Here is a 52,118-nt window from a genome sequence, read left to right as displayed (position 1 = left end):
ACAAGAGGACTAAAGCTATATGTAAGAGACTGGGCACAATAACGTTACAATGTTCTGTTATTAGAGTAATGGAAATAATTACACAGAGATACTGTCCAGGGATAATCAGATCAACAAAATGAAGTAGGAAATGAAGAAATAGACCAAAATACATATGGGAGCTTAGTATATAAAGGTGACACTTAAAATCTCACAGAAAAGTTAGCTCTGTCAGTAAGTGGTATTAAGACAAGTGGGTAGAGCACCAAGGAAAAACACTTGGGTTATTATCTCCATCTTACTATGCATATCGTCTAAATCTAGCTGATTCAAAGATTTCATGGTTTAAAATGAAACTTTTAAAGTATTAGAAATAAACAGTGGGATAGGTTTTTAAAATCATTTCAGAGGCAGGAACTCTTGAGTGTTTTTAAGGTTGGCATAGAAGCCATAGGTGAAAAGCCTGATACATTTAACTACGTAAAAGTTAAAACTTCCCCTTGGGAAAAACTACTCCAAGATGAACAAGACAAAAGTTATAGGACAAGTAAGAAACTGTAAAAAAACATTTACAATTTAAGTCATAGGCTGAGAGTGTGATTTATAATAAGAAATATAGATTTAGCACAGATCTCCTAAAGCCCTTGAAACTTCCTATGTGATAAGAGCAATGAGAGCGTCTTTTGTTACAATACTTGGTCTTCTGCTATCAATTTTTTTTTCCAGCGAGGTACTGGGGGTTGAACCCAGGACCTCATGCATGCTAAGCACGTGCTCTACCACTGAGCTCTACCCTTCCGGTCATCAATTCTCAAAAGCTCCAATGCCATAGAAGTGAAAAGGTAACAATCCCCTTTCAACCACAGCTGAGCTTATGTTCATAGGTGCCTTTTGGAAAGGACCTAAGGATTGGGGCTGGTTGCCTGGGAAACTGACCAAATTCCTTTCTACCAACTTCTAGGGAGGGGAGAGGGGAGGGGAGAGGGGCTGAAGGTCAAACCAGTCACCAATGGCCAATGATTTAACCTTTCCTGCCTATGTAACAAAGTCTCCGTAAAACCTCAAAAGGATGGGGCCTGGATGTTCTTGAGAGCACGTGGAGACGAGGAGAGGGTACCAGTGCTCAGAGGGGTGTGGAAGCCTTGCCCCTTCTCATATGCCTTGCCTCATGCATCGCTCCCATCCAGCTGTTTCTGAGTTACAGCCTTTCAGAATAAACCGGTAATTTAGTAAATCAAATGTTTTCCTGAGCTCTGTGAGCTGCTCTAGGAAATTAAAGGAAGCTAAGGAGAGGCTTGTGGGAAGCACGAATGACAACCTGGGCTTGTGATTGGCTCCTCAGCATGGAGGTGGGTGGAGGGGCAGGGACAGCCTCGTGGGACTGAGCCCCTAAACCTGTGGGAGGGGCCATGATCTCCAGGTTCGTGGTTTGGGGAGACACCCAGCTGGCTGATGTCGCAGAATTTGTTTGATGTGTGAGAGAAGACACACGGCGGGGGGGAGGGGGGTTCCCTTGCACAGACGAAGGGCAGAATTTTCTAATATAAAAAGAACAACTACCACCAAAATATGAACAGAGTTCACAGAAAAGGAAACACAAATGCTTCATAAGCCTTTTAAAAGATGGTAAATCTCGGTCCTAAGGAGAATTCGAACTGACCTGCGTGAGATAGCAAACCAGACGTGTGAACGTGTGACTGCCCTGTGAACGAGGGTGAGGGCGACCAGCCCACTGGGACGCGTGAACTGCGGAAGGCAGATTCAGAAATATCTGCCAAAACGGCAAATGCTTATGACCTTTATTCAGCAATACCACTTCCAGGAATTTATCCTAGGGACATGCTTCCACCTATGGTGAAAGCATTAATTGCATGATTATTTGTTGTAACCAAAATTAGAACACAAATGAAATGTCCATCAGGAGAAGACTGGCTACATAACACCATCAAAAAGAACGAGGAAGTCATCTACTTACTGAGAAGAAATAATCTCCGTATGTTTTTGAGAAAAAACACAGTACAGACTAGATATTATGCTACCATCTGTGTAAAAAGAAGATATGTGTACATTTTCCATATAAATGTGTTTCCTTATGTATGCACTGACTGTCTCTAAACCTATAAAAACTAGTATCTCTGGTTGCCTCCGAGAAGGGGAACTAGGTAGCTGAGAAATGAGTGGAAGGGGATGTCATTATCTGTCCCTTTCTACCTTTTGAATTTTGAAAATTGTTTTTTATACCTATTCAAATATTAAATTTCAGATTTTAAAAAGCAAAGCAAAGAAAAATAAGCAAACAAAAAGATGCAGCTCATAGACAAAACAGTGCTTAAAACTACAGGCACACCTCAGAGATGTTGCAGTTTCCATTCCAGACACCGCAGTAAAGTGACTATCACAGTAAAGTGAGTCACTTGAATTTTGGGATTTCCCAGTGTGTGTAAAAGTTTGTTACTATAGACTGTTAAATGTGCGATAGCATTGTGTCGAAGGAAACAAGGTACATACCTTAATTAAGAAGTACTTTAGGAGGGTCGGGGTATAGCCCAGTGGTAGAGCCAGTGCTTAGCACGCACAAGGTCCTGGGTTCAATTCCCAGTACCTCCAACTGAAAAAAAATAAAGTTACCAATAAATAAATAAAACCTACCTGCCTAAAGACTGGGCTGTCTTAAAAAAAAAAACAACAAAAAAACCCTCATTACTAGAAAATGCTAAGCCCTCAGTGAGTTGTTAATTTTAGCAACAGTAACATTGTGAGAATTACCAAAATGTGACACACAGACACGAAGTGTGCAAATACTGTTGGAAAAATGGCAACAATGAGTTGCTCAAGGCAGGGTTGCCACAAACCTTCAATTTGTTATTAAAAAACAAAAACAAAAACCACAGTATCTTTGAAGAACAATAAAGCAAGGTCTGTCTGCAACTAAAAAGATGCTCCACTCTCTTACCTATCAGGGAGGTAGACACAAGTCAAACAGGGCATTTTGGGGAAGCGGAGTAGCGAGAGTGTAGAGATTGGTTATGTCCACTTTGGGCAGGAGTGTGCAGAAATGGGCGTGCGGATGTGGTGATAAGGGGCTCATAACTGGAATAGCACTTGTAGTGGTAATTTGACCAAATAATTTTCACTCCAACCATCTTTCCTGCAAAAGTATTCATGTGTGAAGGGTTACATAAGTGAAGATTTACTCATTATTTTTCAATATTAGGCAACTGAAAAAGATTCCTAGGTGAATCCTTAAAGAAGTTCTGATAGATTCATGGCATGAAACCCTGCAGCATTTTGAAAAATGACCTTGGCATCTGCATCTCTGTATCTATATCCCCCAACGTGAAGTTGTGACATCCCACTTAGGTTAAAAATGGTGTGTGTGTGTGTGTGTGTGTGTGTGTGTGTATAAATAGATAGAAGGGAGTCCAGAAGGATGTAAAACAAACCCGTAGCTCTCACTGGAAGGGGTATGTGACTCGAATGGAAGACTGAAAGGTGGGGGCTGAACAAGGAGAAAATAAAGTTAAGGGATTTGGGGCCTTTTCTTCTATTTCTGTATTAGTTAAAAATTTTTTCCAGTGACTTTTACTCTCTAATTAATAAAGAAATGTTCAGCATATATTAAATTTTAAAATGTTAAGTTACAACCCAGTACACTTCATAAACCACTTTTTAAGTAGTAACACATGCCATACACACAAAGCAAACCTGGTGCTCACAAGAAAAAAAATGAGACAGTGGGTGGATTGAATATACAAACTTACTATCGTTTCTTCCTTAAACCCCTAGAAAGATAGTAAAGAAAAATTTAAGGCAGAAACTCACAATGACCAAAGAATAGGAGAGGAACCACATTTTTTAAGTGTAGAGATTGTAAAGCAGGTGGAAGAACATTCCAGGGTGTGGTCTGACGGATGGGCTCCAGGCTGGTGCAAGTCCTGAGATTAAGGCCCGGAGCCAGCATGCAAGTCAGTTCTGTCTCCAGGCATTGAGAGGATCAGCTCAGGTTTTCAAAGCAAGGTTTCTCAGCAGAAGACATGGTGTGTCACCTCCTGGGGGGCCAATAACAAATATTTCAGGGATGGCCACTGACAGCACTCGGGTCTGTGTCAACTTCTGGTTCCTCTCCTCTGATTCTCTCTTGACCTCACATTTCTGTGCAGCTTTTGCCTCCACTTCTCCCCAGAGACTGCTGCTGCCAAGGCTGGGGGAGGCCTCCAGGTGTCTGAGCCAGTTCTCACCTCTCCTGGTCCTGGATGTCAACAGCTTGATTTTACCATGCCCTCCTTGAGCTATTTCCTTTACCTGGCTTCCGGCTCACTCACCACAATCTTGGGGTTTCTTTCCACCTTCCTGGTGAATTCTCAGTCTCCTTGGCTGTTTCCTCTCTTTCGACAACCAGTTTTTAAAAATATTTTTTAATTTTTTAAAAGTGAAAGTAGGTTTATTCAGGGGGGATCACACACTCCATAGAGAGAGGGCAGGCCGTCTTAAAAGCCCAATTTTAACATTTAAATTCACTAAAATTCACTGTTGGTGTACGACTTTTGGAGAATGTGCAGGTAAAGTCGTATAACCAACACCACAGCAGTAGGAGGTTGAGACTCTGGGGAGGTTGAGATGAGGTGAATGTAACTGGCATGTGCGACAGATGTGAATCTTTGGGACCAGAGGATGGGCTGTGGTAGCAAGATAATCTGCCCCCTCTCCCAAAGGTTTTCATGTCTTTATCCCAAGAACCTACCTCACATGGCAAACAGGACTTTGCAGGTGTGATTAAATTGTGTCCTGACAGCTGGGGGTGCCAGTGGGCTCAATGTGATCACAAGGGTCCTTATAAGGAAAAGAGAAAGGCAGGAGGGTCAGCCCATGAAGATGCGCGAGGTTTGAAGATGCTACAGTGCAGACTTGAAGATGGAGACAGGGCTGTGAGCCATCAAATGCGGGCAGCCTCTGGAAGCTGGAAAAGGCAAGAAGGAAATAATTCATTTCTTTCCTGGAGCCCCCAGAAGAGACACAGCCTGGCCAGCACCTTGATTTCAGGGCCGTTGACCTCCAAACTGTCAGATGGTAAATTTGTGTTGTCTTAAGCCACAAATTTTTTTGTAATTTGTTACAGCAGCTATGGGAAACCATTACAATAGTCAAGATAAGGAACGGTGTCATCAGCCCTTTCCTCCAGAATACTGTAGTTCTGCATCCCTTGATAGTCAGATCCTACCCCCACTCTTATCTGTTGACAGGGAGGGATCTGTTCCCATCTCTATATTTTTGTCTTTTCCAGAATGTCATATAAATGGATTCATGCAGCACGTGCCTTTTGAGTCTGTCTTCTTTTGCTTAGCATAACACATTTGCAATCCATCCATGTTCTGAATGCCAATGGCCCATTCCTCTTCATTACTGAATAATATTCCAGGAATGTACCACAGTTTATTTATTCAGCTCCCAGTTGAGGGACCTTTGGGTTGCTTCCAGCTTGAGGCTATTATGGGTAAACCTACTGTAAATATTTGTATAAAAGTTTTGATGTGAACTTCCCTCAAGTGAAGCTTTCATTCCATTTGGGTAAATACCTAGGAGTGGGACTGCTGAGGCATATGGTCTAACTTTAAAAGAAACTGCTAGAAAAAACCCACAAAACCCCAAAAACCTAAAGAGAAAAAATTTAAAGAAAGGAAAAAAAAAAAAAAAAACCTGCCAAACTATTTTCCAAAGTAACTGGGCCATTTGGCATTCCTACCAGCAACTTGAGTTCCAGTTTCTCTGCCTACTTACCAGCACTTGACATTGTCACTGTTTAAACATTGTAGCTCTTCTAATAGGTGTGTAGTACAGTCTTTGATTTTAATTTGCATTTCACTGATGGGTAGGATATTGAGCATCTTTTGTGGGCCTCTTTGCCATCTGTTTCTTTGATGAAATGCCTGTTCTAGTCATTTGTCCATTTTTTATTTGGTTGTTTGCTTTCTTGTTGATTTTTAAGGGTTTAAAAAAAAAGAATTTTTGAAAATGTTTGGAGCTGTCTGGGACTTCATAGGCAGTTACATTGCAGTTCATTTCTCAAAGCAGTGAGGGGCGGGCCTGGATCTATCCACAGAGGTAGGGAATTCCCTTCTCCAGCTCCTGCCTGCTTCCTGACACTCTGACTCCCTTCTCCTATGTGTGCCTGCCCTTAGGACAACGTGGCAGAAGAGAAAAAAGTCATAGGAGGATTTCCCTCTCCCCCTAGCCCCCATTCCCTCTGCCACTTTTTTCAAGAAGTGTTCTCTTTCCCCTGTTCGTGTAGCCAGGAGTGCGCTTCCCCCGCTGGAACTAGAACTGGTCTCAGGCGGAGCGGGGAGAGAGCTCACACTCTCCATCATGGGCCCTTCCGCAGTCCTCTCACAAGGAAGGGCTTTCTCCAAGTGTTTGCCGTCTTCGATTCATGGCCCTGCTCTTGGATCACAGCTGAGGGTAAAAGAGGGAAAGTCCAGGAAGCTCACTGTCCCCTTACAGCTTGCTCTTCAGCGTTTGCCTTCCCTCCTGGTCTGCCTGCCCTTAATTACTTTGCAGAGTCCTTAGGTAACTGCTGTACTTTGGGTTTTAGTTGAAATCAGTGGGAAAGATGGGCTCCGGCAGGCTTATTCCATTTTCGTTGACACCCGAAGCTTCTCTCCCCGGATTTCTGAGGCTGGACTGCCGGAGGCTCAGTCCTGGGCCCTCTCCTCATCTCTGTCTGCACACCCTCTCTTTGTGACTTCAGCCTTACGTTTCAGCTTCATGGCCTTAAATCATCCCCCAAATTTATAAGGCCGGTGCGGCTCTCTCCTGAACTCCAGAGCAGCTTCTCCAACTGCCTGGTTGACACTGGATGGCCGATAAATACACAAATTTAACATTCCCCAAACTGAATGCCTGCTCTCTCCTGCCCCGGACCTGTTCCACCTCTCCCTACCCCTTTCAGTAAATGGCAGGTCCATTCTTCCATTTATTCAGGGTAAAAAATTTGAGGCCACCCTTGATGCCTGAGCATGAGGAGAACAGCAGGTTGGGTTTGCCTGGTTAACAAGTACTAACACATAAGACATTCAACACTCAGCTCAAAGGGAAAAAGACTAACTCGATAAAAAATGAAAAGTTGGGTAGAAAAGGAAAAGTGGTCAGAGAAGGATGAACATTCAACTCTCATAACTTAAACACTGAATATTAAATTGACCAAAATCATAATAACTAGTATATGAGGGATTTGGGGAAACAGAAAGAGGGCATGTGTATGGCTGGGGTGGAGGCAGAAGGTCCAGAGCTAATGGCTAAACCTGAAAAAAATCAAGTAGCAAGTGAAGGATGTTATTTAGAGATACGGAGATAAATACCAAGCTGAAGTCAGCACCAAAGAAATTGAAAGCAGTTGACTTGGAGGAGAGAGGCACTGGGGAGGGTAGAGAATGCTGTTTTTTATAAGGTGTCTAGGACTTTTTGGCTTTAAAGGATATACTGTATAATCTTCATAAAAATAAAAATGACAAAAGATACACACCAAACTGCTAGATGACTAACAATGGTTGTTTTTGTGGGAATGAGACAGGAGGGGGGCAAGGCACAGCCACTCAAGGAATGCTACATCCATTAACATCAAAATGGCGAAAGATTCAACCCCCAGGAGGCCTTGAGGCTCAAGATGGTGGGAGATTTAACTTCTAGCAGATCTTGAGCTTCGTTATAGGCTCATTGTAATACATTAGCATGGTGAGTAACGCGCCCACAGGCACCGTGGCAGTCCCAAGGCTAGCCCCAAAAGGTCAAAGGGTGGGAAAGGGCCAACTTCCTGGGAATCCCAGCCCCTTCCCCCGGCTACTTAGACTGGGCCTTCCACTTACTAGCATATGAAGCCACCAAGCCCATGAAAACTAGCAATAGGGCGTTGCCTTGAGGCCGCACTCTCTCTCTCCCTCTTTGGACGGCCCACATTCTGTCTATGGAGTGTGTATCTACTTTTAATCTGAGCACCCAGCCCCCACCCCTCGTGGCCTTTCTCTTGCCTTTCAATGTATCTCTCTGTACAAATCTACCTTTACTCAACTGTGGCTCGGGCTTGAATTCTTTCCTGCATGAAGCCAAGGACCCACACTTGATGGGGCACGTCCCAGGAGCTCAACCGAAGCCTGGGACACGACCCTGCTCACGCCCCACATCTGTTTTCCTGCATCAGAAACTCAGGAGGGCTAGGAGGCTGAAGCCTTGTCCCTACAAAAAAAGAAATGAGGGAGATGGAAAGGATTTGTACCCAAGAGGACCCCACAGGGTCCTGCCTGATTTCAGGTTGTTCAGGGAAACAGAACCAACAGGACAGATATGTATTTCATACATATATATATGAAAAACTTAATATACAGGATATATAGTTATACTAGGCTGTATTATAAATCTTATATACAACTGATCTAAGAACATTGGAGTCGTCCCCTGTAATAATCTTGTAAGACAGGTTCTGTTATTTGTATTTTTCTTTTTTTAAATTAATCTGTTTTGGAGGGTAGGTAATTAGGTTTATACATCTATTTATATAATGGAGGTACTGGGGATTGAACCCAGGACCTCATGCATGCTAAGCGTGTGCTCTACCACTGAGCTACACCCTCACCCTATTATTTGCGTTTTTCGATGAGCAAACTAAGGATCTGAGAAGTTGAGAAAGTCAAGAAGAGGTTTCAACGCAGGGCTGACAGCTGGGTTACTAGCTGAAAGATCTTCTTCCTTAGAGAAGGTTGACAGCGAGGATACCCATGTGAAATAAGTGTCAACGAAAATAAAATCCATAACATGAGAGCTGTAAGTTTCAGTTGTATTCAGGGTCTTACTGAGGACGACAGTCCAGGAGACAACCACTCGGTAGCTCTGAGGACCTGCCGAAAAGGTAGGGGTGTAGCCAGGATATACGTGAATTTTTTGGCTGGGAAATACATGTAGTCAAGGAGCACACATCTGGGTAAAAGATTACTGCCCATCACAAAGAACAGACATCTCAGGTTAACAATGCTAGTGCTTTTCTGTGTGTGGGAAGTCGCAAGACCACGGGGTCATTAAACTTCTTCCTGAGAGGTGTCTAATGATCTAATTACCCATTTATCCAAAGCCCAGAGGGCCTCATCTTGCTTTCCATCCAGAATCCTGACCGGGGTGGGCTGTCGGTGGGTGACTGCAGTGGGCTGCCACTTAAGCCTTTGTAGAACCGGGTGGTGAGCAATGTTCCTTGTTCCTTTTTAGACACAAGCCTGGTTCATAGATGCAGACTGATCCCCAAGGAAATTCTTGAGAAATAATCTAAGTCCATTCTACCTATACAGAGACAACATAATTCCAAAGTGGTTCTTAAGTTGTAATATTGATAGTGACTCTGGGTGACAGCTGCATGTGAAACTGAGCAGGACCCTGTGGGGCCCTCCTGGGTCCAGATGCTTTCCACGTTCCTGTTTCTTGTTTGTAGTTAGTAGGCTTCATTCAGCCTCTTTGACCTTCCCTGAGCTCCCAAGGGCAGATCCAAACAGTTGCTAATCAGGGAAGGGAGGGAAGGCAGAAACAAGGGAGGAGAAGCAGTGGAGCCTTAGGGCAGGGTCCTGGTTCCTCCTTAAGGAATACACAGAACAAAGTCTTTGAGTTCTTCAGTCAGAACCAAGGCCCCCACCCAGGTGGAGGATGGGCTGAGCACAGGATTCCTGGAGCACTACCCTGTGACCTCACCACCACCCATCAGAAGAAAGTCACATACCCTGCAGCTCTCACCCCAAATTTTGCCTATAAAAACCTGTCCCCGAAAACTATCCAAGAGTTTGTGTTTTTTTGAGCACTAGCCACCCATTCTCCTTGCTTGACTTTGCAATAAACCTTTCTCTGCTTCAACCAAACTCTGACATACTTAGGACTGTTGGCTTCACTCTTCATGGGCACACAAACTCGTGTTCAGTTAACACATAGGGGTTTATTATCCTGTTCTATTATCATATTCCTACTTTGTATAAGCTTTTAATTTTTCATAACAAGATTAAAAAAAGATTTAACTGAAGGAAGAAAGACTTCGTAGCTGATGTAGTAGAGAGAAATTCGCCACTTCAAAATACGTTTTTTTTTGGCATATTATTTTAAGCTGATTACTTTCTAAGAAACTAGAGACATTTGAGAAACTGAAAACCAAGTGGGAATTACCCTTCTCTAAGAAACATTTACATTTGTAAGGGAACTCTCGGTTTGTAAAGGTGTATCCCTGGGAAGAGGAGGATGACCAAATCTCTAGAAACTCTTATCAGTGCAGAAGGCAAGGACTTAAATCTGCATAAACAACCAGGCTTTATTTCTACTTCTACTTTCTATTTCTGCTTTATGTCACATGGTACAGAACTCTACGTTGGTGGCTTATTCTCTCAATACTCTAAATACCTCACTCCATTGTCTTCTTGCTTGCATTGTTTCATTTCTGAGGATAACTCAAATGTAATTCCCTTTGTTTTTCTAAAAATATACTTACGTAACCGAATCACTTTGCTGTACATCTCAAACTAACACAATGTTGTAACTCAACTATACTTCAATACAAAATTTTACTCTTAGCAACTTTTAAATATGCAATACAGTATTATTATTATTATTTGCAATACAGTATTATTAACTAAAGTCATCACACTGTACATTACGTCTTCATGACTTATTTATTCTATAACTGGAAGTTGGTACCTTTTGACCACTTTTACCTGTATCACTCACCTCTCACCCCCTCCACCTCTGGCAACCACTGATCTGTTCTCTGAATGGATGAGCTTGTGTGTGTATATGCATGTGTGTGTGTGTTTTAGTTCCACATGTAGGTGAAATCATACAGTATTTACCCTTCTCTGTCTGACTTATTTCATCTAACATAATACCCTGTAGGTCCATCCACGTTGTCACAAATGGCAAGATTTCATTCTTTTTTTATGGCTGAAAAATATTCCATTTTATATATATATTGGCATATTATATTATATTATATATATACCACATCTTCTTTATCCATTTATCCATGGAGGGACACTTAGGTTGTTTCCATATCTTGGCTATCATAAACATTGATGCAATGAACATTAGGGGGCATATATCTTTTCGAGCTAATGTTTTTATTTTCTTCAGATAATACCCAGAAGTGGAACTGCTGAATCATATAGTAGTTCTATTTTTAATTTTTTACCTCCTTACTGCTTTCCATAGTGGCTGCCCCAATTTACATTCTCATCAACATCCTCACCAACACTTTCTTTACATCCTCACCAACACTTGTTATTTTTGTCTTTTTAATAATAATCACTTTGATAGGTGTGCGGTGATACGGTGATGCCTCATAGTGATTTTGATTTACGTTTCCCTGATGATTAGTGATGCGGAGCACCTTCTCATGTGTCTGTTGGCCATCTATATGTCCTTTGGAAAAACGTCTATTCAGACCTGCCGATTGTTTTTATTTTTTGTTTGTTTGTTTGTTTATTTTATTTATTTATTTTTTTTGCTATTGAATTGTATGATTTTATATATTTTGGAATATTTACCCCTTATCAGCAATATGATTTGCAAATATTTTCTCTCATTTAATAGGTTGCCTTTTCATTTTGTTGATAGTTTCCTTGACTGTGCAGAAGCTTTTTAGTTTGATGTAGTCCCTCTTGTTTATTACACTTTCATTGCTCCTATTTTTGGTGTCAGATTTAAAATATCCTTGCCAGGACCAATGTCAAGGACCGGTGTGAAGGATTTTAATGTCTGTGTTTTCTTCTAGGATTTTTTTTTGGTTTCAATTCTTATGTTCATGCCTTTAATTCATTCTGAATTAACTTTTGTGTATAGTGTAACATAGTGGTCCAATTTCATTCTTTTGCATGTAGCTGCCCAGTTTTCCCAACACCATTTATTGAAGAAATTGTTCTTTCTCTATTGTGTATTCTTGGTTCCTCTGTCATAAATTAATTGACCATGTATGCACGGGTTTATTTCTGGGCTTTTCTGTTCCATTGAGCTATGTGCCTGTTTTTATGCCAGTACTTTACTGTTTTGATTACCCTAGCCTCGCAATGTAGTTTGAAATTAGGGAGTGTGATGCTTCCAGCTTTGTTCTTTCTTAAGGTGTTTTGGCTATTCAGGGTATTTTGTGGTGCCACACAAATTTTAGGATTGGTTGTTCTATTTCTGTGCAAAATGCAATTGGTGTTTTGATAAGGATTGCATTGAATCTGTAGATTGCTTTGGGTAGTATAGACATTTTAACAATATTAATTTTTCCAATCCAGGAGCATTGACTCTCTTTCTGTTTATTTAGTCTTCTTCAATTTCTTCATCAGTGTATAGGTCTTTCACTTCCTTGGTTAAATTTATTCTGTTGTAAATGGGATTGTTTTCTTAATTTAATTTTCTAAAAGCTTTTTGTTAGTGTATGGAAATACAACAGATTTTTGGGTATTGATTTTGTCTCCTGAAACTTCACTGGATTTGTTTTTTCATTCTAGCAGTTTTTTCAGTAGAGTGTTTGGGGCTTTCTTAGTCCTCTCCTGACAGCAATACAACTTACCAGTTCCCAGGACACTTTTTTTTCTTTTTACTATTTTATTGAAGCATAGTTGATTTATAATTTTTTTCTTTTTAGTGGAGTTACTGGGGATTGAACTCAGGACCCCATGCATGCTAAGTATGCACTCTACCACTGAGCTATACCCTTCCTCCACAACAATGTTGTATCAGTTTCCAGTGTACAGCAAAGTGATTCAGTTATATATGTGTATGCATATATTCTTTTTCATTATATGTTACTACAAGTCACTGACTATAGTTCCCTGTGCTATACGGCAGGATGTTCTTCTTTTTAGAGGACAGAAGGTAAGATATTTAGAGAAGCATTTTTCTGAGGCCTGACTGGTATTAGCCACACGTGGATGTTTAGTGTTACAGGAGCTCAGCACTGAGCACCACATTCTGAAAGGTAACCATGAGCTCTTTAGTAAGTTGTGTGTTTGTGTATGTGTGTTGACATCTGCAGGGCTCTCTGTATCACGGAAGCTCTGTTGGACCTCTTGCTCAGGTGGAGATGTGCAATATTTGTAGTCCTTTGTCAGCTACATACATTGGGAATAACTTATCTCACCTTTCCCCACACTCTTTTTATATTGCCATCTAATTAAAAAGAAGTCTAAAATGTAATACAGTCATCTATTTCTCTATTTAAGAAACAAATTTTAATCTTGAGATCATGAAGATATTCCCCTATTTTAGCTCCTAAATGCACTGCAGTATGTCCATTCATACAGCTGCAAGTGACTTTTATACATAGTATGAGTTTGATTTTCTGGATCCCTTCTCATTAAATAGCTGAAATTTAATTGAGGAGAAATGATATCTTTATAACATCCAATCTTCTTACTATTTTATATGGTAATTCCTGTCATTTATTTTGTCCTTTAAAAAAAATGTTCTGTAACGCTTCACAGTCAAGTCATCTGTGTAAAAGACCTGTGTATTTTTGTTAGATTTCTTTCGGTATCTGATATTTTTTGGTCCTGTTACAAATGGCAACTTTCATTTTCTGATTGATGCTGGTATACTGAAATGCAATTGAATTTTGCATATTAACCTTGTATGTAGCAACCTTACAACATTTACCTATTAAATACTTCATTTGTAAAATATTTTGAATTTTCTATGTAAAAAAAATCATACCATTTGATAATAATAACATTTTTACTTTTTTTCTTCCCAATCATTATGCTTGTTCCTTCCTTGCCTGATTGTTAAGAATGCCAACACGATGTTGAATAGATGTCTCATTTCCATTCTCAGAGAGAAAACTATCAGAATTTTATCAATGCTGTAGTGTTGTGGTAGACACCCTTCAACAGATTAAGGAAGTTCCCTTTGTTATCTACTTTGCTAAATTTTAATTTTTATTTTTATCATGACTCCATACGTTAATCCAGGAAGGCTGACTTAAAATGTTACGACTGAGTGGCTTAAACAAAGGAAATTTTTCTCACGGTGCTGGAGGTCCAAGATCAAGGCGCCTGCAGGCCTGGTTTCTCCGGAGGCCTCCTTGTCTTGTACATGGCCTCTCTGTGCCCGCCCACGGTGTTTCCTCGATGGATACACTTCCCTGGTGTCCTCTTTTGAGGAAGTCTTATTGAAGTAGGAATCAACACAGTGCTAAAGAGGTGATAGCAAGAATCTTTGAGTTCCGTTGTCAGAGAGAGCACTATCAGAATTTTATCATCAGTGTGGGTTTTGGGTAGATATCAATGAACACATTAAGGAAGTTACTTTTTCCTAATTTGCTAAATTTGTTTTAAAAACAATCACTGACTAGTCATATTAAATTTGTCCTCACCCTCATCTAACCTTGATTACCTATTTCAAGATCACACCTCCAAATAGTTTGGGATGGGACACATTCAGTCCTCCGTAACTGTAGATAGGTGAATTTTATCAAATGATTTTTCTGCCATCTACTGAGATAATCCTATGATTTGTTTTCATTTCCATTCTGTGGTAAGAAAAAAAATTTGATTATTCAGCTAGGTTTGCTATTGGTCTCCGGCTTTTCATACACTTCATTGGCTGTGAAGATATGCATATGTGATAAACCTGTGAAGAAAAACAAACAGAGGAGGGTATAGCTCAAGTGGTAGAGCACATGCTTAGAATGCAAAAGGTCCTCGGTTCAATCACCAGTACCTCCTCCAAAAATAAATAAATCTAATTACTTCCCCCAAAATAAAATAATCAAGTAAGACAGAAATAAAGTACCTTTTTTTTTTTAAAAAGCAAGGGAATTATTAATATTAAATAAGATACCGGATGCCTCAGGCTGAGGAAAATGGGAGCGACATACTATGATGGAGTCCATCAGGGCCGCTGAGCTACGTACCCTTATTTCCTAACCTATACCTGGGTTTTCATTTTACTATTCTCCTTTAAATTGTAGCTCTATATGTTAATCCAATCTTACATGCATGCTTTTCATTAAAAAACAAAATCAGCCACACTCAAAGCTGAAATGTGACTGAAAAAATTAGAAATGGAGTAGAAATACGTTTAAATGTTGGAAGCGGGGAGAAAAGTAGCAACAGGTTAACCCTGCGGAGACATGGACATAAATCTCCCATGCATGGGAAGGAGTGGGGACAATTTGCTGTTTGCTCTGTCACAAATCAAAACATAAAAATCTCCCAAAAGAAAAAAAAAGAAAGAAAGAAAGAAAAGAAAAAGTATTATTTTGTAACAGATACGACAAAACACTGTCTTTTTCTATGTCAAATATCTCCCAGGCAGACGTATAAGTATAAGTGATCTCATCTAATGCTCATAATTTCTTGACATGATAGACAAGATCTCAAATTTCAGGTGAGACTTGATTAAGATGCACCATTGGTAATAAGCAAAACACAACTCCTGTTAAAAAAAAAAAAAGAAGCAATAAATCTGCTTGACTTTTGCCCCGGAGGGAGACTGGACAATATACAAATCTCCCTGTCCAGATGGAGACACCGCCTCTTATCTTCCAAGGCTGTTTCCCATAAAAACATCCGGGCAAACAGTGTGGAGCCCTCAGTTCCTCGCTCCCGACACTTGCAGAAAAGCAAGAGACCCACTGAAAAGTGTCCCCGCACAATTGTCTTCTCTCCCACCTGGAACGCGTAAGGTGCTTATAAAACAGGTAAAGGTGCAGGTAGACGAAACATGCAAATGTTCACAAGTTTATTGCAGCTGTGAAACTACAGTTTCACACGCTCCCACGTTAGAGTTCTGGAAACACTTCAGTTATCTGCAGGTCCCTGTTGGCTGGGATCACCCCCGTAGTCTCTCACCGCGCAGACTGTGAGAGAGTCGCTCCTGATGCAGAAGTAGGGCTTCAGGACTTCCGAAAACGCCGCGGAGAAGGAGTGGAGGTGAGACCTGTCGTCCACACTGTAGAAGGACACGGCGCCCAGCTCGTAGTCCAGGTACACGCCCACCCCGCCGGGTCGGTCCTTCAGCTCCAGGGGGACGGCGCCCCCGGGCCCCTGCGCCTCGTACGCCCCGCCGCGCAGCCGCACCGTCCAGCGGCCGCCGGGTCCCGCCGGGCGCCCCGTGCGCGTCCCGGGGGCGGGGTCTGCGGGGTCCGCGCAGACGCCCACCGCCCACGCCGGCCCGCCCAGCCGCACCTCCCAGTACCGCCGGCCGCGCGCGAAGCCCTGGGCGCCCAGCACCGCCGGCTCGGCGCTGAACCTCCGCGCGCCGCGGGGCGCCCTCCGCTTCCTCCCCAGGAACGTCGCGGACTTCCTGTCCTCGGACACCAGCAGGCTGGGGTGCGCCGTCTCGGGGTCCAGGCTCACGTCCTCCCGGAACGTCTGGATGATTTTGCGCAGAGCCGAGTGCTGCGGGGGGAGGCTGCAGCCTTCGCGGCGCAGCTGGAAGGAGTAGACGGCGGGGCACCGCAGGCCCTCGCACCTGCGCAGGACGCCCCCGATGCCTCTCAGCAGCCTCACGCCGGGCAGCACGCTCCGCTCGGCCACCTCCTGCAGGAGGCCCTTCAGGGTGGAAATGTGGTCCGAGAAGGCGGCCACGTTGGCGCCCAGCTGCTCCTGGATGTCCCGCTCCTCCTGGACCAGCCTCTCCAGGACGGCCTCCTGCTCGCGGTCCACAGCCCGGTTCAGCTGCCCGAACTCCAAGGCCAGCTCCCGCCGCTGGCGCTGCACCTGCTCCCGCAGCTCCAGCAGCTTCCTGTCCTGCGCGGCCACCAGGCTCTGAGCGTCGGCCACCCGCGTCTTCAGGGGCTCCACGTAACTGCCGAGCCTCTTGCGGTGGTGAGCGGCGGCCTCGCCCACGGACCTCACCACGTGGCCCTGGTGCTCAGGGGGCTGCGTGCACAAGGGACACAGCAGCTCCAGGTCGTCCTCGCAGAAGAGGCCCAGGACCTGGTGGTGCCGCTCGCACAGGCGCGGCTCCTCGCGCCTCCTCCTCTTGCTCCTGCGGCCGCCCAGCTGCCTGGCGATGTCGATCATCCTGCCCAGCTGGGTGTTGCTCCTGACGTGCCGCTCCTGGCACGGGTGGCGGCACACGGGGCAAGGGAACCTGTCCTCCAGGTGAGCCCAGGACTGCTGGATGCAGCGGCGGCAGAAGTTGTGCCCACAGTCGATGGTGACGGGGTCGCTCAGGCCGTCCAGACACACGGGACAGTTGGCTTCTGCCTGGAGTCCAGCCAGGGCCGCCGCCACCGCCATCGGGGCTGCACCGAGGTGGGTTTTCTCTAGAGGTCGGGCTGCAGGGTCTCCGCGCTGACAAGCAGGCGCACCCTCGGTTCTCACTCCTTGTCCAGGACGCTGCGCTCCGAAGGGCCGTCGGAACTCGGTGGCGCGGGCAGTGGCCAGAGTGGCTTCCTTCACTTCCTGCAGCTGATCGCAGAGCAGCTGGGCCACTCACTGCTCTCAGCAACTCTCTGGGTCAGAAAGCAGACACAAGTCGAAAGTGCCTTTTCCTTCCTGGGGATGAGAAAAATAATCCTGCCTGTGAAAAGGCTGCCCTGTGTTGTGGGACCAGCTCGCTGCCACCTTGAAGAATCTGCTGACCCTCCCCTCCACCACGATCCACTTACACCCGCAGGGACCACTGGCTGATGTGACGGTGTCCTGGGAGTTGAAATGTGTGTGGGCTTGGGGATGAGAGCCCCAGGCCTGGGTGGGGAGTCCCCCTCAGTCAACAGCTTATCTGTGGACCTGGGCAAAGTCACATAGCATCCCTGATTCTAAGAGGATCTGGTTAAAGGACAAAATTCTCAGCTTCAATCATTTCAGTGTTGTCAAAAATCTAATAAAAGAACCTGCTACTTTTTGGCTTAAACCACAGATATTTCTGACAGCACTCAATTCATAATACATAAAAATTTACTTTTCACTTAAGGTTCTCAACTACAGGATATATCAGATACATCAGACTGTGTGCATAAGTGGATTTGATTTGGACTAGAAGAAATTTATCTGGACACCCTGCCAGGTCAGAAAACTCTTCACATCAGGCACAGTATGAGATTGAGATCAGGATTTTATTGTGAGTTGAAGCTGAGAAACACACATACACATAACTACTCCCTGACATCCTTGGTGAGCTGCCAGCTAGTGAAGCTTTGTGAGGTCAGAATCTCTACAAGGATGTGTGGCACTTTCCCTTAGAAGCTGCTGCTGATTCTCAAAGAGCTGAGAGGCCAACTCAGGGCACCCACAGAGGATGTGTCCTGGTAAACTCCCCAGACTTTCCTCTGAGATCAGTGAAGTGATCCCAAAGCTGGACGCTGAGTATCCATGGCCGATGCGGGGAGGTGTGAGGGAGTCTATTGATTTAATTATCTTGATGCCTGATTGGTTTAAAACAGTATTTTGATCCAGAATGATGGACAAATGAATTTCAGAGTGTTCTAGCCTCTGATTGCCCAGCCCACTACCACCCTCTGGGCCCCCTCCAGTCTTCTGCCACCCACACCCAGATCTAGTCACACCCCCTCCCACAGGGCTCTCCTGCAGGACTGCGTTTCATCTAGAGGACCCCGTCCTTCCCTCAGCTCCAGCTTCCCCAGCACCAGGCTCTCACCCTCCTACCCTCCTGTAGTATGTTCAGCTCCTCTGGCCCCAGTGCCTTTGTACCAGCAGAGCCCTCAGAGGTCTCCGGTGCTGCCCGGCTCAGAGCTCACTGTCACTTCTTCCAGATCTCAGCTTCCCCGCTGCATGAGGGTCACCTCCCCAACAAAATGTGACAGAGCAGTAAGGACAGGATCGTGAGCTCTTTTCACTCTGACTGCTGTAGATTTACAGATTTGGAAAAACTGCATCCCACACAGAGCTGTCACCTCCGTGCTGTCTGCCATGATTGCATCTCCAAAAATCACCTCAGTCCCTGGCTAAGCTGTAGAGCACTAAAATCCTGCCAGGTTTCCGGGTCTCCCATAGGGACTGAGTGACTCTGGGGTAACCTGCTTCTGCTCTGCCTGTCTGCAGGCAGGCGTGGTGAGATGGAGGAAGACCAAATTCCTCCCCGGCCCCCGGAGCTCTAATCGTTGTCCCTCCCCACCTGCACACTGATGAGATTTAAAGTTCCTTAAAAGTCAAAATGGAGCCGGTGGCCAATGTGGCTGTGGTTTCAGACACATCCCTGCACCAGTAACAACCTGACTTTTCTGAACTGGATCAAACTCAAGGACACCACCAGCTGTTTACAAAGCAGTACCTGCTGACAGCTCTAGCTGCAACCTTGTAGTTTCAAACCCCTCCCCACCCCCACCCTCACAATTGTGTTATCAATTTGAGCAACAACCAGTCCTTCTCTGTTTAACCATCACCCTTCTTGCCAGGTCCATCCTACTTATTGACAGCCAACTGATGGAGCCTTGCAGGTTTCATGCCTTTATAAGCCTTCCCCATTGTGTATCCTGGGGACACAATTCAAGTGCTTTTTGAATCTGTGTCTCCGGGACTGCAGTCCTAACGACCCCCAATAAACGTCTCTATTTCAGTGAGGTCTGGGTTTCTGGGGTTTTGGTTAACACTCCACACTTCCCAGGACTGAGACATCCTGGAGGGGGATCCCACAGCTTCAGACCAGCCTTTGCGGGATTGTCACACACAAGTATTTTCATCCTCAGGCCCCCAGGACAGGGCAGGAACTTGGCATCTGTGCTCTCAGTACGCATTTAGGTGACTTAGGACAAGGCAGGCTGAGGGACTGGGAACCCTGATAAAGGACAGGTTTTAGCAGAAGCCAAACCTGAGTGTGGATCCCTCGGAGGTGGGTCCCTAGGCTGGGCCCAGAGCAGGGACTCAGGGAGCCCTGGCCTTGTCACCTCCCCACTCCTGCTCTCCGCTTACCTGGTGCGGCTCTGGTGGTGTCCCAACGCCTGGTCCTCAGTCTGCTGTCCCACCAAATAGTGTGGGCGGGGATGTGACCCGAGCATATATACACCGCCAGGAGGGTGGAGCTATTGGGGTCCCGCCCTAAAGGCTGTGGCTCCTCCCCCGGAGAGTGGATTGGATGAGTGTTTAGAGGTGCTGCTCAGAGTTGAGGGGGGGGAGGGGGGAGGACCCAGCCTGGGATGAGGCCAAGCTGATGGGCGGCCGCTGTCCCGGTGATAACAGGATCCCAGCTGCAGATTTGAGATCCTCCCATGATCCTTTCAACGCCACTTAACTTTAATCTTCTCCGATGGGGGAAATGAACTCTGAAAGGCGCTGTGAGTCTGTCCATTTCCTCCCCAGGGAGGTGTGACTCCCCCGCCCTTCCCGATCTCCAGCTCCGCGTGCACGCGGAGGGTCCGGGGTCTGGGTGAGTCCATCCCGGGCCCCCTGCACCCTCACGACGAGCAGTTTCCTATTCCAGGACCGCTGAACCCCGACCGCAGACAGGGCAGTGTACAGAGCCCAGGTCCGGACCTGCCTGACACACGGAAGACAAACTGTGCGAAGTCCCGGCCCCCGAGACAGTTGTGCCGCTGCGGATGGTTCAGGTTCCCGGCGTGATTGTCTCCCAGAGACGAGGGCGCTGCGGGGAGGGGCCCCTTGGGAGGAGACGCGCACCCAGGAGAAGCCCGGAGTGAGGCAGGAACCGCAGGGCCGGAGGGCAGCAGTGCCTGGAGGGCGGTGGCCTCTGAGCGTCTGCCGACTCTGTTCCTGGCGCGCCCCGCGGCCTCAGCGCAGCAGGGATTAGAATTCCAGGGCCTTGATGAAAATTTGAAAAGACGATGTTTGCGGGGAAAACCCTCTAATTTTGATGTATTTTGCTTTGGAACTGCCAAAGCAGTTTGCATTTGTTTCCTGCAACATTTCTGTAAAATAAGCCTGGTAAGTAACATAGTCAGTGAGGACAGACAGAAAATGGCTGTCTTCCAGGTGGCAAATAACAAAACACCTGCACTAGCTTTGCAGCTTCCTGTGAAAATACAATTGTTTCTAAACAAGTTAAAACAAATACACAACCAAAACCCAAAACACCATCTAATTCTTGAGATTATATTATCCCACAGTTATTAATTGTATTAATTTGCATAATGTTCTCATGAACCATAGAGGAAAAGTACCAACCGGGAAATGTCTCCCAGGTGGGTCCAGTAGAGAAATAAGCCCTACATTTTCCTCGAAAAGTATTGGTGTAAGTATTTTTGCTCTGATATGAGAGCTGTTATTCAAAGTACAAAATGAAACCTCTCCCAACTCATAATTTAGAAAGCGCCAGTCCCCCTGGACTTTGGTGTATGCGGTGCAACACAGGGGTTAAGACCAGAGAAAGATTTGTCAGCTTCCCCCTTGGGGGATGGCAGAGCCATAGCATCCCAGGGGATGGACCCCTACAGACACCATGGCCCCTTCACCACTGCCTCCTTCTCCACCAACTAATGATGCCAACCCTCTGAAGACTCAGGGCAGCTGGTAAACAAGTAACCTTGTGAGATTGTGTGGACAGCGTGGTTTCACGGTTTCCACTGTCATGCCTTTTCTGTCTTCTGAGGTGAGAAGACTGGGAACTCAAGTTTCAGTATCTAGGGTCAAATTGACCTTGGAAAGGTTGATTTTACACTTTCTGTAGGTTAAAATGTTTTCAAGAGATGGATCCATTTTTCTTCCATTCATATGAAAGGACCGCTGGAGGGTCTAGATCTCCATACCTGCTGGAGACGCTTTCAGCCCCTGGGAGCAAGTCCAGCTCTGACCCCGCCCCACTTCTCTTCAGTCTGGAGGCTGCCCACCCCACTTCCAGTCCCCTAGAATGTGCCAACGTGACCTGGTTTCCCTTGACAACTCCTGTCAGGAGGGTCCTTTCCAGGCCTGTCCCCTTTGTAGAGGGTCAGGGGGAGCTGGCTGCCCCGCGGGGTGCAGTAAGGGAGGTGCAGGAGTCACGTGTTTAGGGCTGTACCTGGATCTGGACTTTGGGAGCGGGTGTATTTTCAAACTATTCTGATGGGTCAGGAGATCCGGGGTCTGTCAGACACAGACGACTCTTCTCAGTTGACAGCAGAGGGGAACGGCTGCCGGGTCTTGACCTTCAGTCCTGTGCTTTGCCCGCATCTTCTTCATAGACCCATCATCTCCTGATCGGCTTATCACCTAGTCCCCAACCCAGCCAACCTCCGGAGCTCTCTCACTCACTTCATAGTTAGAGTCCTGGAGCCAGAGACATGAGTGTCATCCCAGCTGGGCCTGTGACCGTCCAGGGAGCAGAGACATAGGAAAGCAGGGCATATTTGCCTCCTTGCCCCGTTTCAGTGTGGATGACCTTCCCATCCGGAGAGAGGATGAGGCTTTGCTTCTCATCAGGAACAGACATTGCCCCCCTCCTGCAGATCCTGCACCGAAATGTCTGGTACCATCTGTTGGAAAACGTTTGAACAACCAAACCCACACGATTAGATCAAAAATAACACTGGGCAGTTGAGCCCCTGCGGCCACAGCAATGCGTGTCCAGGACCACGGGGTGGAGCGTTCCCAGCTCCTGGTCAGCCCGGAGCGGCCCGCGCACACACAGGAAGCGGCCGTTCCCTCTTTTAAACCACGGCTGAGGACAGGTGTCCTCCAACCCCAGCCCAGCCCCTTCTGTTCACTGAACTCAGGGTCTCAGAAACTGTTCCACATCCACACACATATTTCACTATGAGCAGAAGCCTGAATGGAAAGTGTTGCATCCATGGTGGGAAGAGAAGTTTCTGGAAGAAGGACAGTCTTTCTGCGAGGTCAGCGTTCCCTCCAGTGTTCTTCCGCCCTCTCAGTTTCAAATCAGAGGTGTCGCCTACTGAGTGCTTTACCAGGTTAGACTGCGTGCTCTGTGCTTTACTCAAACATCCTGTGAAAACTTCACGAGAATTCTCTACTGTGGGAGGACTTGCCTCCCATAGACAAAAGTGGAAAGGGAGGGTTAGAGTGGTGACGTCTGCGGGGCCACCGGGATGGAGTGTCACCCCTCTGGGGCCACAACAGCCCGTCTCTTTCAAAATACTTAAGAGTATTTCAAAATACTGGTTTTTAAGTATAATTTCCATTTTGTTGTTTTGTTTTGCAGAGAACAAGATTTCTTCAGTCATTAAGGACTTAGCTCCTTACATGGGCTCTGGTGGAGGCCGTGGGGCGGCACCTGCAGGTCTAAATCTGGGTGGGCATGTTCGCTCCTTCCGGGCTTCACGAGGACTCCTGACCACCTTGCTGTGCGTGGCACAGCTCACGTAGTAGTGCAGTTCCACAGACAGCTTGGGAGGCACGTAGGCGTGGAGACACTTGCTTCAGAAACGTCCCCGATGGCTGCGGCCTCTACTGTGTTTTGAATGACAAACTTCTCAGTGACCGTGTCCTTGGGCAGGCATCTGGCACAGCAAATAAGCTGCATGAGGCTGCAGGCCTTTTTGGCAAGACCATCGTTCCCTCTTTGCCTGGTCACCAGGCGAGGACACGAGAGAGCCAAAATACATTTTATTCCCACTGGCCAGCTAATTCCCGATTTGAGAATACTCTCCCAAAAGTCCAAAAAGAAAAAAGTTGTGATTCATAACATTTCCATGCAAGGGGCATTTATCTGATGGCAAGAGGAGAGACACGCCCTGCGCAAGGGAAGCAGCCCGAGCCTGAGCTTTGGGGCGATCTCAGCTCTCTGACAATTGAGTATAAGTCAGAAGTCACTGCGATGTGGTTAACAGTCTTGTATGTTATCCGGCACAAAACAGTATCAGGAACAACACAGTTATTCTGTAAATGTCAGCATTAGGTCAGTGGATCAGCGCCCTCAAAGGTTTTAACCACCAGTGACGAGCTCAGCAGGCTCAGTGATGGTGTTGGGGGGGCAGATGGAGGTTCTCTAATTCTGCGCCCCTACACTTCACTGCTGGCATCTTCCCTAAAGAAGACCTTTCCCTCCCTGACGTCCCCTTCTGTGTTTTTAGAGGCACCCCCTGGACTCATGAATTCTCTTCCTCTCCAACGTGTATACCCATCATTCTCCTTGCTGAGGTCCAGAGAGCCCCACATGGAGCCGGCCATGCTCCCTATGCTGCCTCTGCACCCTCTTGGCCAGTCCTCGCTAGTCTTTGAGCTCATCCCTGCTGTGAGATACAGGAGCCTTCATTCCCATCTTTTATTCTCCTGAGACCAGACCTAGAACCAATATTTTCTCTGTGACACTCTGTTGGGCTTTATTGATGAAGGATAATGAAAAACTAAGATCTGGTGGAGTAAACGCTTTTAAATGTGTGATGTAAAACAAATGAGGGTGTACGTGTTAAGAACTATGAAGGATGTGAGATTTACCTTATTTTTGAGCTGACAAGTTAGCCTGCCCCTGTATGATGGATGCTGGCCGAAGACACAAAGCACTTTCTTACTCGTGGCACAGTGGTGGCATGAACTCTATGTTAGTCTCAGTACCCGGGGTCCTTCCATCCGTGGGGTGAGCCTAGATGGATGCGGTGCACACAGGGGATTTGCAGCACAGACGGGAACTCCCAGCCCAGGACATCCGGATCCTCACTGCGCTGTGGGCAAAACTGCCCAGACTCTGCCCCAAAGGGAGGCATAGCCTTCAACATGATGTACAGCAGTCACACCTCCCTCTGCTCTGCAGGGTGACTCTCCAGCTTCTGAAGCAGCTCCTCAGGAAGCATCCTTGGAAAGATAGTGCAGAACCAAATGGCAGCCAGTGCCTCTGCTCACAGGATGTGCAGAAGCCCTCAGACTCACAGAATGTTCTCCCAACATTGCCCAGACCAGGAAGCAGCATTACAACAGGAACTGAGACAACTCTTCTGTGGGCGTGGACATCTGGGTCTCTGAGGACATTATTAAGAAGACTTTTAGGAATTGGGAAGGGGAGGTGTGGAGAAGGGCCAGGGAGGACACCTCTGCAAGAAGGGGTCTGCACAGGGGTCTCTAAGCATGCTCTCCAGACCAGTAGCATCATGACCATGTAGACATTTATTAAAATATAGGTTCCTGGGCCCCACCTCCAACCTACTGACTCAGAAATAATGGGGTGGGGGACGGGGCCCAGAAACCACTGTTACCGACAGCCTACCGGTGACCCTGGTGCACCCCAACCTTTGAGAACCATTCATCTGGAAGTTGCATTTCAAGGAAACTAGAATATGTCACCCCAAAATATGCCTTTATGACACAAAAATTATATTGAGCTGAAGGCAATTAAGAAGCAGCAAACCCACAAACCCTCCCCTTCTCTGGCTAGTGGTGGGATACAAATTCTCGTCTTAGTGGCCGCAGACCCTTGTCAGCCCAGGGAGGGCGCCAGAGGAAGCTGCAAACAAACCTTACTCCATTAATTCTCCTCCATGGTTTGAATTTCCCACATCCTGCCTCCCTTGAAAGCCTAAATCTGTTCCAAGCTCCTCTCTCTGGTCTACAAATGACCTGTTTGTCGAAGCTGCTTTATAAGCTGGGGTTCTGAGCCTCCACGGGGGTTCCGTTTCCTTTAGGTTCCTCCAGCGAGGGGGTGCTGCGGCCCCCATTCCCTGCCTCCCTCTTGCTAATTTCTCTGAGAGACTGCCAGGGGCAAGCAGAGTAGGGCGGGGGCTGCACTTGCCTGCAGGGCGCGTCCAGAGCAGACATTCAGTCCCCGCCCTGCTGGGTGATTCCGCCCGCAGGAGGCCCCAGCAGATGACACGGGTAGGTCACACAGCAGGGGAGGATCCTGGGTTAAAAGAGGATGTTTTTGCTTTTTTCTGACAGGAGGAGCACTGAGAGGCGAGATTCTCTGAATGAAAATTGGATATGTGAAAAAAGAGTTATTTTTGGAGTAAAACCAGGAGGGATGGCACATCGGAGAGCTCGCGGACGCTCAGGTGTCAGCCACTCTGAAGACTTCAGCCGCCGTCTCTCTCTTAAAGGGTCTGGAGTCCGTGTTTGTAGCTTCAGCCTCAGTAAATCCAAGTGCAAACTAGGTCCTTCTGTTTCTTCGAGGACCAGACACGCCTTGTGCTTAAACTGCACTCACTTCCCCTCAGTTCTGCCCTGGTCCCGCGCTGTCACCTACGTGGCTGAAGCTCTTGCCTTGGGGTCCCTCTCCACCCTTTACTGACCTCCTGGGTGCACTTCCCACCTCGTCCACCAGGCGGCCTCAGGGCACCATGGGTCCAGCGGGAGCCTCCTGCTGCCCAGTCTGTATCCACTGGCTGCTGTATCCACCTCTTATCCACCAAGATTAGGGTGCAGCCCGGAGAGCTGTTCAAAAGTCCCTGCTGCTCTCGGGGTCCCTCTGCCTGAAATCCGCCACTGGCTCCCACTGTTCTCAGGGCCCAAATCTGAAATTCCTCTCACGGCCCCTGGCCAGCTGTCTCTCGCCTCACATACTGGTTTCAGGGGAGTAAATCTCGGTGCCCTCATTTCGGGGAAAATAATGTCACCATAACTTCTCAGTTTGCCAAAGCACACAGGCCTTTGAGGGGAAACCTCTGACTCCTGAATTACTTCTCCCCACACTCTGAACCCCACGGAAAGGAGTTGCCACGGCCCCCAAGTAGTTGGACTTCTCAGCCAAGCTCCCTCCTGATCTTCCCATTTGATCTCTCTCTCTCTTTTTTAAATGAAGTATAGGCAGTTACAATGTATCAATTTCTGGTGTACAGCATAACCTCTCAGTCATGCATATATGCATGTATTCATTTTTATATTATTTTTCATTAATGGTTATTACAATATACTAAATATAGTTCCCTGTGCTATAGAGAAGAAATTTATTTTATTCATTTTTATATATAGTGCTTATCATTTGCAAATCTCAAACACCCAAATTTATCCTTTCCTGCCCCATTCCCCGGTAACCACAAAGCCACAGGATTGTTTTCTATGTCTGTGAGTCTGTTTCTTTGGTAGATAAGATCATTAATGTTCTCTTTTCTTTTTCTTCTTGTTTTTAGATTTATACTTATGAGTGATATCCTGTATTTTTCTTTTTCTGGCTTATTTTACGTAGAATGACAATCTTAAGCTCCCTTCATGTTGCTGCAAATGGCATTATTTTAATCTTTTTATGGCTGAGTAGTATTCCATTGTATAAACATACCACAGCTTCTTTATCAGGTCCTCTGTTGATGGACATTTAGGTTGTTTCCATGTCTTAACTATTGTAAACAGTGCTGCTGTGAACATTGGGGTGCAGGTATCTTTTTCATTTTGAGTGAATTTCTTTGTCAAATACTTTGTTGAGCATAATTTCTAAGCTGGTGGTTGTAGGGTGCCCCGGAGAGGGACAGGGACAGCCCAGTGGTAGAGCACGTGCTTAGCATGCACAAGGTCCTGGGTTCAATCCTTGGTACCTCCACTAAAAAAAGAAGATAAACATAAAATTTAAACAAGACACTGTGACCAAGGAAAAAGCTGTCACAGAACTTCCAGTTTCACAGGTGAGAGGATAACGACGACCACCAGATTCAGGAGTCAGTGCGAGGGGCTGGCAGGGGGTGCTGGGGCTTCCCAAGGGCCCTGCCCCTGCAGCCTGCGGGCTGTTAAGTGAAGGAAAGTTACTGAGAGGGAACAAGGCCGCGCTGCGCACGGGTCTGAGCATTCCCGGCTGGGAGCGAGGATTTACTACGACCCTTTCACACGCAGTTACACGACTGGGACCAGGCTCAGCTGCCTTACTCCCCGGAGAAGAGGGGCAGGGGCTCCTCCGCCCCCTGAAAGTCGTTGCCGGTTGTGAGTGGAGGACAGTAATCGTGTTGACACGTAGAGTGTCTCTGGCCCAATAACCAGAAGTTCAGTAAATATTTCAGGTGAGAATGTGTGCAAAGTGCGTACAATCACACGAAGCGCTCCTTTTCTGAGTGCCGTTACTGCACTGTTAGGATTAATATTATTTCTAGTATTATTTTATTTGACGACAGGAGAAGAAAGATGTAAAAACGTATTGGAAGACCAACAGGGGGCGATAATCAGCCATAAACCTACACTTTGATACATCAGGATTCATGTTCTCAGCTGTGTGCTCTCAGAAATGTTCCTATATCCACATCTTTATGTTTTCATGTGACAGATTATTTAGCATAAATTGCAGTATATTTTACATACAGTTCCTTAACCCGGTTCCCTCCACTTACCATTATATTAAATGGCATCCTTTATTGTCATAAAATCCTTCTATAATAGGAATTATATATTTTTGAAGTAATATATATTGGTAATATGTATAAAGGACCAAAAAAGAAGTCTACCAATGCCACCAATAATTTCTGTGAATGGCTTAATTTAAGCATTTTTGTAAAATATATACTGTACTCTCACGGACAATTTCTACTGTATTTATGTATGTTCACATCAGCATCAGATAGCTACTAAGTGTCCATGATGTTCAGGGAAACTGCAGTGACCACAACCAAGTTTCTGGTCTCCTAGAGCAGTGCGGATGGAAACCAAAATTGCAAGTCTTGTGCATATATTCAGGGTAGAGAAAAGTTTTAACACTTTTCCTAACATCTGACCAGTACAAACATAATGTGTCAGGTGAAGACAGTGGACATAAAGAAAAATGAGACAGGACATTGGTTCAAACCCCTTGGAAATCATTTGGCTCTTTCTACTTAAGCTGGGTGTGCAAGTACCTACCCTACGTATGGCTCAGCAATTCCACTCCCAGGATTTACATGTGGAAACGTGGCCCGTAAGCAAGAATTCTCATAGCAGCAAAAAACCCACAGGGCAAATCGGGAAACAACCCAGGGATTCAGCAACAGAAAGACATACTGAACAGCGGTGCAGGCACACAGGCGAGCACTACTCACCAAGGAAAAGGATCTGAAACATGGAAATAAGAATGAACCCACCACCCATCATATTCAGCACAAGATCCCAGAAATAAAATAAAACACCCTGTATGTTTCCCCTCATATGAAGGTCACAACCAGGCCAGACCAGTGTGTGCTTCAGCAGCAGGTGGTGGTTATCTTTGGGGAGGAGGGTGGAGACAGTGATGGAGAGTGGGGGTGGGGGTGGGGGAGGCAGCAGGTACTGTTTTGTGGGTGGACTTGGTGGAGGTTTCAGGGCTGTGTTTGCTTTGTAATCCTGCATCAGGTGATGCAAAAGCATCAGTGTGTGTCTGTCTGTGTGGTCTCCATCCGTAAAGGTTTACTTAAAAAAAGAAACTGCTTCTGGTACGTTTCCACAAATGGGCCAGGGAACCTGCATTTGCACCAAGCATTCTGGTGCCCGCCAGCAACTGGAAACCCGTGAAAGGGACTGACTTCCAAGTGCAGTGAGAGGAAACCGCGATAAGACTCCTGGACGCTCACTGACTGACTGTGTGACCAAAGATGTGGGTCACAGTGGGGCCTCACGTAGCCTTCCTTCCAGCCCAACCTCTAAGCTGCCCAGCGCACCCTGCCCGCTGCCCCGTCCCCGGTGGCAGGGCAAGTGGTCAGTGTGGGAGTGGACACTGGAAGGAGAGTCTGGGCTGGAGCCCAGGATCTGCTGGTGGTCAGCTGTGAGCTGTGAGCTGTGAGCTCCAGAGCCTGGTGAGCTCAGCACCGAGCCTCGAGTCCCTCCCCTGCACAGGGAGTGAGTGGAGACCCTCTTCCCAGGGCAGTGACAGGGCTCACAGCAGTCAGAGCACAGACAGGGCGGATGAGGGGCCCCTGTCAGGAGGGGACTGTCATCGCCCCTGAGCAGGTGCACTTCTGAGGCTCTGCTGAGAAGCTCAGATCTGGATAGAAACTTCTGGATAGGATCCCTCACTTACTTTAGTCTGAGTCCCTACTAGCAGTTCAGTGCCTTGCACATTTCGAGGGACACAATGTAGATTTTCCAGCAAGTCGGGGGCAGACCTGAGTTGGACCTCCTCACCCTGAGAGAACTGATGGGAACACTGAGTTGTTCGACTTTGGTGGCATCGGGAATGACCACTCTGAGTTCCAGGCATCGACCCCACGCCCACGATCCAGTTCCCACTCTCCTCACACTTCCGGTCCTACCTTTCCACCCAGATGGTTTCTCGTGGGGACTCTGCCTCCTCCACTGACATGTCATGACCTGAGGATGCAGGACCTGGACCTTGTCACCCAGTCTCAGCGACTCTCTCAGTAGCTGTTTCTCGTTGGCTTATCTTCCTGATGGCGCTGTGCCTGTGGTCCCCAGGGTCTGCCCTGGGCTCCCTGTCACCTTCCAGCAGGTCCCTCCACCTGTGCTCTGCCCCACAGGCTGCTGTGCACGGAGACAAGCGCTTCTCATCCCTGCCCAGAGACCCTTAGGAGTGGGAGCCTGGACGAGAAACGCCCGCCCTGCCCCCCCGGAGCGGGAGCTGCCTGGCACCCTCCGCTCCATCCTGCGGGTCTCCTGGGGACGTCCACAATGTCACAGAGCAGCACCGTCGTCCCTTACGGCCACTCTGTGACTCTGGTGGACAAGATGAAACAAGAGCACTCTAGACCCAAGTCCAGGCGCAGACAAAACATGAATATTCCTCAAACCACAGAAATGACCCAACACCCAGGACAGACCCCCCTGTCCTGGCCCACAGGAGTGACGGCTGTGACTTTGCCCGTCACAGCGTCAGCCTCTAGCCTTCCTTCCTTCTGCAGGAGGTTTAGCAAGACACCCAATCATAGAATGACATCTCCTCCTGGCAGCATCCTGTCACGGCAGCGTCCCTAACCCTTCCCCAAGTCACATAACAGACCCAAATCCTAACATAACGCTTTCTAACACCCCCCTCCTGTGGTGCTCTAGAATTCCCCATGGGGTCTGTTCTCCGTTGCCCACAGCAGTGAACCAGGTGCTCAAATGCAGGCGATTCCTGGTCGTTTGGCTTAAGAGTGCTGACAGGGACGGAGGAGAGATAGAACTTGTGGGAAGGGAGGGCAGAGCCAGGGTTCCCTCCGTGCAGGGGGAGGGCCTGGGGCAGGTGGGCGGGTGGTGAAGGAAGACAAGATTCTGCTGCGTCCACAGTCACTGCCGTCCAGCCAGGGCCCCAGCCCTGCTCCACATGCTGAGTGGCAGGGCTGGTCCAGGGGGAGGCAAGCCAGGGACTCAGCCCAGGAGCACAATTGGAAGGGTGCCGAAACACTCAGGAATCAAGACCGATACTTCGGAATATTTTTAAAAATCAAAATCAATGTAAAAGATCCATGATGAACAAAATGTCAAAATCTTATATAAAGACAGGATCAGCATTACTAACTTTTCCTTCATACATGCTTCCTCACCAAGCTCATGAGGAACTAATCATGTATCACTGATACCTGATACAATTTGTCACATTTGATTCAATATTTAATACTCAGAAAAATTTAGTATTACAGACAATTCTGAGGTACCACAGTCCATTCCTCATTCTCATTCCTTATGCAGCTGAGTTTAGTTTGTACCTCTCAGTCCACTGTAAAACTAATTATCATGAAAAATCTCAGAGATACAGAGAAGCAGAGAAGCGTGTATTAAAAAAAAATTTCCATCAACTCACATTCAACATTTATTAAAGTTTCATTAATTCATTTTCTTTTCTTCCCTTTTTGGTTACTCTCATTACACACCTGTCTCCCTCAACCCAACTAAAATATGGACATTTTAAAATAAAGCCTCTACAGTACCTAGAAAACAAGTCACACCCCCTTAATAGCATTTACTATCTAATATGGATTCAAAATTCCCCAGTTGGCTCATGAATATCTTTTTAAAGTTGGTTTCCTCAAATCAGGATGCTAAGAAGTTTCATGTTTGACATGTACAAATTTTTTGCAGTTTCAACTCTCTCTGTCTTTTTTTTTTTTTTTTTTTTTTTCATTTTAACCCCATCATTTACCTGTTGAGGAGACCAGGTCATTGTTCGACAGTATTTCCCACATTTTTGTGCTGTTTCTTTTAAGTTCATTAACTTATTCCTCCTCTACTGCCTCCATTTACCATAAACTGAGAGGACCCTACAAAGGCTCCTGAATTCAGGCTCAACGTCCTGTGGCCAGGAGAATTCAGAGGCGATGCAGTCTAGCTCCACAGACGTCAACTACGCGAGCACGGAACCGGGAGCGGCCCGCTGGGGATGCTGTGATTGGTGGGGGAGGTCGCCGAGGCCTGAGAGCCTGGGTGTCACGTCCCCGCCAGAGCGGCTACCAGCTCAGGACGCTGATGCTGGAAGAGGCCCAGGCACTGAGAGAAAGAAGCCAAGCTCTCATTATCTGCAAAAGATATGACTGTCTTTTAGGAAACTCGAAGGAACTAAAGAAAAATTGTAAAGGCTTCAGGGGATTATGGCAAGGTTATTTTGTAAAAAATCAATACATATATATTTTTTAAGTATATCAACATGTGAGCAACAAACAGGAAAATGTAGTGCTGAAAGTGAATCTCTTCCTCACAAATACAGAGAACAAACTAGTGGTCACAGTGGGGAGAGGGAAGGGGGAGGGGTGCGAAGGGGGAGGCGGAAAGAGGTACAAGCTCTGACGGATAAAAGAAGCTGCAAGTATAAACAGTACAACTCGGGAAACATAGCCAACATTATATAGTAACTACAAAAGGAGTCCAACCGTTGAAAATTGTGAATCACTATATTGTGCAGCCCTCACTTACATAATATTGTGCAGCAACTCCACTTCAGTAAAGAAAAAGGAGTCAAAAGTGAATCTTTTACAACTGTATCAAAATGTGAAATAGGTTTTAATGAGTCTAAACATGAAAAGCAAAAGTTTCATGAACAAAATCATAAACATTCAGCTGAAGAGATTAAAGAAGACACTTACAAATGTAAAAATACAGCAAAACCCCACGCATTGGATGACTCAGCGTAAGTTTCAGTTCTCTCCAGTTTGGATTGCAGCATCCATGAAATCCCCAATAAAATCCACAAGGACCTTGTGTTAATAATCAAACTTGGTTTTAATTGCTAAACTGATAGCCGTATTCAGCGATAAACTAGGGGACAAATCATCAGGGGAACATTAGTTTAGAGGAGAGGGTAGCCTATGGGGGAGCCTCAGGAAAGATGGGTTCCACTTACACTATGTTCTTAGTGTTGGCAACACGTTTTACCAACGCAGTGCAATGAAGGAGAAAAATAAGTGCAAAATAGGAAGTTGAAGATGCCACAAATTGCCCTCGCTTGCAGATACACACAGGGGAGTGTTCTGTACAAAGTGGACACCACGCAAGCGCTGAGTTTTGTGTGTACAGACTACTTGGGAAGGTTCATCAAAAAGCCATTAATCAGGATTCGTCTAGAAAGGGAAACAGAGGGAGGAGGCCACCATGTGATGCTTCCACCTGGGGAGACTTTTCTGGCATCGGCACCATCTCATTGTTCCCTGAAACACTTTTAAGCAGGATGGCTCTGGAGTGCAGGCCTGTGTGCTCCTGAGTGAGAAAACCTTCCTGCTGTCCTCGGAGTGGACGGCTGTCCTCGTGGACACCAGGGGAACCTTCCCTCTGGGCCCATCGCCCTCCATGGGGACCACAGCTGCCCGCCTGTGGGGAAGGTGCTGGGATCCTCGGGTCCCAGGCTGCGGGTCAGAGTTCATGGACAGGAGCGCTCGACAGGTGTGACGGTGACACAGGAGGGACTGGGCTGTCAGGGAGGGGACGGCCTGGAGGCGACCCTGCTACAGTAACTTAAGTCTTCTAGGAACACAGAGATTTGAGAAGGGTCAGATCCGGAGGCGGACACTCAGGATTACTGAGGAACCCACAGAACGTCAGCGTCACCAGTGGGACTTCTTTAAACTACATTCAAGGCCTCCCCAAGGAAAACTTCTGATTTACTGCATCCAGGGCCTCCTGCTCCCCTGCCTGTGCTGGTGATGCTCCGGCATAGCCCCTCCCCCACCGGCTCCAACACCCCCCAGATCCCCCACCGCCTGAAGGGGAGGGGCTGCTCCTGAGAGCTTGTCAGCTGCCTGAGGGTCTGCCACGTGGACAACTGCAGAAAGCCCTTGGAAATGCACAAAGCAGAGGTGACGCCAGACTCCAGAAACACCTCTTTCCAGGGGCAGATGGAATTCCAACAAGCTCTGAAGGGACAGGCCAAGACTGCTGAGCAATTTCACTGGAGAGAAGCAAAGCCAGGACTTTCCAAAGTATTGGATGGTGTCATAAACTTGATCTCTGATGGAATTAGCTAGAGGGGATTAAGGTGGGTGTGTCTTATCCTACACTGGATAGAAGATGCAATCAGAGGAGGATGGGAGGTTCCCAAGGCTGACTGCATCCGAGCTCTGTCCAATGGGAGTGAAGGAGAGGACCCTCCCTCCAGGCATTTATAAAGCCCAAGGGGACACATTCTGGCCCCAGTAGTGAACTGAGAACCCGGGCTGTGTCGAGTGCTCAGACTGCATGGAGGAAGGTCATCTGCTCTGAGAGGAAGAGAGGAGACCAGAGTCCCAGTGTGGGGAGTGGAAGGCACGCCGGGGCCTTGAGGACACAGCGCAGCTCCCCCAGCACAGAGCCAGGACCCGGGAGCTGGGCAGGCAAGTGCAGACTCCGCGTGGGGACGGAATCCCCCGGGGGCCTGAGTGGGGACAACTGGGCTCCTCGTCGCTGTGAAGTGTGTTCTTCGTATCACAGGGTTTTTCCTTTTTTTTGTAAATACTATACTCTGTATCTCTCTAGTATTAAGTCTCTGTATTAACTAAATCACATTAATTAACCATTACCAGGCTCTGCTGTCCTAACTGACTACAATTCCTTTCTGTTTGGAAATGTATGTGTTTGAATCCAGGAAAAAACTGGTAAAACACTGCCTATTATGTACATGGTGTTTATCTCCTTAATGCGTGTTCTTTCCCCCGTGTTAGCATTTTCTGGAAGGAGCTGCTGAGCTGTGCGGAGACTGGCCCACGTCTGGATGTGCTGACTGGCCCACGCTGGGGATCCTCACGGCCACCTGGAGCTGGGCTGTCCCTGAAGGAGAGGACGACCTCTCAGGCCTCGATTTCCGGCCACCGAGTGAAAGGGACCAAGGTGCCCAAGGCAGCGGAGGCTCCTGGGGCTCCGGGCCCTGCGGCTGCGGCTGTGGAGGTGAAGGAAGGGGCAGGACTCGGCCCCACTGCACACAGCTCCCTGGGTCCTGGGAGACCCACGGGCGGGCGTGAAGGCCAGAGAGAAGGTGACGGGTCGGAAGCTTGTCCCTGTCCCAGCCCCTGGAGAGCCGGGCTTCTCTGAGGGCGTCTCCCCTGACAGGACCCCTCCCGGCACGATGGCCCTGGCGGCCTCCCTGGCGCAGCTGCACGCGGAGGCCAGCTGCCCCATCTGCCTGGACTGCCTGACGGACCCGGTGACCACGGGCTGTGGGCACAACTTCTGTCACGCCTGCCTCCAGCAGCGCTGGGAGGGGCTCCGGGACCTCTTCCCCTGCCCGCTCTGCCTGCAGCCCTGCCCTGAGCGCAGCTGCAGGAGGAACAGCCAGTTAAGCCACCTGGCTGACGCTGTGAGGCAGCTTCCCAGCACGAGGGCCAAGAGGGGCCGGCAGGGGGAGGCCCCCCTGTGTGAGAAGCACAGTCAGGCCCTGAGCCTGTTCTGTGAGGAGGACCTGGAGCTGCTGTGTCCCCAGTGCAGGCTCTCCTCTGAGCACCGCCACCACCCCCTGGTGCCTGTGGAGCAAGCTGCAGTGTGTCACAGGAGGAGGCTCAAGGGCTACCTGGAGCCCCTGACAGAGCAGCTGGAAGCTGCTGAAAAGGGCTTAGAAATGCAAGTCTCCAAGTCATTTGAGTTGGTGTCCAACATGGAGAATCAAAGGAGCAAACTGCACTCTGAAGTTGAACACTTTAAGCGTTTCTTGGGAACAGAGCATTACGAAATTCATGTTAAGCTGCTAAATGAAGAAAAGAGTGTTGTAGATAAAATAACTGGGAAAAAAATCCAAATATCAGACCACGGATCCACGTTGAAAAGTCTGCTTTATGAAATAACCAACAAGTGTTCCCAGACTGACCTGGATTTACTCACAGGCATTGAAAGAATCCACAGAAGCTATGAAAATTTAGAGAGCCCAGCAGCCTTTTGGTCTGAAGTGAAGAAGGAGGTTTTCACTCTCCCCCCACAGTATTTTGGCTTGCACAAAATGATTAGCAACTTTCATGTGCATTTGACGCTGGAGCCTGAAACTGCTCACCAGAGCCTCCGAATTTCACAAGATCAGAAAACTGCAACCTTTCAAAGGATGGAACCAAACTGTGTTCATCCTCCCAAGTGTTTACCTCTTAGCCCGCTGTCCTGAGTTCGGAGGGTTTTGATGCTGGCAGGCATTTTTGGCAGGTAGAAGGCAGAGGCAGTGGGGAATGGTCCTTAGGGGTGTGTAAAGAATCTTTCCCTAGAAATTCTCTTGTGTCACCTTCCCCAAGCAATGGCTGCTGGCAAATTCAGCTCTGGGCAACCACACATGACACACGGGTTTCAGGAAATGCCTGTTGGATTGGCGTTTTTCTGGACTATGATTTGGGAGAAATTTCATTTTACAATTTGAATGATCAATCACATTTATATACATTCAGTGAAATTTTTACATAAAAACTTATGCCCTATTTCTCAATAGACCTTTTTCTAAATCACTTACAATAAGTATAGTTGAAGATGAGCGCTGAGCCACCTTGGGAGACTTTCCGTATGATCCACGTTCTTCCTGTGTTCTTGGCAAGTCCTTGAAATAAAGAGCCTGAGTCCATCTTTGATGTCTGACTGCTGATGTCTTTTCACCCTCAACCTCGGGCCTCCCCTCTGCCCCACATCTGGGCAAGCTGTTAAGACAGCCTTGGCTGAGCAAGGCGGTTCTCACCCAGGAAGGCTCTTCTGCAGAGGAACTCCCTCTGCACTAACTCCCCAAGCTCATGACATTTCTCCCTTCCCAAGACATCCTTGGTTTGGTGGCCGTCCTGACTGCACACAAAGTCTTTGTGAGAGATAATAACCATCTCTTTCCCTTTCAGTATGTTTGTGGCATTAGCAGTCTTGATACAGAGGTACATTTTGAGAACTTGGGTTTTGCCTCAGTGGGTTGACCAGAACACTCCTTAGAATAGTGTACCTAGGTTTTTAGGTATTTGGGTCCCAGGAGGCAGGGTATATTTTTGTGTGTTTTTCAACTACCATGATACAGCTAGTTTTAGACTTTATTTTCTAAAATTATAATACTGTGTTTGTGGTTCCTCTTTTCTCCCAGGAAAGGTTTGGGAATCTATTATAAATTCCTTGACATTTTAATATTTAAAAAAAAAATAAATGTTTCATGGTACTGGTTCTTGCCAAATTTCTACCATAAAATATCTAATTTGTCTTTTTGTAAATTGAAGTATAGTTGATTTACAATTTTGTGTTAGTTTTAGTTGTACATCAAAGTGATTCAGTGATATACATATATATATATATATTCCTTCTTTAATTATTTCCGTTATAGTCTCTTACAAGATATTGAATGTAGTTTCTGGTACTACACAGTAAAGCCTTGTTGTTTATCTACTTTATAAATGATAGTACATAGCAGTTAATCTTATACTCCAAATCTCTCTCTCCCCTTCCTTCCACTTTGGTAACTATAAAATTGTTTTCTACGTCCATGAATCTGTTTCTGGTTTGCTAATAAGTTCATTTTTACTATTTTTTAGATTCTACATATAAGTGATAACATAGTATTTGTCTTTCTCTGTCTGACTTCACTTAGTATAATAATCTCTAGGGTCTTCCATGTTCCTACAAATTGCATTTTTTCTTTCTTATTTTTGGCTGAGTAATATTCTGTTGCAGATATAGATATATGCTGTATCTTCCTCATCTAGTCATCACTTGATGGACATTTACGTTGCTTCCACATCTTGGCTATTAGAAATAGTATTGCTGTGAACATCGGGTGCATGTACCTTTTCTAGTTAGAGTTTTCGTCTTTTCTGGATATATGCCTAGGACTGAGATTACTGGATCACATGGTAACTCTATTTTTAGTTTTTTAAAGGAGCCCCATACTGTTTTCCATAGTGGCTGCATCAATTTACATTCCCACCAAAAGTGTAGGAGGGTGCCCTTTTCTCCACATCCTCTCCAGCATTTATTATTTGTTGACATTTTGATTATGGCTGTCTGACAGGTGTGAGGAGATACCTCATTTCCATTTCTCCAGTAATTAACAATGTTGATCATATTTCATGTGCCTGATGGCCATTTGGATGTCTCCTTTGGAGATGTGCCTATTTACATCTTCTGCCCATTTTTAAATTACTTTTTTAAATTGAGTTTTACCATCTGTTTCTATTTTTTGGAAATTAAGCCCTTGTCAGTTGCATCATTTGCAAATATTTTCACTCAATCTATAGGTTGTCCTTTGGTTTTGTTTATTGTTTCCTTCATTGTGCAAAAGCATGAAGTTTGATTAGGTCCAATTTGTTTATTTTTGCTTTTATTTCTTCTGCCTTGGGAGACTGCCCTAAGAAAATAATGCTATGATTTATGTGAGAGAATGTTTTGCCTGTGTTCTCTGCTAGTTTTATGGTGTCATGTCTTATATTTAAGCCCTTAAGCCATTTTGAGTTCATGTTCCTGAATGGTGTTAGAGTGTTCTAACTTAATTGAATGGTATGCAGCCTTAAGCTTTTCCTCTTGTCTCCTTTGTCCAGGATTAAAAACCTGTAGGTGTGCAAGTTTCTTTTTGGGCTCTCTGTTGTGTTCCATTGATCAGTATGTCTGCTTTTGTGCCAATACTCCCCTGTGGTGATTACTGTAGCTCTGTAGAATCATCTGAAGTCTAGATGGGTTGTCCCTCCAGCTTCATTCTTTTTCCTCAAGATTGTTTTGGCAATTCTGGTTCTTCTGTGGGTCCATAGGATTTTTTGGGCTATGCTAAATTTTTACTAAAATTTAATATAACTTTAAAAATTTCAAAACACCTAAGTCTATTTGGCATTCACCAGGAAATTGCTAGAAACCATTTCATGCAGTTGCTGATTAAAAAAAAAAATTTAGGGGGAGGGTTTAGCTTAAGTGGTAGAGTGCATGCTTAACATGCACGGGGTCCTGGGATCAATCCCCACTACCTCCTGTAAATATAAACAAGTAAATAAATCCAATTACCTCCCCCTTATACAACAAAACAATTTTAAAAAAAAAGGTAAAAGAAAAACGTTCATCTTCTTCCTTGAATGGACAGCCATCCAGATGGAGGAAATCCTTAAACCATGTAGTTCGTGTCTCTCTCCATTTTCTGGACTGTTAGTTCTCTAGTGGTGGGGATTCCAGATGGAATCTGTGCATCCAGGGTTCTCGTTCAATGCCCCACCTGCAATTAGAGCTCATAAAAAGTCTGATACATGAGTAACTAAATGAGATGCCTTGTTAGGAGATCAGGAAGCAGGCAGGGTTAGAAATGCACATCTGACAGTCTTCAACCTCTTGTGAATCAAGTTACCAGGAGCAACAGGCAGAACATGTCAGAATTCTCAGTCTCCCAACTGAGAGGTTTGCTCTCAGGCACGCAAGGAAGACTGGACCTGCTGCCCCGCCCACGCTGCTCCCCCAAGGCTGTGTGATGGGGGCTGTAACTGTGCGGTGGACCCTATTCTGCCTGGGAGCCTTGGACCGAAGAACCAAAGATGCCAACTGAGAAGAGAGCTAGGGAAGGAAGGCAGGGAATCACCCACATCTGGAGACACTTAGAAAGGGATGCAAGCAAATGACAAACGGCTTCTTGTTGAGAAGAGAGGAGACAAAGGAAAAGATTCTTTAAGTCTCTGGGTTCAGAAGGTATGCTTACTGTGGGAATAGCTGTTTTCGGAATGCAGTGCAGTGGGTAAAATAACCAGGCTTCTGCGTCTTTGCCTTCTCCACTGCGTCTAGTTTCCCTCCCATGTTACAGATGAGAGAAAGATCATTGCTTGAAATAGAATTAGTTGATCTGTACTTTGTTCTTTCCAAGTTCCAGGCACTGTTTTATGTACTTTGCTTGTATTAAATTACTTAATTGTCATGGCGTTAATATTACAGCCAGCCATGAACTCAATCACCTTGTAAGTGGTTGATTCAAACCAATGACCTGCTTACAATGCTTAGGGGTTTTTTTGTTGTTGCTGTTTTTTCACAAAATTATGTAACATCTTGATTATCATTCCCTTAAGATTGAACCAGAAAATTGTGTGTGTGTGTGTGTGTGTGTGCATGTGTGCTTGTGTAACGTCCTTGAAAGCACTGAGGATAGATTCATGTATAACACACTGGTTCATTTTTCTGGTTGAGGGATCATCATTTCAAGACCCTTTGTCAATTAGGTGATCTCAGCGTATTTCAAAGGGCCATGTGCCTTGCTCTCTTGTGTCAAAAAGCCCTTTTGGGATTTGATCTACTCTGGCGGCTTACTTAATTCTGCACTGAGATTCCCACCCACTACCTCTTGCCATGACCTGACCAGTAAATGTCAGGATCTCTGTGTACTGAGCTCCTTTGCCTGGCTCTCTCGGTGAAATCCAATGTGATAGCCCAATGTGACCAATATTTACCTTCAGTTTCTTCCCAGACTACTCTTCCGTGGCCTTTCGTATCTCTGAACGGGCAGCTCAAATCACCCAAACATCCAAGCCATGAGCCAGGAGCCTCCTTCCACTGGCTCCCTCTTTATAGCCAGTCAGTCACCCATTTGTATATGTCCACTGTGGAATCCACTCACTTCAGCCCAGGTCAGGTCCACAGCATTTCTCATCTGTCCTAGTACAGTAGCTTTCCTTGGGGCCTCCCAGCATCCCTGTCCCACCAGCCCTTGTGGAAAAATGTCAACAGAAATATCTAAGATTCCATGCTCCTGGGTTTGGGATAGGAACCCACTGATCTTTGTTTGAGTCTCCTTTGCAACATCGATCACGCACACCACGCAGAAACCGGAAACTGGACTTCTTCTGAAGACACCTGTGTTCCTCACTGGAGGCACTTTTCTTAGTGCAGTTTTACTGGGGCATCTTAGATAGTCTCCCTTTTTTTCTAGTGCTTCAGATGGGGACTAGGGAACTCAACCATTGAATAAGCTTCACAAAACTCTTCCTGGTCCCTGGGGTATTCTGTTCTTGCACCCAGATACCTGTAGGTCCACGAATGGCCGTGCAGGTACAGTAACATGTTCTAAGTGTGTTTGAAAGTGCTTCAAATACTCTGACAGTCACTGCCTACACTCTAGTGATGAAAGAGAGTACTCCTTATCTAAAGTGAGACCTGGGTGGGGAGGACACAGCTCAACTGGTACAGTCTGCGCTCAGGATGCACAAGGTCCTGGGTTCAATCCGCAGTACCGCCTCTAAAAATAAATAAATAAATAAACCTAATAACCTCCCCTCGCCAATAAAATGTATCATAAAAATAAAATGAGACCTGGCCAAAAAGGTAGAGATTTAAGGTCAGAGCAGCTGTCTTCAGGACAGCTGGGAAATTAAGGGTGTGGGGTGATGCCAGTACTGGAGACAGAGCTCTAGCCTGGCAAGAACAGTGGTGTGTTGAGCACCCCCTCTAGGCCAAGGCCATGGCCACACAGCTAGTAAGTGTGAATCAGGAGTTCAATCTATTTCTTTACATAACATCACATCATTAAAATATAGTCACAGATACCAGACCTAGGAATTCTGCTGGATTTTTTTTCTTGAACCTACAGATTATCATACTAAGTCAAGTAAGTCAGACAGAGAAAGACAAATATTTTATGATATGACTTACAAGTGGAACCTAAAAAAACATGATACAAAGGAAATTATTTACAAAACAGAAACAATCTGACAGAAATAGAAAAGGAAATTATAGTTGCCTAAGAGGAAAGGGGGAGGAGGAATCATGTACAATTTGGATTAAAAGGTAAAATTTCTAGAAATGGAATTTCTGATGCAAACCGAAGGAAAACCTGAAGGGCTTTTACCCTACAGAACTCCTGTACCAATGTACAGCCCCAGCAGCAGGATGTGAGTGTCTGTTCAAACTCTGCCACTCTGGGTGTCATTTAAAAAATACCTTTTGAACAGAATCACAGACATGGAAAACAAATTTATGGCTACCAGTGGGGAAAGGGGGTGGGGAGGGATAAATTGGGAGTTAAAGAGTTGTAGATACTAACTACTATATATAAAATAGATAATCAAGGGGGACCTACTATATAGCACAGGGAACTATACTCAGTATAACATGATAACCTCGAGTGGAAAAGAATCTGAAAAAGAATACATTATATATATATATATATATGTAAGAATACATTTTATCTATATATATAAAACTGAATCACTTTGCTGTACATCTGAAATATTATAAAATTAAAATTAAAAAAATTTCATTAGGTGGATTCGTCTAGAAAGGGAAACAGGCGAGGAGGCCACCACGTGGCACTTCCACCCGGGGAGACTTTTCTGGCATCGGCACCATCTCATTGTTCCCTGAAACACTTTTAAGCAGGATGGCTCTGGAGTGCAGGCCTGTGTGCTCCTGAGTGAGAAAACCTTCCTGCTGTCCTCGGAGTGGATGGCTGTCCTCGCGGACACCAGGGGAACCTTCCCTCTGGGCCCATCGCCCTCCGCGGGGACCACAGCTGCCCGCCTGTGGGGAAGGTGCTGGGATCCTCGGGTCCCACGCTGAGGGTCAGAGTGCACGGACAGGAGCGCTCCACAGGTGTGATGGTGACACAGGAGGGACTGGGCTGTCAGGGAGGGGACGCCATGGAGGCGGTCCTAATACAGTAACTTAGTCTTCTAGGAACACAGAGATTTGAGAAGGGTCAGATCCGGAGGCGGACACTCAGGATTACTGAGGAACCCACAGAACGTCAGCGTCACCAGTGGGACTTCCTAAAACTACATTCAAGGCCTCCTCAAGGCAAACTTCTGATTCACTGCATCCAGGGCCTCCTGCTCTGCTGCCTGTGCTGGCGACTCCCTGGCACAGTCCCTCCCCAACCCGCTCCAGCACCCCCAAGAGCCCCCACCATCTGAAGGGGAGGGGCTGCTCCTGAGAGCTTGTCTGCTGCCTGGGGGTCTGCCACGTGGACAACTGCAGAAAGCCCTTGGAAATGCACAAAGCAGAGATGAGGCCAGACTCCAGAAACACCTCTTTCCAGGGGCAGATGGAATTCCAACAAGCTCTGAAGGGACAGGCCAAGACTGCTGAGCAATTTCACTGGAGAGAAGCAAAGCCAGGACTTTTCAAAGTATTGGATGGTGTCATAAACTAGATCTCTGATGGAATTAGCTAGAGGGGATTAAGGTAGGCGTGTCCCCCAGCATCCACGGACAGAAGATGCAATCAGAGACGAAGATGAGAGGTTCCCAAGGCTGATTGCATCCGAGCTCTGTCCAATGGGAGTGAAGGAGAGGACCCTCCCTCCAGGCTTATAAAGCCCAAGGGGCCACACTCTGGCCCCAGTGTGAACTGAGAACGCTGGCTTTGTCGGGTGCTCAGACCTGCATCGAGGAAGGTCATCTGCTCTGAGAGGAAGAGAGGAGCCCAGAGTCCTGGTGGGGTGGGTGGAGACTGCGCCCGGGCCTTAAGGACACAGAGCAGCTCCCCCAACACAGAGCCAGGACCCAGGAGCTGGGCAGGTGAGAGCAACTCAAGTTCCGGGGTGGGGGGGGGGGCGGGGACGGAATCCCCTGGGGGCCTGAGTCGGGACAACCGAGCTGCCCTGGGTGCTGGGTGATCCCACCATGGTAGGGGTTGGGGGATGCCGGCCAAGCTGGGGTGGCCTGGGAGGTCTGAGGGTGGGAGGTGCTTACTGGATTCGTTAACAACAGACTCCTGCCAGCTGAGTGGGTGATTCCCTGTGTGCAGAGGAGGACTGGGTTGGGGGAGGGAAGCTCCAGCTGTGGGTGTGGTTGTGGCCTGACCTCTGCCTCTCACCTGGACCACACCTGCGGGAGCCGTGGGCCACTCCCAGGGCCTCCTGCCTGGGGAGCCCTTGTGCCAGGCACCGTGCTCACTGCTGTTCTATTTTCTTTCTCAATATGTGGACTCACTACTTAAGGTTTTATGTACCTACATGTGTGGTTACTTTATGGAACAGAAATACTTGCTGGCTTTTTCATAAGGACATATACACACAGTTTCCTTTTATGTTGTAATCAACTTCCTGGAATTTCTTTTGGTGATAATCACACTGGATTTTAGGTCTTCCAGGGAATTCAACATGATTTTGTTGACTGTTAATGTAGTTTTGAGAACTGTGTTGAGAATAGTCAGGAAATCTATAATTCAGCAACCCAAATGAGGACCAGAAGTAATACAAACACCCTGAAATTCTGTGTCACACCAGTTTCTTGCTGTTCAAAACCAAACTATTCCAGGAGGCCTTGTCATATCTGTACTTAGGCCCACACACAAATGAGAGGGAAGATGAGGACAGTTCCCCATCTTCCCTGTGTCCCTGAAAGGGTGGGGGACCCAGGAAGCGCCCTGAATGGCCCCGGCTCTGAGACCAGGCCTGGACGCTGCCCCCCAGCATCCGAGCACATGGACCCTCTGCTGCCTCCATCTCCCTTCAGTCTCAACCTGGGAGATTTGGGGAGGTTAGTGGAGTTGGCGGGGGAGGCAAGGGGGTTGGAATGGGAGGAGAGCCGGGCAGATGTGAATCAGCTGTGAGAAACAGGAGACGGATCCTCAAGGATCAGAGATCCCCGACATGGAAGGGAAGCTCAAAGAGGAGGGGAGAGGGACGTGGAAGCCAACCCCTGGTATCTGAAGATTCATCTGTGAAGATGTCCTTATGTGTCACCTGGAAGATATTTTTCAATGAAGGTGTCTAATACCGTGGTTACCACTTAAGATAATTATCTAATGTTTTTATAGCATCAGATAGACACCTTCCAAAATGGAGTTGTTACTGGACCCTTTCCAGATTCTTGGAGAGCAATGCCATAAAAATGAATATCATTTCCACAAGACTCTTAGACAAGCAAAGGTTTTTATTATAAGTGATCACTTCTGCACAAGGGAGAAGGCAGGGAAAGCGTGTCTACTCTGGTAGGAGAAGGGGTAAGAGTTGGTTTTATAACAAAATGGGTGGGGGCTGTCTCATGATCAGTGATCATTTCCAGAAATAATCAAAGCTCTTTGCTCAGCAGTAGGTGGCTCCTGCAGACCATCAGGACCAGGGAGCACTTCTGGGAGGGGAAAGGAATGCGTCAGAACGTTCTCCAAGAAAACACAGGAGCAGACAAGGTTAGAAGTTGCAGTTGAGCTTCTGGTCTTGCGGCAGTTAGGTACACTCCTGAGTGTAACTGAGATAAGGTTAATCTTTTAATCCTTTTTTCTTCTTCTGGGACTCATGCCCCAGGGCTTTTGATTTTTAGCCTGCAAAGTGGGTTTTTCCAAGACCATCTGGGGTCCTTTTCCAAAACGGCTGTGCTCTGACTTCCTGTCTCTTTCCCCACAGACTTTATGTCCCGTCATTTTTGTTTTCATTCTTAAACTGTATTTATGTATTTATTTTACAATATCATATTTTTAAATTGAAGTATAGCTGATGTACGACATTATATGTTACAGGTATACAGTGTAGTAATTCACAAGTTTTAAAGGTTATACCCCATTTGTAGTTATTATGAAATATTGGCTGTGTTCCCCATGTTGTACAGCACAGCCTTGAGGCTTATTTTACACCTGATACTCTGTACCCCTCAATCCTCCACCTCCATCTTGCCCCTCCCCCTTCCCTCTCCCCACTGGTAACCACTAGTTTCTTCTCTACATCTGTGAGTCTGTTTCTTTTCTGTTATATTCACTAGTTTGCTGTATGTTTTTAGATTCCACATGTAAGTGGTATCTTACACTATGTGTCTCTATGTCCCCTCATTCTTAAGGGATCGTTGGAGGCCGCAGGTGGGTCTTCTGCAGTGGCATCAAGGCTGACTTAGGGCCTGGGTGCTACCTGACAGGAAGCAGACAAGTCTCTAACTACCTGGCTTGGATGAGGCCGGGGCTGGGCCACATAGATGTTTGAAATCTCCTGGGATTTCTTTGGTAAAACAGGCCTTGTCTATATCCTATACAACATTTACACCTAGCTCTACAAACCAGGGCAACTACACAGAAGACAAGAATCCTAAGTTCAGGTCCCACTGACACGGCTCCTCGAGTCAGAACACAGCCACCCAGAAGGTCCCCTGCCAGCACTGTCGTGCTCTTTAGTGAGGCCAGTTACATGCTTTCCCCCTTGATTTACTGTAAACAAGTGGTATTTCTTGTGTTATTTCTGAACAGTGGTGGTGTTTCTTGGACTAACAACCTGAAGTGTTTTTCTGGCCATTGAGCCTCCATTAGACTGATTTCCAGAAGTAGAGACAAACTGGTTTCTAGAAATAGCTTGTCTTTCAGCATCTAGGCTGTTAAAAGTCTTACTCACTTGGAACAAAAAAGGTTTCCCGTGGGCTGAGTGCTGTAGCAGATTCTTGTCCTTCTGACATTAACAGTTTTATTTTTATAAGTCAGAGAGCACCACGGTTTCACTGAGCCTGCCTTCCTAGCATAACTGTTCTTTCCCCATCACCAGATAGCGTTTCGTACTGGAGTCTCCACGATGGGCCAGGCTGGAGTGTCCTCTGAGCCCTACTGTGTTTAGGGTACAACCAAATACTGCTTTTCAGGGTGGAGCTGAGCACTGACTGGCATCCAGATTTGGGGTTCAGTCTTACCTAACAGAAGCCAGGGGCTCCCCATGGGGAGTATGCATTGTTTTTGAACTGTATTTCCTGTTTCAACCAACAGTACCACTGGGTATAGCTGCTTTTAACTAATTCAGGGAACTGAATTACTCAGGGCGCAAAAATGAAGGTTCCAGTTGCCACTTATCCCATAGTCTTGGGGGACAGTAAGTCTCCCAGGTGAGTCTCTGGCCTTCCGAGGCTGGTAGGGTGGACCATTGTTTGGGTGTCACTTCTGATTTTATAGGTACCTTGTGGCCATAAGGTTGCAGTTGGCAGTTGCTAGCAGATACTGTTCTGAGAACAGTTGGTGGTGTCCTTAAATGTGCTGTAGCTGAGAAATTCAGATTCTCGGTAACACCAGGAAAGTGTGTGAGACCTCGTCCACAGTGGCCATCCAGCTCTATTTTGAATGTTTTAGCCACAGTTACTCTGCTTTAATTTTTAAATGTACTTTTTCTTTAAATGGTTAAAGCAGATGTACAATGCATGTTTAATTGGCCACAAACAAACTGTTTTGGTTAAAGTTTAAATTAAATCATATATCAGCCAGAATGGTTCCCCCATGTCTCAGTATGTGCAGATTTTCCATCATTTCCCATCTTGATTGTAAATCTTTCAATAGAAAGCACTGATAATCCAAATAAATGCTCCCCGGACGCTGCAGCGGCTCAGCTGCCTGCCCTGGTCTGGATCATGTCCCTTGGTGCTAGGCCCCCTTTATGTTTGCCTAGTTACCCACGTTGAGGGAAAACCAATGAGACATCACGCACAGGCTCAGAGGTAAGTTACTGGGGAGACATTTGATAGGCCATACCTTTCATCACAGATACACAATTGTCACACAAGCTTGTACACGTGCTTGCAGCAACAGACTTAAAGCAAGCAGGTTTCACATCATGAGTAGTTACAGTCTGTGAAAACTCCACTGGAGAACTCTCCCCCTGTCCTGAACACTGAGAGCAACAGTTTGGTTAGAAGTAAATTGATGACTTTCAATGTTGATAGGGAGACAAACATTTGGAAAACAGTCCCAGTAGCAGAGTGTGATGGTCTTGCAGGCATGGGCTGGATTCGTGGCTCAGCTGCTCACCACTGTTGTCTTCTCACCCTGGTGTGAATGCCTTTGGGGTCAGCAGTCCCTTCTATAGACCAGTCCAATGCAGAGGCACTTTTTAAGTAGGAAATACAAATTCAAGAGTGAGTTCCCTTCAGTTTCTTTGTGCAGGAGGCACTTAAGAATACCTGATAAGGACCTAGGTTGGAGGCAGTCCTTTAAATGATGCCTTTTCTGGTATGTATAATCCCTGCGGTGTAGAGCATGGGTCACTTGATGTTCATCCAAAGATAGATCACTGTGATTAGCTTCAGAAAGAAGCTTAGAGTATCTTAACTCACTTAAACTGTACAATAATGGAACACAGCAACAAGAAGGTATTTGGGAAATGAATCTTAGGCAGCCATTACTGAGCTTAATTAACAAAATTAGAATTTAATCTCTACTGAAACAGTTTCTTTTTCTCTCTAAAATTATCTCCATATTTGCCAAATAAGGGTTAGTTTAACCAAATAAAGGTTAATTTGTTCACAAAGAGAATGTGGTTAATTGCTTACACAGGCTCTTTTAAAGGGGCTGTGCTGAAACTTTTCATAAGGAATCTCATACTGGACTGCTTTTGCTTTAAAATATTTTATTAAAACGTGCTTTAAAACATATTGATAATTATTTGAAGGTGTACTGTATCAGTATATTATGCCATACATATATTTGCAAGAGATCAGAGCCAGTATGCATTTCAGTAAGAACTTTAAGAAAGCAAACTTTTAAAATCTATGCAACTGATTGAAATTCCAAATGTAATGTGCAGTTTAAACCAATACCTCAAACATTTTTTTTTTCTACAACAGAATTTGGGCATCTTGATGGATGTAGATATTGCTCGACATTCAACTGTCACAAGCTTTTCTGATTATCATGAGGGATGTGCACCCGCCCTCGTAATAAACCACACACTATGGGACGTCCTCACATATAAACAGGTATAAAAAAAAAAAAAGGATCATGGAAAATCTGACTGGCTTTCACTGCTCCGCAGTCCCTTCTAGGAAATACTTGGAACAAGATGTGTTTCATAGTCCACATGTTTTCAGATTTTAGAAGGGTAATAGGGAACACATATATTTATTACTAAAACCCCTGGCAGACTGAACTTTTAAAAAAGCGTCTGAAAGCCAGGAGCCACGTCAAGGGCTTGCCACAGATTTCAATGGAAATATCTACAGATTTGGGCACATTCCTGTCTTCCTGAATTTCAAAATATCTTGAGGTTCCTGCATCTGTCGGGAAGTAGCCTTCCTTATTCACCTGGAAAGGCTGCTGGGAACCTAAGAGTTTCTAAGTTCTGGAAGGATCCAGTTGAGAGAAAGGATAAATGCTTCAATACTACTTACAAATGTGTAATTTACCAAATTGCTAGAAATCATAATTAGCTTAAGGGGAAAGGTTCCCTGATATCTGGAAAACAGGATTAAATGCCATTCATATTTTGGACAAAACCCCCCATAAAATTATAATCATAATTATTAGTTTACTCAGTCCTGTAAAACTAATCTGTTTTGCTAACAGTTTTATGAAACCATCAGGGTTTCCATTAAAATTCTTTAATTTTTTTAAACCTAGTTCAGAAGTATGATCTAAAAGTTGTTAGAAAATTATAGTTGTTAAAAAGTTCTTCTTGTGAATCTTGTTGAAAATGAAGCATTTTTGCAAAAGCATCAGAGTGAAAACAAAAACTGTATGAATGACAAAATGCTAAAAAAGGCACTGTTAAAGATTTGATTACAATGTAATTGATAAACTTAATCATCTTGCTGTGACAAACAACATTTTAAGAGAATAACTAAAAATATAACTGATAACTTGATGACAGGACACATTTAAATTGTAGGGACTTTAGATAATTTCTAGAAGACTTCTATTAATGACATTTACCCATACAGTATAACCTAAGAATGTTTATCATTATTATCTGGCAATGCTTTCCAGGCCATCTAGTCTATGAAAAAGTGTAATTAATTTAATGTTTCTCTCTGAGATGATTCAGGTGCCTTCTGAATCATCCCAAAACTAGCTGGAGGTCAAAAGAACTTTAATTAGAACTTGATATTTGAGAAGTTCGTCAAAAATATCAAAAAGTTTCAAAAACACTTGGTCAAGTAGGAGCACTGTGAAACAATACTAACTCACTTAACCAAAGTGACAAAAGATTTCAAAAGCAATTATAGATCACTTAAAGGCAAAGTAATTGACAAAATCTGTTGTCAAAAGCAGTATTCTAATAAAACTTGGTTCTCTTAACAGAGAGAAAAAACCAAACTCCAGTATTCTATCAGCTTACTTAAGAACATACTTCATTTACCTAATTAAATGCAATCTAATCTTAATGAATCTTGATCATGTACAGAACTCTTTTCTCAAGGCTCCTTTTCCACAAACTTTCTATCATTTTTATCCATCTTTAGGCCAAAACTATTCTCCTCTTTTTTCCCCAACGAATGTATTTCTACTTTTCACATACTCTACCACCAACAGAATATTTCCTATTTTTTTTTACACACTGAAATGCTTCTTTTATTATTTTAGTAACTTCAATTACACACTATAATTTTTAACCTTTAAAAATAAAAAACCCCTTAATCTCTAGTGAAAACCAAGAAGAAAGCAAATGCAGTCTGTTTGTCCTGCTGGAATAGCCTCTTAAAAACATACATTTTTTTTCGTAGCATAATTTCCCTTTTTAATGTGGTACCAGACGTGTGTCTAATAAACCCAAACATCTTTAGTTTTTTTTTCTCTCTCTCACAAGAAGGCAAAAGGGGGTACACTTAGACTTGCTTAGCAATAAATGTTTCAGTATTTTATCTGAATTAAAATAATCTAGATTTTAAAAAATTTTTTGATGGCTTAGGTATGCTTTATTGATAAAAATGACCTAGACTTTCCAGGAATTTTGATCAATTAACTTAATTTAGCAAAACTTCAAGGTTTTAAGATACTAAGAATGTGGAAAAACTAAAACATTATTTCTAAAGAGTTCACCTAAAAGCTTTTACATTATTTATCTCTATTTTATTACTTAAGACAATATTATCATACCAAGTTAAGTTTCTTGCTGGCATATTTTGCAGCAGATATAAAGTAAACTTACTGACTTTCAGTAAAGCTGGGTACAATAAAAGTACTATACTTAACATTGATGACTTTAAAGATGTGTCTGTATTAATTAACAAACTTAAGCTAACTCTAATACTAGATATTAATTTAATACAGACTATTCACCAGATCATGTGAACCTGAAATTTATTTGGGTTACTTTTTGTTGTATTTAGAATGTTTGATTTGTAAGTCTTTACCTTTTTTTTTTTTTTTTTAACAACAAACGACATGCAAATGGAAACATAGGAAATCATGTCATGGCAATTTACCTGGAAAGTGTAAGACCAAAATTAACAGGTAGAATAAGTTAAATTTACTTACTTGAGTTAAAAAACCCTCTTTCCCACTTTTTTTCCTTTGGTTTGAAGTTTTAATTAGTCTCAGGCAATGTGGGCTGTGCTTATTTTTTAAGGACATGATATGATTTATAATATCAAGATTTCTCCTAGGAATACTTTTGTTCTCTCAGTATCAAAATTCTGGGGGAAAAAAGAAAATACATTATCAAGCCAAACTTTGTAAACTGTATATGCAAAAAGCATCAGTTTTGGAATTCTTTTTTTTTTTCCTCTGGGTTTAAAGAATATTGTGGCTACTTAGTGTTAAAACAATCTTCTTTCTTTCTTTATAGGAACATAATTAAAGATCTCCCAGTTTTTGTAAAATACACCCTATGGAACAAGAGCAGGATGGAACAGGGCTCTCATTTCCCATTGTTCTTTCAAGAGGCTGGTGTGACCAGAAACAGACAGGTCAGGACTAAAGCCCTGTTTCTTTCACCCCAGAACTGAAAGCTCTGTGGGCAGCGATGCCTGGTCAGAGGCAGCAGTCAGCATTGTCCCTGAGACAGAAGTGCTCAGGTAGCTGCTGGACAGAATCCCAGAGCCACTGGCCAGGGGCCAATGCTCACTGGGCAAGAGATCCAATTAACATGGAGCCCAGGACAAAAGTGGTCCCCAGTTACTCCCATAGAGCTGCTCTAACAAACCCCAGGGCACTGGCCACTGCAGAGAGCACTGCTGCCTCAGACCTTGACCTTCCCATCAATTTTTAACAATATACACTTTAGCTCAGTTTCAATCCCTGCTTCCTATCAAGTTCTGTGTAACAATCTCTACCTTTCACACTGACTAAGCAGACAAGGAGGGAAATCAAGGAGTCCATGGCTCAGAAAGTATATGTTCCCAGGTGGGGAATAACTGATTTTCCCAGAAATAGCAGTGAGCTGAGAGCGGTCTGCAGCCTCTACGGCTCCATTGACTTACACATTATAATAATGTATTATAATAATTACAATGTATTTGAAATGGCAGCCAACTCAGGTCAGTTACT

At 45.5% G+C, this 52,118-nt stretch overlaps 2 protein-coding genes and 1 pseudogene across 2 annotated transcripts; 1 reads left to right on the top strand and 2 right to left on the bottom strand.

Annotated features, from left to right (window-relative positions):
- Positions 1–15,773: 15,773 nt before the first annotated feature.
- LOC123612347 (tripartite motif-containing protein 75-like) lies at positions 15,774–20,314 on the bottom strand. The gene is made up of 2 exons (XM_074375393.1): positions 20,171–20,314; positions 15,774–17,390 (listed from the first exon to the last, which is right to left on the bottom strand). The coding sequence occupies exons 1-2, from the start codon at positions 20,312–20,314 to the stop codon at positions 15,774–15,776; spliced, it is 1,761 nt and encodes a 586-aa protein (XP_074231494.1).
- A 2,751-nt stretch (positions 20,315–23,065) lies between these two features.
- LOC141579435 (small ribosomal subunit protein eS26-like) lies at positions 23,066–23,996 on the bottom strand (annotated as a pseudogene).
- An 11,140-nt stretch (positions 23,997–35,136) lies between these two features.
- On the top strand, positions 35,137–36,156 carry LOC105079140 (putative tripartite motif-containing protein 61). Its single transcript, XM_010967845.3, has one exon. It carries the CDS (start codon positions 35,137–35,139, stop codon positions 36,154–36,156), a length of 1,020 nt encoding a protein of 339 aa, XP_010966147.3.
- The last annotated feature ends 15,962 nt before the right edge of the window (positions 36,157–52,118 follow it).

Source organism: Camelus bactrianus, chromosome 2 (assembly GCF_048773025.1).
Source record: "Camelus bactrianus isolate YW-2024 breed Bactrian camel chromosome 2, ASM4877302v1, whole genome shotgun sequence".
Lineage (NCBI taxonomy): Eukaryota > Metazoa > Chordata > Mammalia > Artiodactyla > Camelidae > Camelus > Camelus bactrianus.
Note: the sequence above shows the minus strand (reverse complement) of the source record. Positions and strands in the feature narration are given on the sequence as shown.

Excerpts from the sequence above, each read along its gene's own strand:
- LOC123612347 (XM_074375393.1), bottom strand. The coding sequence starts at position 20,314 with ATGGACTCACCCAGACCCCGGACCCTCCGCGTGCACGCGGAGCTGGAG. Across the intron at positions 17,391-20,170 it reads CCCCATCGGAGAAGATTAAA|CTGCAGGAAGTGAAGGAAGC; the intron begins GTTAAGTGGCGT and ends CTCTGCGATCAG.
- LOC105079140 (XM_010967845.3), top strand. The coding sequence starts at position 35,137 with ATGGCCCTGGCGGCCTCCCTGGCGCAGCTGCACGCGGAGGCCAGCTGC.